Source organism: Chondrus crispus, genomic scaffold (genome assembly GCF_000350225.1).
Source record: "Chondrus crispus Stackhouse genomic scaffold, scaffold_3, whole genome shotgun sequence".
Lineage (NCBI taxonomy): Eukaryota > Rhodophyta > Florideophyceae > Gigartinales > Gigartinaceae > Chondrus > Chondrus crispus.
The window spans coordinates 1-68,937 of NW_005179158.1; the positions used below are offsets into that span (position 1 = coordinate 1).

The following is a 68,937-nucleotide window of genomic DNA, read 5'->3' on the forward strand; positions in this document are numbered from 1 at the left end:
GCACGCAAACAACTGAGGGATGCGGGGCGCGTGTTCGAGGCGGCGGGGACGCGGCGCGGTTCTGCCGCGGGCTATCAATGCGTAGGCTGATAAAGCGTAGAAACCGGGGGGGCAGAGGCCGGGCGCCAAGGGGTAAACAGGTTGGCAAGCTGCGCGTAGAAACGGGTGAGACGGCCAAGGATGTGGCCTGAAGGTGCGCGCGGGGCAGCGTTAACTAATTAAAAAATTACGCTCTTCCAGAAGGACCACCTGCGCTGAAGGGAGAAGCGAGCCGTCACGCGCGGTGTCCAATCGCGGCTGGCGGTGTGGCAAACTGGCGTTAATATGCCCACGGTTTGGTAACCCGCGCAGAGGGACGTCATCGTCACATCTTCGCGCTCACCAGCTGCCCCCGGCTGGGGCGACACCGATCGTATAAAAGTCGCTGTCTCCGTCGGTGAACGAACCTCTCTCCATCCACCACCAGCTCTCTCCGCTCCGCCCACACGGGACCCCCAAAACACAATGGCAAGCTCCACTTCGCACCCGACGCTCTTCTCGCCGCTGAAGCTGGGCGAGACTCTCACGCTGCCCAACCGCGTCGTGATGGCGCCGATGTCGCGCGGCCGGGCCACGTCCGCGCTGAAGGCGAACGAGCTGATGGCGGAGTACTACGCGTCGCGCGCGTCGGCCGGCCTGCTCATCACGGAGGGGACCCACACGTCCGTCATGGGGCGCGGCTGGTTCCACACGCCGGAGCTCGTCACGTCCGACGACGCTAAGGCCTGGCGCATCGTCACGGACAAGGTGCACGAGGCCGGCGGCCGCATCTTCTGCCAGATGTGGCACGCGGGCCGCGCCAGCCACTCGGCCTTCAGGGATGGCGAGGACGGGTACGAGGGAGAGAAGAAGCTGTCCGTCGCGCCGTCCGCGATCAAGAGGGCGTCGGAAGCTGGCAAGCAGAGACACACGCCCAGGGGCGGGGAGGTCGATGTCGAGACGCCCAGGGCGATGACCGTCGAGGAGATCGAGGCGCTGCCGGAGGAGTTTCGGAACGCCGCGCAGGTCGCCAGGGATGGCGGCTTTGACGGCGTGGAGATCCATGGCGCGAACGGCTTTCTGCTGGATACTTTCATGCAGAGCTGCTCGAACCATCGCACGGATCAGTACGGAGGATCGCTGGAGAACCGCTTCCGCATTGTGGACGCGTGCATCCGCGCTGTTCTGACGGTGTTCGAGCCGGAGTGCGTGGGGATCCGCATCGCTCCGAACGGTGTGTACAATGGCATGGGGAGCGACGACTTCCGCGAGTCGTTCCTGTACTACGCGAGGAGGTTCAGTGAGTACAAGCTGGGCTACATGCACGTCATGATCGGGCTGGGCTTCGGCTTCCACAACAAGGGCAAGCCGATGACGATTGCGGAGCTGAAGAAGGAGTTCCCGGGACCGATTATTGCGAATGTTGGATTCGACGCCGACTCGGCAGAGAAGGAGCTGTCCGAGGGCGGCGCAGACTTGGTCGCGTTTGGAAGGCCGTTCCTCTCAAATCCGGATTTGGTCGAGAAGATGCAGGAGGGGAGGGAATTACGCCCGATGCTTCCGATGGAATATTGGTACACGAGTAAGGAAAATGTATGGACCAGTGAGGGCTACACAGACCTTAGCGTTATGGATGAACCGGTAGAGGCAAAGGAATAGATGTGGTAGTTTCCTTCTAGAAGTCCGTGTCGATTTTAATTTTGATTGCAGAATCCTAAATGCCGATGTTTTCATACACATCAAGCCTTTTTGTGTGTGTATCTTTTCGTGACGGCATGCTTTTAACTTGTCCCGGTACAGTATCTGGTGGCTGTAACCGCAGCTGTATGGCGCATGCATATGCGTCTCCCCACAACAGCGGTGCCTCGCAGGTGCATTGTCGGTTGATCGTTGAACTGCTTCTTTGACGAATTTTAGCTTCAGCGAATAGGATTGCCGCTACTTTGATGACGCACCTGATTCCCCAAACCTAATGATGCATTATCTACAGGCTATCCCGCCTACTATTTTAAGTATTAGCTTAGCAACATTAAAATAATGTCCATCTGTGTAGCATATGGACCGAAAACGACCAACACGTGATCCACAACTTCAAAGGAAGCGGCTCAATCGACAAATTTTTTTTTCTGGGAATTCTGTCTTGGAATTGAGTTCCACGATCATGAACAGGAATGGATGTGTACAGCAAGGGACGGCAACTGCCCGTATTCCGCACTATCGTAAACCACACGGAGATTCCATGTACCGTGGAGGGAAACTACATACACGCATGATCATGTCAAAGAAAAACCGTGTTTCTGATGTAGGAATATCATTAACCGTCCCTTATGGCGGCATCGAAAGAACAACTCCTTCAGTCATGTCAGCTGAAGAAATCGTATCCAGCAGGGCGAGGAGGAGAATTTTTTTCAGCCACAGAGGATCATGCAGACATCTGCCCGCTCATCGCAATTTCATTCGACAGAGAAGAAGCAGAATGTGGCTCATGGGGCATATCGATTTAAAGGAATGTGGTCAAATTCATCTAAACCATCATCTTCAAATTTTATACTGCAAACCCCGTGGTGTATACACAATACTGTCTTGTACGCACACCATGCAGTTTGTCTCTGCAAAACTTGCTAGGACTGGTGGCTCGTATTTGCCCAAGTTTCATTCTACTCTTCTCTGTGTACGAACAACCTCCTGTTGCCGCATCCACAGCGTTGGACCTGCTACAGCATTCGTCTCCCCTCCTCCCTATCCCGGTCTTTTAATGTTGATTTCTGCTTCCTGTATTTCTTTTCTGCCATTCCTCTCTAGCTAGCCTTGCAAGTACCTACTACTATTACCATCCATCATGTCATACTGAAAAAGTACGTCCCCGAAAACAGAGGGGGAACTTTTCATGATGGGAAGCAGGCAATTCAGAGAATGTTTGAAGAAAAGCTGGGAATGCGTTCTCACACTTCTTGTTAGACGTCATACTCACCCTCGAGTCTGCGCGAAATGTTTAGAGTTGGAAGAATGGTTTTAGTTTTCAATTTGAAGTTGTATTTCATTTAGTTGTACTGTACTACCTAAGTTTTTCTCGTTGGTTAAGATAGCCGTGGCCAGAAAAGGAATTCTCATAACATCATTATCTATCTGCAGTAAGCCTTCTGCATATGCTCAAAGAGCGAGTTGAAGGTGCTTCTTGGCAAGATTGAAGGCTTCATTGTATAAGTACCGGTCCTCGTCTTCGGTAGTATCGACGAACCGCTCCAGATAGGCATCACGCGCAGGAGGTTGATATACTGGGATTTCCTTCAAATTCGCCTCGTATAGAGCAGCCCCCTCGTTAAGCTTGGACTCCTTACTCTCCTTCATTTTGCGGATTTGATCCATACGACTGGTTTGATTCAATCCAGCGTCATACAAAGTCTGAAAGAGATCGACGTCATCCCCAGCGACCATCTCGATGGCCTTAGTGTAGGCCCAAATCTCGTAAACCTCCTTGAAGTGCGTCTCGAATTTGCGCACTTCATCGTTGAACTCATCCTCCCTCGATTTGCCGCTGTCGTAGATGTTGTCCAAAACGCGTTCTGCGTTTTCGATACCCGCAGCCCTGAGATGAGATAGAGCCATCCGACGCATTGTGAAAGAGGATCCAACACTGACACCAGACGCTCTGCTGTTGATATCGACCGCGAAGCAGCCAGCGCGAGAGGTCTCGCCAGTTTCTGTCTTGACATCGAATCCTTTTCCACCAAGGCCGTTGTCCTCGATCGGAAGGAATTCACCGTTCTGGTCCTGAAATCTTCTGAACCTGCCAACCCTTCCGAAGTTGGGGTGGTCAGCATGATACGGTTTCACAAGCCCGGCAAGAGATTGCACTGCACCATCTTCTTGACGCTCAAACATTGGAGATACAAGGAGAGCGTCATATTCATCTTCTTTCATCGACAAATGCTCACCATTTTGCGTAGGATAAACGTCAGTATACGAACCCTGTTCGTACTTAGCAATTCCCGCTTCGAGAAGCAGGTGGAACATGCTGTGAATCTCAACCGGTGAAGAAGTCACATGCATCATGATCCATTCCCAGTTCTTGAACAAATTCATGTTGGAGGACTTGGTAGAAAACTCGGGGTCAGTGAAACAGGACACTTGGGCACGGTGATACAACCATCCTTGGCGACCCTTCCAGGTATGGGGTGCATATGCCTCCATTTCCTCAGTGGCTTTTTCGAGATTCTCTTCAATACCGAAGCCGAAAATGAGGCACGAGGCAGCTTGACGCCAGGCCCCATAGGTGGTTTTGGTAGCTTCTCGGAGGAAGTGCTCCTTCGCCTCCATGTTTCCACGTTTTTCTTCCTCTCCAACTTTTTGCATGGATTCGAGGAACCGCTGGGATTCCTGAAACTGGAACTTGAGCGTTTCTTCAGTGGAAGAAAACATGGCCTTTGCCTCAGCAGGGGTGAAGTTAGTAGCACGGGCCACGGTGGCCACCATGATGTCGTTCCAAATACTGAAGACCTGTTCCCCGTTTCCATGCAGGAACAAGGAGTGGAGGTGCTTGCTGGCGGCCATCACAGGTGTGCCCTGTAGCCACTCTGCAGTCATTGTGTGTCTCGGATAACAGGAATTTCCAGGAGTACGGCTCATCAGGGTAATGGCTCCCTTATACTTTTCAGTAGCCTGCTGGGTGACCTTGTAGCCCAGAAGCTCCGAGTCGTCAATCTCAAACAAATTCATGACGCCATCCAGGACAGAGATCTGGTCCAGACCAGACAAGCTCATACCACCACTGAGCATTTTCGAGCCAGGGATCAGACGACCGCTTTGGTCCAGGAGACCGCGTTGGGAGCAGTAGTTCTTGAAATGATCGACGTTCATGGCCTGGCAGAAAGTGAGGTTGCGTATCGCCTTGTCTGAAACGGGGTTAGTGACCGTTGTGCCAGTGTTAAGCCGCATTTGATCGGCGGCAATCAATTCTGCTGAGTTGCTCTTGTTGCCCCTGATGATAGCGATGGGCTTTCCATGCTCTTCGATGGCAATTTTTTCGACGGTCTTGGACGGAAGAACACGGAGTTTGTAGAAGGGGAGGAGGTTTTCGGCAAGCTTTGTGATCACATCAAAAGTGTTATATTCTTCTTCACCGACGGTACCTCTCATAAGGTAAGCACTCTCATGCTCTAGTTGACCATTGGCTGTGGTCGACATTGGCCCGAGCGAGCGCTTAAACATGGCAGCGCCAGGGAGATTCTTCGAGAGAACCTCTTTGTAGTAGGCGTCAGCTCTCTGACCGATGAAAACGTCATAACGATGCCTGTAGCTCAGGAGAAGTTTCAAGAATTCGAGGTTCTCAGATTCGGCGGGAATCTCGAGCGGGAAGGTGATATCATCTTCAATTCCGCTGTTCATCATTCCGGTCTGCTGGTTTGAGTATGCACCACCAACACCAAAGAAAGAGCGCTTTTCGACGACAGATGTGTTGATATTGTATAAAGCTCCCATGTTAGTGAGGTCTTCAAAATGCTTTCTGTAGAGAATCATGAAAATGACCTCCGAGTTAATCTGAATAACACTACGCGGCCCACCACCAACAAGAAGGAGATGATCGCTTTGAGCAGAAGCCACATCGAGGTACTTGAGATCGACCGATTCTGGAGAGCTCGGGACCTTGGCGGGCGAGGTAGACATTTCAGTTAATTGAACCATTGTGAGAAAGGAGTGAGTTTTGTTAGGCAGCTGAGTAAGACTCGTGAGTTTTGTGTGAGAGGTGGAGGTGAGTGGGTGATGGAGTTGAAACGTTGACAGTGGGAGGGTATTTTATATGCGTTCGCAGAGACTGTAGATGGCACTGCATACAGTCTGATGAAGAAACTGCGGCGACTGCGGTGAGACAGAGAGGAAAGAGGACTATGTCAACACCTTCCCGGCAATAGAACTAGAGAAATCCGAAGGGTGTGTATTATGGTGGGTGTAGAATATTGGACAGCGTATGCTTTCGACAAAGTATAGAACAACCGGAAAAATTTGACGAATGCTTACGCAAAGCCTAATCGGACCGGCAGATGCCCCGGGAATGGTATTGTCATGATAGACCCCTTGACTGGCAAAGAAAAAGGAAGCTACAAAGGCTGTTGTAAGTGGCGAGCATAAAAAACTGATCGCAAATCTAATTGCAGTTTTGAAGATGGAGGCAATTCTCGCGGAGAAAGTGGCCCAACGGTACGCCGTTGGGACAAGAGGGGCGGCTGTGCATCGAGAATCTGAGGTGCTGGTTTTTGAAATATTCCGTTTAGGCGGAATTTGCAAACCTGAAGGAGCCAAAAATTCATGAAGGTGCTACCATTCCCGACCGCCATAGTCTTCCTCTCATTGCTGTACGAGAGACAAAGGCTGCAGATGCCCTGTTTGTAATAGAAATGTCTTCAATACTTGGTTCCGGCTTGACCATGGTGCGTTCAAGAAGAAAAACAAGGCCACACAGTAGCTAGACTTTCCGAACTGGCAGGAAAGTGGGAAGGAAATTTTGCTTTGGCATCTTGACACCGAAAACAATGCCATGTCAACAAGAACCATTCCTCTCTTTTAGATTACTTTCTTCTACAGGAAGAAACTAGATTAGACTTTCGTTGCTTCTCGGAAACGTGTCGAGATTGTTGCGAGGGCAGCGCAGCAAACTCCTTGAGTGAGAAGGCTCAGCAGCTGCGGCACTGTCTTCGAGGTCACGATTGCAGTCCTTTGGGAAGTTGTGACACGCGGGCAAAGGGGCTCTGGAGCTCATCGGGTGTGTTGAGATGACATCATCTCTTTGATACATCTGTCCGGTCACAGTGCCAGTATGTTTTGCTCGTTTGATAGTATCGAGACAAAATGTGACGACATGTAGTGTCATAACGTCTCAATGATGTGACATTGAGACGTTGTGACACTACATGTCGTCACATTTTGTCTCGATACTATCAAAACGAGCAAAACATACTGGCGAGTCAATGGGAGGCAATGATATGATTTCTCTCTCATACGACGCTACCGTGCCTTTAAAAATTTCAGCGCAGGTTAATATTCTCTTATTGCGTTGTCACGTGCATCATCACGATTAGAGCATCCGGCTCCGCCATTTTTTTCATTGTTGCAGGTATTCTAAGGGTGTTAAACCGGTCCTCTTCTCTTTTGCACTACTAACGCTGTAACACCATGCCTGCTACGAAGGGAGGATCATCGCATCGATATGAGTGGCTGTTCTACACCCCGTGGTACATTGCCAGATGCATCTCTTCTCATCACCTTGATGTTGATCCGTTGTAACAGCTTCTCATCTTGACCTCACTTTGCCTTTGCTTCTGTCGCCGTAGAATAGGAAAAACCCCTTAAAATATTCGACACCCACTGCACCCACTGCATATAAAAAGGGACCGACTTGATCCACAGAGCAAGTCCGAACCCACCTCACCAACTGCCTCACTTACTCACCAACTCACTCAGCTTCACACCCAACCAACAACTATAAAAGTCCCCCCAACTCAAGATGCGTACCACAGCCATTTTCATGCTCCTTCTTGGGGTTGCCCTTGCCCAAAATGTGACGGAGAATACGAGGGATCGGGAGAGCTCCGTCTTTGGATACGTCGCTTTCCCCCGAGTTTTCGATGGCGTGCTCGTCGACAATCTCGAAACCCCAGTCCAGTTCCGCGGGATCCTGTACCTGAGCTTCGCGGCCTGGAATGCCTGGTGCAACTACCACCCGACAGCCGTTGACATGTTCGGTCGCGACAAGTTCAAGCGCCCCGCCGAAGAGCACACGCGTGACAACAAGAACGTCGCTGTGTTGTACTCGCTCTACCGCGTGTACCAGGCGTCTCCACACAGCTTTGGTGGCGCGCAGGGACTACCGCTGTATCGACAGATGATGAGGGAGATGGGGTACGACCCCAACGACCAGAGCATGGACCTAACGACCGCCGTCGGCATTGGAAACAGGGCCGGGCGCGACACCGCCCGCCTCATGCGCATGGACGGCTGGAACGGCGAGGGTGATATCAGCGGCACGCCGAAGGGATACAGGCAGCCGTTCCTCGACTACACCAATTACATCCCCAAGAATACGCCGTGGAGGCTGCGCTACCCCTTCCGCTGGCAGCCACTCCTCGAGAACAACGGGCGCGGGTTCTTCTTCCGGCAGGAATCTGTGACGCCATACGCCGGGTCCGCCATCGCGTTCAGCCTTACGCCCGAGGAGGTGAAGAGGCGCAAGGTGCCGTCCCCGTACAAAAAGGGATCTGTTCAAGCCAAGAACGCTCTACCCGAGGACATCAAGACGCTGAAGAGGAACGCCAAGGAGGTGCTGGAGGTATCTCGTAAGCTGACCGAGATGCAGATGATCTACGCGGAGCTGTTCGATAACAAGGCGAAGGCGTTCCGGACGAAGGAGAACCCGTTCGGACTCGGCGGGATCGCGACGGCGATCCGGTTCAGCGTGCTGGCGCCGGCGCTGGACTGGAACCTGGACGAGGAGATGATCTACGGACTGGGGGCGAACATCGCGACGTTCGACTCGATGGTGACAGCGTGGAAGGAGAAGCGGCGCGTGGACGGGGTGCGGCCGACGGGGCAGACGATGGAGTACCTGTTCGGGGAGAAGCAGTTCTCCGTGTGGGGCGGGCCGGGGCGGCGGCCGGTGAAGATCAGGGCTGGTGACTGGAGCCCGTTCATCCGAACGATGCCGCACGCGGAGTTCCCGTCGGGCAGCTCGTGCGCGTGCACGGCGGTGGTGGAGCACGCGCTGATCAACACGAAGAACAGGGACGACTTTCCGTTCCGGTTCACGGTGCCGAAGGGGTCGAGCAAGTTCTACCCGGGGCAGCTGCCGAGCAGGGACACGGACGTGGAGATCAAGACGCTGAGCGAGTGGGCGCAGCTGTGCGGGGAGTCGAGGCTGTACGCGGGGGTGCACTTCAAGCCCTCGATTCAGGCGGGTAGCGACCTGTGCAAGGGCATCGCGCAGTCCGCGCAGGAGCTCACCGATAAGCTCGTCGCAGGGTCACTCGACGCCAAGTGGATGAAGTGGCTGCCGGAGGGGGCCGACAGGTTTTGGGAGACGGAGTAAGGCAGATGGGAATAAGGGAGATTGGGTAAGCTGGTGGAAGCTGTGGTGCGGTATTTTTTAAAATAACAAATTACGGGAAAGTACTTTAAACGACATGCCTTTTTTTATAAATAGAGTTTATGCAACTATCAAATGCTCTTTTTTTGCAACTGACCTTTTTTCAGTGAATGGTACACTGGGCGCACCGTGGAGCGCAACAGTATACAGTTTAGAACTAACCAAACTAAAATCTCCCATGGTAGCTTGATGCAGTAGCGATAAATGCGGTCCACTACCTCTCGAGAGGTGGCTAGATGAGTGTCTATCGGACCGTTAGTGCACATATGAGAACAAAAGTTGTTTTATTTTTTCTTGACAACGCAACAAGCGATTTCAGTTCATGTTTTGTAACCAGAAGGCCATCACTGCAGGTAAAGCACATGGTTTTCGATTCTTACCGAAAACTGTCTCATTGGTACCCACATAGAGGCGTTCAAAGAAAAAGTCGGCTTACAACTAGCATTTTTCTTAAAGCAAATTTTATACAAGTAGCATAGAAACTTCAGAAAAAATTTAAAATACTCAATCTACCAAAGAAAAATGGAAACCGTGGACATCAAAGTTGAAAAGAAATAAAATTCACAGATTTTTATGTTGTGATAATGCTTGGTCGGATAGACACTAGTGTCCTGACGACAAGAGGCTACCCTTCGAAGGATACCTTTCAACCAATTTTTTCTGCACCTGTGCTTGCTCAACAACAAGGAAACAAGTACCCTCCCCACATTTGACTTGTGCGTTGCTGAAAGATGGATTTTGGTGAGATCAGCACATCTTCTCCGGCTATTTTTAGATGCCCCAAAAAGAACCCTTTTGGACCGACCTCAAAACGCTATTTGTTACTGTCATCGAAACTAAAACGCCTGTTTAAAATGTCAACCAGGTATTGAAACTTGATTATAATCTTAGCCTTTCTGTGCACTGACGTTGTCAACAACTGCTATCCCAATGCTTCGCAAGATCCTATTGCCAAGGGCATGTACGTTTAAGAAATGGCGTCCAACTGACTTTATTATAAATTAGCGCACTGGTTGCCTTGCTCTAAGAGCACTGGTTGCCTTGCTCTAAGAGCAAGGCAACCAGTGCGCTAATTTATAGCGCACATTTTTAGCCATACAGCGCTCTAAAGAGTGCGCAACACAACAAGTGCGTCGCCATATGTGACGGCCCGCAAGGGGCCGAGTATTAGTTTTTCCCAAGTTTTTCGCCAAGACAAGGGGTCTGACGCACGGCGCATATAGCACTCGAAAGATGATTGGTTATAGTGATTATGAAATATCGATGAATTCTGAGTGATCGCGTGCTATATCCATTTCTATCCTGCGCCAGGAAAGAAACGAATATAGAGATAGGTGCTTCCAGATAGCAACCGAAAAAAGCGATTAGCGCACCAGTTGACATGCCAACAAGGGAAAATCTCTAAAATTTCGAAATTTAGCGCACTGGTTGCCTTGCTCTTAAGTTTCGATTTAATAACGCAAATTAAATTATAAAACTGGAAATCCAACCACGACTTTTTCACAAGCCGTACGTAGCAGGCCTTGTCGATGTCATCATCAACCTGAAAGGTGGTTCAACCCATCCTCGCGTGACTTTTTGTACAGCCGCAACCAGTATGGCCGGTAACGGAGTTTCTTTGTGTGCGTTAGGGGCAGACGAGGAGTCCATATTTGCGTCTGAGAGGGGTTGGCGGGGGGGGGGGGAGGGGGGGTGGCGATGCGTGAAGGGCGTGGATGGTTAAAAGAATGATGGTGGTGTGTTGTGCGGTTGGAGGCCGAAGTGCTACAAATGGAAAAAAACAACGCGTTATTTTTTTCCATTTGCCCACAAACTCGTTGGACGTAAAGTAAACCCGAGTTTGAAAAATCCCACCACGAGTTTTGCGGACTGACCTCCAGCAAGGTACCTGCCCGCAACAAACGCAAGTCTGGTACATCGTTGTGCCATCCGACGGATCACGTGCACCTGGGCGAATACTCGCTGAAGCGAATATTGTAGCTCGCCACATGGATAGAATAGTTCTCAGTCGAAAGGGCGATGTGTTTCGTCTTCTTGACGGGCTGAGGGGGGCCGTTTAGAGAGGACCGCTCTTTAGAAGCTTCTACTTGTCTGTCTTCTGCGATTGCTTTAGCGGCATATGCGGCAGATCTTGTGGTGCTTCGATCTGTTGATGGACTCTGGGTAGATAAAGTGATAGGGGCATCCATGACGCAAACCGGTACGAACCGTGCAGTATGAGACTCGTTTGTGCTGATGAGAGAGGGGAAACCCCACTTCGTTTTCCTTCAAGACGGGTCGATCCGGCACTGCCGTACAGTAATCAGGCGGATGTGAAAACTCGTGTTAAAAACACGTGTTTTCCATGACTTTGCGGACAACGTTAATGTACATATACATATATGTCGACACTGGTTTTTACAGCGAGAAATGACGAGAAACTCAAATCCAGTGCTGCACTGGATTCCTCTTTTTTCGCTCCTATCTCATAACATGCTAACCTGCAGAGGGTAACCGGCTACACCCGCTGCAAGTTAGCATGTCGCGGGATAGTCGACAGGCAATGCTGTGCAGGGCAATCAATCTGTATTTCGAATGTTGCAGCAGGAAGGCGCAGTAAGGTAATAACTTTACAGTTGCTGCATATGGGAACGATCACACAGCACAGCATCTCAGGGCCATTCCATTCATCGTAATTGGCAATCACGCAATCACGCAATCACGTCAATAAATGGTGGCTGCTCCCTTGTGGTTGGTTGTTTATATTACGTTTCTTAAAAAATGGTCATGCTCATTAAAGAAATAAACAATCGACTTAAAATTAATCTTGTGCTCCAACTTGCAGAACAACGTTAAATTAATGTCGTGATCGCGTGATTGCGTGATTGCATGATTGCCAATCACGATGAATGGAATGGCCCTCATTCTACAGCACAGCACGATAACGTACTGTACCGTTATTGCAAGTGCTAAAGTGGGTGGAAGCGTGGTTCTCCTCTAACGCCCACGCAGGACGACTGGCAAAGCCAATGGCAAGGCAGGCGGCGTTGCAGGGACAGGGACGGTGTTGTTTATGATCTTTCCGAAGCAAGCGCAGTGGAGAAATGCAGTTGTGATCGCGCGCCTCGGCGCGTGAATGCAAAACTGTAAACCTCCTCGCTGGGGAATCCATAGTTTCTCAAAAAAACGGATGTGGCGCCTCTGTTCAGGATGCTAAGGGTAGTAGCTTCAGTTTCTCGCTCACAAGAGTGTGGATGGGTATCGCGAGGGCTGAGGGAGGGTCTTAACTTGCCCGGGTTTGCTTTGCTTGCCCGAGTTTGCCGGTCATTTATTAATTTATTAATGTAAGTACACGCCTTCCCCTTACGTTAGTAGTGGACAGGTGTCCCAGAGCGACGGTGCTGACTTACAGAGGCATACAGCACCATAAATTGCCAGAACGCAACGGGGAGGACACTGTGGGTTCTACAAATTCGCTCCGAGGACGCATCGACAGGGACGTGACATGCTGCAGCGTCAAACAACTTCGCCCCAGGGACGCGTCGACATGGACGCGAGACGCTGCAGCGTCGCTCGCTTCCGACCCAGAACGTGGCCATTGCGGGTGATCCCAGATCACCGGGATAAATAATTGATCTCACCCCCTACTTCTCTCCTTACTACTCCGCGGGATAGCGTATCTATCGCCGGCGCTGTTTGGTCAAAAAACGGATCTACAACCACTGCCCAGTATCGCCGTTCGCCTCCCCTCCTTTCTTCTCAATCTAATCACTCCTACGCAATGCACGGCAATAGAATCATCACTGCTACGACCGCACTAACCGCAACCGCAGCTCTATTCTCCCTCCTTTCATTGCACCAAGCTATTTCAAACTATCCTCGACCCCGAAAATTCACAAAGCCTTTAGATCTCGGACGGGGATGGAATTTTGTCAGAGCCAACAGGATTTTTAACGACAAAGAATTCAGTCGTACATACCGTATGGAGGGGGGGATAATATTTGGTCAGAAACGTCCGCTGCAGACGAGGAAGCAATAGTGAGAGACTTTGCGTTGGTGGCCCCCGTCTTCCGAATGGTGGGAGTCAGAGAGATGCGCCAGAGGCGCGGAGAACGGCGCACGTGGCATTGAGGTGTGGAAGCCATTTTCAGGAAAGTAGTCGGCAGAGAGGTGCTTCGTAGAGTTGGGTTGCCTTTGCGAGATGGCAGGTGCATAGATTTTTGCAAAGGGGGAGTTGAGGATGTTTTCGGCAAGGGGCAAGCACTGCGTCCACCGGAGCACAGCGTCCAAATTCGAAAGTTACAAACTTACAAAAGTAGCCAATATATGATTGACATTTGTCATTACACACTGACATAACTTGAGCTTGCAGTGTAGGGTCGTACTTAGTTTCAAATCATATATTAACGCCCAGTAGCCAATAGTAGTGCAAATCATGGCTCGGGGCAAGCAAGCCCGGGCAAACTCGGGCAAGTTAAGACCCTCCCTCAGGGAGGGTCTTAACTTGCCCGTGAGAACGCGGTCCGAATCCGCATCCTCCGTCGCGGCGTGGCGAAAAGGCGGGGCCCTGTGACGGCCAATGAGGGCGCCCGGCGCGCGCGGGCCAATGGGGCGCGCGGGCAGCTGGGATGCCTTTTTGGCGGCGCGGCGCGCGTGAGACGGATGCTGCGTGGGCACTTTTCGCGCGCGGGGACCGCGCGGGGGCGCGGTCCCCGCGGCCGGAGCGTTTCTACCCGCGTGACGGCGCGCCTAAAAACCGCTTTGGAAAACGCGCCACACCAGCCTGAGGATTCCGGGTCCTGCGAACAGTGTGCCATAACCGGCTCACCGCGCGTGTCGCCACTGCCAGCCGGCGCGCGCGTGGCAGCGGCCCGGCAACGGTTCCAGATGGCGGCCGAGTTGACCTGACCTGAGGGTGTGTCATAACAGGCTGGTTTTTTGCTTGATGCTGGTTTTCGCAGATGCCGCGGCTGATTGCTTCTGCCCGCAACTTCTTACAGCGCCCACGCGGAGCGCGTGCCCCCGCCACAAGTGCTGTACTGTACGTTCCATGGGCAGGCGTAAAGTTACGTACAGCGCGCGAGACGTCACCGTCTGACGTCACCGCACGCGCCGCACGGCGCGTGACAGCGCGGAGCCCAGAGCCCAGAGCCCAGAGCCCAGAGCCCAGAGCCCAGAGCCGGTCTCCCCGCGCCCGTCCCCGCCGGAGGAGGGTTCCGTCCCCTCCTCTCCCCCCGCGGACGCCGGCGCGGGCGCGGCGCGGCGTGAATTTGCGCCAGACGAGCGTGGCAAAAAGCGCCGCGGGGAGAAATGCACACTCGCGTACAGGTCAGCGCCGCGCGGGGGAAGGGAGGGGAGGCGGCGGTGGCGGCAGCACGCGGCGCGGTTCCGGATCGCCCGCGGAGAACCGCCCACCCCTCTCCTGCGGGAGCGAGAGCCCACGCATGCGGCAGCAAGAAGCCGTCCTGCCGCGCTTGGGGGAGACCCTCCCCCGCGGGGTGCGTCGCCTTGAGCTGCTTGGTGCGCTAGCTTGCTCGTTCCTTCAAGCTCGGACGCCCGCCGCGCGACGCCTATTTAAACAGCGCATGCCCGCCCTGTAACGACGCTTCCCTCCCCAACCACCTCCTCACCCTCACCCGTTCTACCAACCCGACACGCCTCCGCCACTGCAACTCGTACCGGACCAACTGCCAGCATGAGGGCCGCCCTCTTCACCGCGCTAACACTGCTCATACTGGGCGCCGCGCTCGCTGTGGATGCCCCGCCCGGCCGCAAGACCCCGAACGCCATCGACCGCGAGAGCGGCGTGCTCGCCAGTCTGGTCTTCCCAGAGGTCTTCGACCGCATCGTCGTCGACGGGCTCGAGACCCCGATCCAGTTCCGCGCCACCACCTACCTTAACATCGCCGCGTGGAACGCGTGGTGCAACTACCATCCCACAGCGGCCGACATCTTCAACCGCACCCGCTTCCGTCGCCCGGCCTCGGAGCACACGCGTGACAACAAGAACGTCGCCGTCTTGTACGCCCTCTTCCGCTTGTACGAGGCCTCACCCGTCAGCTTCGGCGGCAACTCCGGCATCCCCGTCTTCAGCGCTCTGCTCGAGCGCGAGGGGCTCAACCCGAACGACCGCTCCACAGACATGAGCACGCCGGTGGGCATCGGCAACCGCGCCGGCCGCGACACGGCGCGCCTGATGGCCATCGACGGTTGGAACGCCGAGGGCGACATCGCCGGCACACCCGCGCAGTACCGCCAGCCGTTCGCCGACTACACCGGCTACACGCCAAAGAACAGCCCGTGGAAGATCTCGCACCCGTTCCGCTGGCAGCCGCTGCTGGAGTCGAACGGGCGCGGCTTCTTCTTCCGGCAGGAGAACGTGGTGCCGTTCGCGGGTCGGACGATAGCGTTCGGGCTGACGCGCAGCGAGGTGCGCGCGCGCCGTGCGCCCGCCCCGTTCAAGCGCGGCGGCGCCACGGTGAAGACGGCGCTCAAGTCGGACGTGGCCGCGCTTCGGCGGCACGCGCGCAAGGTGCTCGCCACGTCCGCGGCGCTGACGACGGAGCAGCGCGTGCTGGCCGAGTACTTTGACAACAAGGGCAAGGCGTTCCGCACGGAGGACAACCCCGCCGGCTTGCCCGGCATCGCGACGGCGCTGCGGTTCGGGATTCTGGGCCCGGCCAACGACTGGAATCTGGACGACGATATGGTGTACGGGCTTGGCGGGGCGGTGGCGACGCTGGACTCGATGGTGACGGCATGGAAGGAGAAGCGACGCGTGGACGCGGTGCGGCCGACGGGACAGACGATGGAGTTCCTGTTCGGAGAGCGCAAGGTGAAGGTGTGGGGAGGGCCCGGGAAGAAGGCGGTGCGGATCCGTGCCGGGGACTGGCAGCCGTACATCCGGACGATGCCGCATCAAGAGTTTCCGTCGGGCAGCTCGTGCACGTGCAGCGCGCTGGTCGAGCACGCGAAGCTGAACGCTCCGCGCGAGGACCTGCCGTTCGGGATCACGGTGCCCAAGGGGTCGAGCAAGTTCTACCCCGGACAGGTTCCGGAGAAGGATACGCGGATTGAGTTCAAGAACTTGAGCGAGTGGAGCGAGCTGTGTGGCGTGAGCAGGCTGTATGCGGGCGTGCACTTTGAGCCGTCCATCCAGGCTGGTGTGGACGTCTGCAAGGGGATTGGGGAGAGCTCGCAGAAGTTTGCAGAGGAGCTTCGGGACGGGAGGCTCATGGGCAAGTGGATGACCTGGTTGCCCGAGGACACGGAGAAGTTTTGGGAGGAGGAGTAGGGACGTGAAGTTGTTGCGATGTACCATCCGATCCCACTGATAACGTTGATGCTCTCTAATAATGATGCTTGCTCTAATGTAGCTTTCTCTAATGAAGCTCCCTCTAATGAAGCTCCCTCTAATAAATAAAGCTCTCTCTATTGAAGCTCGCTCTAAGAGCATCTCTACCGGTAGTCTAAAATGAAATCTATCGGGATTTTTACATTCGAAAACCTCGAACGTCACTCTACCGCAAAAATCTAATCTATTCAATACAAATTTTCATAGAATAGATTCCGATCGGAGTCTATTCGACCCTCCAATAGACTCCGATCGTGATCTATTCTATCCAATAGAATGCCACAAACCAAGCAATGATTGGTCACCTCGTGCAGAATCACGCGCCAAATTGGCGGATGATATTTTGGTCGCTTGCCAGGCTGGGCCCCTGGATCGCCTTGTGTTTCGAGCCTGGAGCTCACAGCATGGAAGTATGCCTGCTATCGCGAGGTAGCACAAGTTGTCCTCGTCACTGGAGTCGTGCTTTGAGGAACAGAACATGATGGAAACGTGCGACGCGAGGGAAAGGGAATAGATTTTGGGCGTGCGGTAGGGTTGAGGCTGTTCTGAAAACATTCTTATTCTATCTGTTAAATCGTGCATTAGATTTACCTATCACAACTCCACACTTGGCCCAAGACCCCTCAATAGATTCTAAAATAGACCTTTTGCGGTAGAGATGCTCTAATCTCTAGCTCTACGGTAGCTATGTACACGTGTACAGTATTAGAGCAAGGGTAAAATGATAAAAGTGTCTTGTCTTTTTCGAAAACCTTCAAAATATTTAGCGAAACGTTTCGAAAAGCTGTACATTGCTGGCACCGCCCCGATCAATTTCCTATGAACCGCCTCCCACAGGACCCGCCTCCCTCTCACGTGCTCCTTCTTCCCACCAATCCCGCCCTCCTCATTGCCATCAAACCGCCAACGCCTGCATCGCGGCGCCCTCCCCCTCCGCCCTCCCCCTCCGCCCTCCCCCTCCGCTCTCCCCCCCCGCCCTCCCCCTCCGCGTCTCGCCGCGCGCACCTCCCACCGTCCCGCAAGATGTCGCAACCCTTCCGCTACCACAGCTGCACGACCCCGCCGCCGCCGCTCCGCTCGCTCTTCCAGCACCTGGCCGCCTGCACGGGGCCGACGACGCCGCTGTCCTACCTGCCGCACCTGCTCGTCATCACGGCCGCCTACCTCCTCGTGACCGCGCTTCTGAACCGCCACGTGCGCCGCTACCGCCCGGCCTTCGCCGCGTCGCGCGCCTTCGTGCTGCTCGCCGCGGCGCACAACGTCTTCCTCTCGCTCTCGTCGCTGTACATGCACGGCGGCGCCTCGCTGGCCATCGCGCGCGTGGCGCGCGCCGACGGCTGGGCGAGCACGGTGTGCGTGCCGGGCGACGTCGCGGGCGACGTGCAGTGATGGCAGTACGTCTTCTTCTTGTCCAAGTTGTATGAGCTGGCCGACACCGCGCTGCTGGTCGTTCGCGGCCGCCGGCCTACGCTGCTGCACGTGTGGCACCACGCGTCCGTGATGTACGAGGTGTGGATGTGGCTGGAGGACGGCGTCGTCATCGGCGTGTATGGCATGTGGTTCAACACCCTGGTCCACGTCGTGATGTACGCCTACTATGCTGCCGCCCTGCTCAAGATCCCCTTTCCGGGGAAGAAGATGATCACCACTTGCCAGATCGTCCAGTTTGTCGCGGGCTTTGCGAGCTTGGTCCCGTACATCTGGCTCAGGAGTCGGGGGCCGTGCAGAGGGGGGAGGGGGCTCGCTGTGTCCGCACTTATTAACGCCACCTACTTGCTTCTGTTTCTGCGCTTCTTCCGGAAAACCTATCACACAAAGAAGGAGTAGAGCCTTGCCCGCCCCGTTTACAACACCCCCGTCTTTATCCGCCATCTTCATCTATCGCTCTTCCCGTGCTATACAATACATCCGCCAGGGATGGCGGCTTTGACGGCGTGGAGATCCATGGCGCGAACGGCTTTCTGCTGGATACTTTCATGCAGAGCTGCTCGAACCATCGCACGGATCAGTACGGAGGATCGCTGGAGAACCGTTTCCGCATTGTGGACGCGTGTATCCGCGCTGTTCTGACGATGTTCGAGCCGGAGTGCGTGGGGATCCGCATCGCTCCGAACGGTGTGTACAATGGCATGGGGAGCGACGACTTCCGCGAGTCGTTCCTGTACTACGCGAGGAGGTTCAGTGCGTACAAGCTGGGCTACATTCACGTCATGATCGGGCTGGGCTTCGGCTTCCACAACAAGGGCAAGCCGATGACGATTGCGGAGCTGAAGAAGGAGTTCCCGGGACCGATTATTGCGAATGTTGGATTCGACGCCGACTCGGCAGAGAAGGAGCTGTCCGCGGGCGGCGCAGACTTGGTCGCGTTTGGAAGGCCGTTCCTCTCAAATCCGGATTTGGTCGAGAAGATGCAGGAGGGGAGGGAATTACGCCCGATGCTTCCGATGGAATATTGGTACACGAGTAAGGAAAATGTATGGACCAGTGAGGGCTACCCTTCTCCAAAAGGTTAATTCCGGACACGGGGTAATTTCGGACAGAAGAAAACTTGACCACCGAAATGTCTGGGATGCCGATAAAAGCAAATAGATATGAAACAAGTGCCCTCCTCTGGTTGACTTTACCCGACAGGTATTTGAACCAACGAATAATTCCCACATTTCCCGCCCATTTCGAAACGCTCTGTCTTCGATGTGCATTCTTCTCCCCGATACAGTAGTATCTCGCAGGGCATAACACAATCCTACGTCTTTCAACCTCAGCTCCTGCGATCCTCACAGGAGCAAAGCGCACATTATGACCTTGTCCATGCGCAAGCAAACCAAGCTCCTCAAGTACCGAGAAAGCCGCGACAAAGCGCGAAAAGAAGGGAAAGCCGCTGCTGTAAAATTGCTCACCTCAACTCAACTTTCTTTGCGAAAAATTGCCGCTGCCACAGAATTGAGCAAGACAGTGGTTGGGGAAATAAAAGAACTACTTCGAACAGAAGATGCACAGGCTGTAGAAAAACAAGTAATGGCCAATGGCGTGCAGGGTAGGCCAACAATTCTGACTCAAGAGGAAGAAGCCATGATTGCTGAAAGACTAGTATTTGCTGCTAGTCGAGGATATGCCGTCGACATTGATGGCATAAAAAGAATAATGGGGCATGTCGCAGCAGATGGAAGAGAGGGTTGGAAGAACGGTGTGCCTTCTGATGACGCCGTGCGTTCGTTTAGAGCCCGGCATAGGGAAATAACGTACCGAAACTGTGACGACAAGGATTGTGCAAAATTGAAAGGAGAGAACTACGGCCATGTTAAAGGGTTTTTTGAGATTCTTCAAACTGTAGAGAAGCAAAATCCAGGTATGCTATCTGATGGTGACCGCATATGGAACGTCAATGAAACGTCCGTTGATGCCACGTTTGGTAAGAGGAGAAAAGTTTTTGGCTCATCTAACACTCATCATGGTGGATTTGTTGCGTCGTCAAAAACGCAAGGCATTTCAAAGCATGTTACTGCAGTCGTAGCTGTTTCTGGATCCGGAAGGAAAGCGCCTCCCTTATTTATCGTGGCAGGGAAGCATGTGATGTCAAATTGGTTTGAACCGCTGCCAAAGATATACAAGAAAAGTAGCGCTGTCTGCGACAAGTATCAGGGAAATGGATGGTTTCCTGATGGGGGGTTGTCAAATGTAGCGAAAAGGGATCTATGGAAATGGATATCTTGCCATCTTTCGTCAAGCATCTCAACAAATATGTATGCAACTTCGTGCCGCAGGGTGTGAACTACTTACTAACTATTGACGGTCATAGTTCAAGAAATGGACTGGAATGGCTACAGGAGTGCTCTAGTAATGGGTGTGAGGTTGTCCTTTCTCCAGCCAACACGTCGCATGTTTTGCAGCCCTGTGACCAAAGGGTTAACAAAATATTTAACACTTCTATCTGCGACATTAGAGATGAGTTTAACAAGTCAGTCGTAGTCCAAACAAGGGATGTTCGATTTAATTCAATATGTGGCGTGCATGCATTCGAAGCTGTGACGGTTGAAAATATCCGCCAATCCTTCCAGAAGACAGGATTGTTTCCATTTGACGAAAATTTCCCAAACCGCTTTATCACTTCGAAGACGCAAGATGCAATAGCGGTAGGTATTCAGTAGGACAGCGGTCCAATGTCATACGGAGGCGAGGGAGGGATCGGGTGACGTTTTCCAAAGTATTGGAAATTGCCTAAAGCGAATTGGGTGCGTCTAAAAAATTGCAAGAACTCACTATCCTTCTTCGAAACGCTGAAACAGTGAACTCAATACTGATGAACTGTGCTCCATGGCACACGGCCAGCACTGCCGAAAGCAGTAATTTATCCAAACGAAACGTTCATCTCGACTGTGGGGCACCTGCGAAGCACTTGACCGTAGAGGCTATGTTAGCGAGGAGGCGTAAGAAAGAAGAGGAAGCCCGTGCGGCTGATGAGCGAAAAATCAAACGCCGGGCAGCTGTGCAGGCGGAGTGTAGTATAACGACGGACGCGCGCGCGGGGAGATTATTAACAGTGCGGCCGTGCACGGTGGACACGTGGGCGGGTGTGCCCACGTGTAGGGAGCGTGCGCGTGCCGAGCGGTCGTAATCTGGCGTACGTGTACAGTAGTGCACGTGTCGGCCAAGCGGTAGTCCACCAGTATGACGCGTGTACGCTAGCACACGTGGCATCCGTGCGGTAGTCTGTAAGCAGCGCGTGTGTACAGTAGTACACACGTGTAGCTGCAGCGTCCGCGCGGTAATTAGGAATTGAGGCGCCTACGTACGTCCGTTTTTGGTTGTCTGTCGCGCGCGCTGGCTTCTAACCCGTTACCGGTCGCTCCCGTTCACGCACCACGGGGCGACTGCGCGTAACCGGCCAGTGAGCCACTCTCTTCTCGCGAGCTCGTCCGATCGGTTCAATTGGCGCGTCGCGTCCGCGCCGCGTGCTCCCTCACTGAAGCCTCCGCCTCTCACCCAACCCAGGGCGGAGAGGAGTTATCCCACACGGAGCGCAAGAGATTGGCTGATGAAAAAAGAGGAAGATTGCTGACGCGCAAGCGGCGCGGATGAAGGTGGCTAATGAAAAGAAGAGAAAGATGGCAGAACGGGATGCAGCGAGGATAAAAAGAATAGAGAAGAAGCAGAGGACGGAGACGGGGAGGGCAACGAAACGTCCTGGATTTGTGGAAGAGAAATCGGGCTTCCAGGGGCAGAAGGCTATGATGAAGAGAAAGCGCCAGCGGAACAAACAGCTGGTCTTAAACCCACGTCAGAAGGAACAGTGGTGCAAATGGATGCGACCGACTGCGTCAATAAGTTGGTTGGAGGCGGGTTGGAGGGGAAATAAAGGTCTGTCCGGAATTAAACTGTGAATGTCTCACATGTCAATTTGGGCGCTGGCCACTACTGTCGGAGTTTGTCCTCAAACACAGGCGTTCTGCAGTCCGGCGACTGAAGTTTGCTAGAAAACAGCCTCCCAGATCGATTGATACTGGTTAGAACAGCGAAAATCCGCAGCAAAGTATTTTTTTCGAAGATTGTTTGAAAAGTGTCCGGGACTAGCCTTTTGGGGAAGAGTACACAGACCTTAGCGTTATGGATGAACCGGTACAGGCAAAGGAATAGATGTGGTAGTTTCCTTCTAGAAGTCCGTTTCGGTTTTAATTTTGATTGCAGAATCCTAAATGCCGATGTTTTCATACACATCAAGCCTTTTTGTGTGTGTATCTTTTCGTGACGGCATGCTTTTAACTTGTCCCGGTGCAGTATCTGGTGGCTATAACCGCAGCTGTATGGCGCATGCATATGCGTCTCCCCACAACAGCGGTGCCTCGCAGGTGCATTGTCGGTTGATCGTTGAACTGCTTCTTTGACGAATTTTAGCTTCAGCGAATAGGATTGCCGCTACTTTGATGACGCACCTGATTCCCCAAACCTAATGATGCATTATCTACAGGCTATCCCGCCTACTATTTTAAGTATTAGCTTAGCAACATTAAAATAATGTCCATCTGTGTAGCATATGGACCGAAAACGACCAACACGTGATCCACAACTTCAAAGGAAGCGGCTCAATCGACAAATTTTTTTTTTCTGGGAATTCTGTCTTGGAATTGAGTTCCACGATCATGAACAGGAATGAATGTGTACAGCAAGGGACGGCAACTGCCCGTATTTCGCACTATCGTAAACCATACGGAGATTCCATGTACCGTGGAGGGAAACTACATACACGCATGATCTGTCAAAGAAAAACCGTGTTTCTGATGTAGTAATATCATTAACCGTCCTCTTATGGCGACATCGAAAGTGTCCTGATTCCCATGTACACCTGTCACACGCACACACGCACGCCAGGTGTCCACCCCAGAGACGGCGCCTCCGCCGCCGTCCCTTTTGGTGCACCGACCTCTAGCCTCAGTAAACATTGGACCATCGTTCCTTGCACCACAGGTTATGGTCCCGAATCGCAAACCCACCCTGAAACACGATCACAGACCGCCCCTTCGCAGATCACAACGCCACTCACCCGGCCTCACACCCCCTGCACCACATGTGGTGCCGTGCACGGCAACACCCCCGCCAGCCTGCAGTATACCCCTCCCTCGACTGACTCTGCCTCCCCATCGCTCCCCCTCGTCGAGCGTCACACCGCAGATCGTCCCAACCCAGTCCTGACAGTCCCGCCTCCGTCACAACACGTCGAGCGCCGCCTCGCAGCACTAATCACCCCCCACACTTTCCCATCCCCGCACCGCACCACCCCCCCGAGCCCCACCACGCAACCCTCTCTTACACCACCGCCGTCCCCCCCCACCCATCTCATGGATCCACACGAGGAAACCGTCACTCCCAATCGGCGCCCCTCCCCCTTCTACAGACACCTACCCGCCCTCCCCCCAGAAGGAACCAACTTCCCCCTTCCCCATATGGAGACAAGCACTTCGAGAAATCGCCGTTATCAATGACGCGCAACATGCGCTTGATCCGTCACACACACCTCCCCCACAGGACCCCGGGCAACAGGCCAAGCGCACAAAGGACTGCGCCTCAATGCCTATGTTGATTACGAACAGTCTCTCACAGGACCTAGCGGAAACAACCGACCTAACCTTCGACGCTTCACCAGCCGCGCTACTGGCAAAAATCGAAACCCACTTTACGGACAGCTCCCCTACAACTCATCTACTCCTAAGCCAGGAAGCCGACCGCCTTCGCCTTACCCCCGACACCACAGTCGACGAGTACATCAAAAAACACAGAACGCTACGTATGCGTATGCGTCTTGCACAATACCCAAACATATCTGCCGACGCAACAGTAACCGTCGATGCCATTATCAAAGGCCTAGGACACCATCACGCCTTCAAACATTTACCCGACACATGGACTGAGACCGCGTCCGTCCCGACCTCAATCCGGGCGATCCAACAACGCCTCAACGCCGTACAAGCCCGAACAACGGCCCGGCAAGACAACAAACCACCAACCCCCCAAGGCCTCAGTACCCCCGATCCCCAAACCCGTCCACGAGGGCGGAACAGGGGACGCCCTTACCTCTGGGGACAGTCGTACAACACGCAATACAAACCCCAAATGCCACCCCCAGCTCCGTACCGAATACAGACACCCCAACACTGGCAAACACCCCCGCCCTGGCAAATGCAGCCCGCCCCTGTCGTAGCACCAACGAGACGTCCCCCAACACGCCCCACAACCAAAGCCCAACATGCGGCGGCGGACAGCACCAATGCCCTCTCAAACGAGCTACAAGCTTTTCACTTCGAAATACAGACAGATTCCGACAGTATGAAATATATCCTTGATTCCGGAGCCAGCCCGACACACGTGACAAATGCCGCCCCCGGAATGCGCCCCCTCACCAGACGCATCATAACAACCACCACATCATCCACCTCGTCCGCAACTCACTCGGGTCCCCTACAGATCCCAACGAACAAGAATAAGACCCTCACCTTACCTGCCATTGCAAATCCCGCCATACGCCAAAACCTGTTATCCGTCCATGACATTGCAATACAGTACGGAGCTGTCATCTTCAGACCCTATGACGCCGCCATCCTAGCGACCAACACGAAGCCCCCACAGATTATTGCCACAGCCTCAGTTAAAAAAGGACTGTACGTCCTCCACCCACCAAACCACCCCCTTAACCATGCACATGCTACACGTACAGCCCGGTGGACAAACACCCCACACAAAAACGCCACGGCCTCCCGTCGTCGAGCCCCTCCCCCTCAACCACAATTCCCACCCCTCCCCGCCCTGCACCAGCAGCACCCCCACTGCCGGCCCCCACAGGCGCCCCCACAGGCGACCCACCCCCATGCACACCATGCACAACCCCGCCCCGCTGCCGCCCACCCCCCGTGGCGCTGCGCTGGATCATGCCTTCCACCACTGGCACATGATCCTAAACCACGTCCGCCCTGCCACAATACAAACCATGGCAATGAAGGGCCTCCTGCCAAACAAACCACCTTCCCTGGCGAGATATGCACCCAAGATCACGTGCCCCAGCTGCGCACACGCAAAACAAAGGCTCCGCCCACACAAACCCACGGTCCATACATACTGTGGTATAACCCCCCCTGGGGCTTTAAATTAAATTAGATCAAGAACTAGATCAGCTACTGTAGAGCGTCGAGCTCTACAGAACAACCGCGCGTGTCTACGTGTACACCACGGGGACATGGGACACGCGCATACACGTGCTCACGTGTACCGCGCGCGGACGAAGCGCGCACGCACCACGGGTACTACGTGGACTGTCAGCCTCGACATAGCTGACAGTATTACAGTGCAGGCCGACCTGCACTACAGTAGCCCACTACAGTACCTCGGTACTGTAGTGTTATGATAGATTGTTTTGTATATTAAATACGGAGCGGACCGGCGGCGGCGTAGGGGGACAAGCACGGGCTTGTCCTCAACCGACCGCCAAGGTCAGTCCACCCAGCTTATTCTAAACGTCGCCTTCGCTCTTCGCGCGCGTTTAGTCGGAGCTGAGCCGGAGTAGACGGGCAGCACGCGAGCGAGCACGGAACAGCCTCCGCCCGTCAGCACTGGTACGTCACCCAGTGCTGCTCCGGGGCGTCGAGGCGTCGATCCGCTCGTGCGTGCGCGCGTCCCTGCTCGCTCCCGCTCTACTACCGCTACCCGGGCCCGAGCCCGGTTCCGTAGCTGGTTGGCCCGCTTCACCCCTTCTCCGATCCGGGGTCTACAGGTCGAACTGCGCATACACCTCCAGTCGTTTGGGGGTGTTTATGCTACAGTGGTCTTCCGACCTAGAAGACGCCAAGATCTTCCCGAGAAGACTTTCTTTCTCCTCCGCGTCCGTACGCGTTGAGATGAGTCAAGAATACGCCACCTCGATCCGGTCCGAACCGGCGGATCCGAGGGCGGCCGCGATGCACGCACCATCACCGCCGTTCGGCGACGGCGACGCTGGTCTCCGAGACCGCGAACCGTCGCCCGAGTCCCCCGAAGGACAAGCGGCTGCGATGTTCGATCGCATAGCTGACTACATCGAGGAAGTCCGTACTTCACTCCGTATAGACGTGACGGACGCCGTCTACTCGCGATGTATGGACGAGCTCCGCTCCCTACGTGAAGGGAGGTTCCATCGAGTCAGCCAGTCCTTGGAGAATCTCCGAGCACTAGTCGACGAGTTACACTCGCGACTGGTGCTCGTCGAAGACTCACGCCTCGCACAGCCCGTACTGCACTGGCAAGGTTGCCCCACGAGGCCGACCTCGACGAGACGTCCCGACGATCGACCGTCCCCGTCAGCAGAACAGTTGGGTGCGTTCGCGCACCTCTCCGCTGAGCTCAACGCTACGCGACAGCGTGCTCGTGACATGGAACGGACCATGGCCGCAAGGCTGCCCGGTGCCCCCACGAGAGGGCCCGGTGGTGCCGTACCTCCGAGCGCCGTCGCTCCGGAAGGTTGGCGTCCGACTGGCGCCGACACTAGTCGGACTACGGAAGGAAACCGTCCTCCGACGGGCGCGAATCTCGCGTCCGAGATCCAAGCATTGCCGCCTATCCCCGGAAGTAAGCGGCAGATGGACTTCGTATCGTACGCGGACGAACAGGACCGTGGAGGAGCCGCCCGCGGATCCGAAGAACCGATGTTCTCCGTCGATCCCCGCTGGGGCGGCTACCCCGCCGGCGAGTTATGCCGAGCATCCAGGTCCGGTAGACGTCCGTACGCTACCGGTTACCTCCTTCGGCACGCTAGGTCCCGCCGAAGCCGGGCTCGAGCCGGTGCATACGATGATCCAAGAGTTCAGCGCCGTCGCTGACTATCGTATGTACCGCTTGGATAACAACTCGAGGCTCGTTACCTCGGGTGACGCGGGACGGATCGCGAAGTACGTCCAACGCTGCCGTGGGATCCGTACCACGATGAGGAGCTTTGAAGGTACGGACCCGATCCAGCTCCTACCGTTCTTGAAGGATATTCGGATAACCTTCAACTCGCAACACCTGACCGAATTGTAGCATAAACACCCCTAAACGGATAGGGGTGTATGCTTAGTCCTGGAAGACCCGTACGTACGAGAAGACGGGGGAAGTCGGACCAGCTAACGAAACCGGAGCACGGGCCCGGATAGCGTGGTAGAGCGGGATCGGGGGGAGGACGCGCACACGCGCGGGCCGATCTACGCCTCGACGCCCCGGAGCAGCGCTGGGTTACGTTCCAGCGCTGACGGGCGGAGGTGGATCTAGGCTCGCTCGCGTGCTCGCGCGTCCTCTACCCGCGCTCGGTCTCGCCTTAAGGTAGCTAACGGAAGCTTCCTTAGGATAAGCTGGAAGTCAGACCTAGGCGGTCGGTCGTGGACAAGTCCGTGCTTGTCCCCTTCGCCGCCGCCGGTCCGCTCCGTCATTTAATGTACAATTAGTCTATCGTAACTTAGTACAGTACGTACTGTACTATGGGGCACTACTGTAGTCGGCACTGTCAGCCGACGGGGCTGACTGTATACGTGTGGTACACGTGTAGTACACGTGGGGGCGCGTGCCCCCGTACACGTGTGGTACCGGCTGTCTGTAAGGTTCGTGCCTTACAAAGCCGGATCCAATTTCTAATCTAATTCTTTCGTAGTTATACTACACCACCCCCCCCTCAAGCGTGGACGTCCGCGTCCACATGTGCTTGAGGGGAGCGGAAATGTCCGAGCTTGTAGTCGTCTCGAGCCCTCCGCGTACCTCTCGCGATCGCGTTCCATCGTCACGCCCCTCTTTTCCCGGACGGTGGCCTATGCGCGTGCTGGCCGGTCCCCTTCTCTTCTCCACCTCCCGTGCTGACTCCTATTTCTGCTTGATCCCCTCTTCGCGTTTGTTTTCTCTGATTATCGTACGCGCAACCGGGCCCGTCGGCTCCCCCCTTCTCGTTGTCATGGCAGGTTCCCCGCCGACTGGGGCCCTAGCGGGGACAGACCCCTTGCACGGTGAGCCGTCTCGCTTCGCAATCGTTACATCAGCTGTCGAAGGGCCGGTCCGTTCCCAAGGTTCCACGGCAAGGCAAGAGGCATCTCCGCTCCAAGACGCGTCGATTACGCCCGTGGTCTCCTCCCTTCCGCCGTTCCAGCAAGGGCGGCGGCCCCGTGAGACTACGTTGTCCACGGAGTTGGGTGCCGCCCCTGCAGTGGCTTCCGTCGCCGCTGCGCAGTCCAACGTGGGGGTGGAGCGGAATGGTGAGGCCCCGTCGTCGGGGCGGGGGAGCGCGGCGTACGAGCCCGCGGAGGGGTCGTATGGCGCTTATGGGAGCTGTCGGCGCCCCGGGACACCGCCCGAGGCGTCTCGGGATATCCGTTGTATAGCCCAGGAGGACGCAGCAACCACGACGCAGTGGTTGGGCGTACCCCTCGAGCGATCGACGCCACTTCCTCTTGGTCGTCTAAGGTACGCATGGCGTCGTTACGCTCGATCAGGGATCACCGTCGGCGAGATCCTCTCGCAGGGTCGGGTACGTCCCGACCTGTTACGTATCCGTCTCATATACGCAGAGGGCCTGACCGAAGAGGCCTCGCTTGCCTTGGGACGTTTGCTGGCCGAGGGGACCGGTGCCCCATATCAGCTACCAGATGAAATCCCCAGTGACAGAACATTCGTATACAGTATAGAAGAGGCGGAGTATGTTGATCGCATGGCGACGTATATGTTCCACCCCGGCCCCCGGGGTCCTCAACGGTTTGTACTTGCAGAGGTGGCGGGACTGTACGTGAGCCCCCGGCCATATGCGTACTCGAGAACGCGTGCGGCACTGCAGAAGTCTGCCTGTTCCTTAATGAGACTCCATTCGATTGCCCTAGCCCCGCACGATTGGTCTGCTTATCGCCAAGCGAGCGAGGCGGACGGCCGCGTTTTGCGGTCTGCATCATTCGAACGTGGGTTGTCGACGGACGACTTCCCTGAATTACCCACGTCGATACGGGAGGCTTTTCCTTCCTTGGGAGTACACGTCTTACTCCCCTACGCCCTCAAGCATTTCGGCTATGCTTGCTCGGACCGACACCACCCCGCTCACGAGGTCCTTCTCTATAACGTGGAGCGAGAGTGGGCTTGGTCGGTCGGAAACGCTTTTATGAACGAGGTTTCCATCAACGGGAGGGTCTTCGTACAGCCCGGTTCGGTACTGTCTTTTCTTGGTAGGGTCGCTCCGGAGCTCCCTGACGTCGCGTTGCATCCACCTGAACACGGTACGCAGCACGTGTCGTGGTCCTACTCTTTCGTCCTTGACCTGATGCACCGCTCCTTGGACGTGCCGGAACGGAACCACCGTCCCTGGACGGACTATACGACCAACCTGCGCAGCACGTTTCTGGCATATGACCGTCGTGCGGACGCCTTCGTGGCACGCCCTAGTCCACCCGCCAGCGGGACGTACCGCGGCGGCGCCGGAGTTGGATCGGCGGTGCGGGAAGCCCGCAGGAAACGTTACAGGGACTTAGACGGAGAGCCGACTACCCCCCTACATGTGGGGGCGAATCCCTTCCGCGCCCCTCCCGCGTTTGATGCGAGTCAAGGCGTCGCGGTGGGGTCTCCAACTCCGTCACTCCCTCCTCTAAACATCCCCGGCTGCGCCTCCATTCAGCACTTCACGTTAACGAGAGACGAAATCAGGGCCTTCCCTGATCTTGTGCTGGCCTTGGGGAACTCGGTCGACCGAACTTGGCGCGTGAGTAGCCTCCTCAGTACGGTGGCTGGTTGGTACCTGGCTCGTAGCGCAGAGGCGTGTCGCCTTGGGGATGAACGCGCTGCCCTTTCTTCTCAGCTAAGTCAGCTACAGAGTGAACTGGGGGACTTACGGGAGTCCTCCCTTCGTCAGGAAGGCGCTTTGGAACGTGCGGTTACTGAGCGAGATCGCTACCGCCGTGAGCGTGACACTCTCCGATCTCTCTCCGTCACGCACCCTTTGTCCGGTTCCGTGCCGCGTCCGAGGATTCCGGACCCTTATGAGGGGAGGGGGTACGTTCCCCCTCCAGTCGGCGAGATGGTTGCGCCCGTAGTTCCTCCGCACCCTTGGCCTCGTCACGTCGAGGTGGTGATGCCCCCTCGCGATGAGGTGGCGACGGAGACGCCCCGTCATCCTAGCTACTGTCCTCCGAGCACTTACGTTCTGGGGTCGGCAGCTCCTCCTGGCGGTACGAACCGCTAATACAGCGCTGTCCTCCTTCGTGCGGCGCCTCTTTCCCCCTTGATCACTCCGATCTTCGTAAAGCCACTTAGGGCCCCTTTTTGCTTCCTTGCTCATCCGGTCGCTACGACAGCATACGGGGCGCGTATACGATAAGAGAAAGTATCATCTCCACGGGGGCCCTTCCCCGTGCATGCAGAATCGGCGTAGGCGGGGAGACGCGTGGCATGCATCCTCCGTTCATGAGGAGCGCTGAGCTCGTCACGACCGACCGGTACTGCACTCCTCCTTCCGCGGATGCCCTACAGGACCCACGAGCCGGACGGACCGTTCGCCATGCGAAGTAGCATCCACGTTCGAAGTAGGGAGCAGGTTGCTCCGTGTGGCTCGTCCTTGCTGGCCTTGGAGCTTTCCCCTACGCGATTCGAGTCCGTGATCTCGTCGCCGGTCGTCTGGTGGTGCCCCCCCTCAATTCCTTCCTTCGCGCTCGACTCCTTCTCTGAGCGTCCTCCCTACGGCGCAGGACGCCAGTTCCCCGGGGCACGGGCTAAGTCACGCGACGGAGCTGATGCTCCAAACGGACAGCGGGTCGTACCGCCTTCTGCCGTGCTACCGCGCGCACGGATGCTGCCTCGTCCGTGTAGGGCAGGGACGTCGAGGAGCAGTGCCCTTGTACTCACCCTCCTCCTTGCCGGAACTGTGGTTGCCTGGCTTGGTCGTCGGCGGGGGTTAGGGTCCGCCTTCTCGGGGCGTAGGGAGAGCCGTCCCTCCCTCCGTATTTGGGCTTCCGAAAGGGGGCCGTACCCCTTCCTCCACTCACGCCCGGTCCCCTTGTCGACTTCCTGTCCGTGCCGCCTTACCACTTTGGTGCCAGCTTGACGGCACCGTGCCGTTCGGGTCGCCTGCGCAGTACGCGGTTGCGGGAGGAAAGGCTACTACAAGGGAGCCGAGTGGCGTGCGCGCTTCTCGAGGGGACGTCCTCCTCGATGGTAACAGCTGTTGTCGGGTCCGTCTTCCCTCCGGGAGTGAGGGAGGGGTCCGTGTACGGTGCTTGCTCCCATGCCACCGTCCGAGGAGCCGAGTACAACAGCCATGGCGGGTCGGCCCGCCATGTATTGCGTGGCCCTCATGCGGCGCGTGCGCACCTTTGCGCACGTGAGTGGCGTCTGTCGCGCGCGCTCCCTCTTTTTTCGTTATTTTCTTCGCAGTTGGTGGCGGATTGACACCGGCGCCGGTGCTTGCTGTCAGGCGTATGAGCGGCGTGCACCTGTGCGCGCGCGTGCGCGCACAGCAACAGCTCTGAGCCCTTGATCCAATCATCCCAAAAAACCACCTCAAAATTTGGCCAATTTTCCCGCCAAAATAATTTCAGCAAAAATTAAATCACACTCCGTGATTGGTGCGCTGTCATACGCCCCCCATTATTTTGAGTGTACCGTGGCGGACTGGCGCTGCAGTGCAGCGAGCCCTATAGGGCCCGTGCTCCCGGCCGTTCGTCCGAACCCTCCAACTCTTGCCTACGCGTACTCTCGCGTACCGGCGCGCATCTTCGAGCCCATTGCGCGCGTCCTCTCGGTGAGGGCTTCGTCTGCGTTCTTGCCACTAACAGAGTCTGCTCTTTCGTCCCTTCGGTTATTACGTTAACCATTCCTTCCTAGACCGCCGTCGCCTGCCATTTTTTCGTCAGACAGTACGTACTGTCTAGTCCCAATGCGCGCAGAGACCAGCAAAGCGCCTTGCTCTCCGTGGCGTCCTTCGTACTGCATCCTCCTTCGGCGGTTGTGGATGGGTGTTCGTAACCCTGACCTTGCTTGTCAATACGTATTGACATGCCTCGCGTTTGTCGGCGATCGTCCGTGGGCCTATCCTTCCTGACGTTCCTTGTCTTCCAATTGCGAGAGACTTATATAACCGTAACGAAACGGTTGCGTTTAGCCGTACCGGAACGGTTGAGGGCCCCTTCCTCAAGACCGAACGTCCGCGTTCAGGTCCGAAATGAGGTCCCTACCGGTGCGCACTCGAAGTCGTTTCGCGTAGCGAGACACGAGCTCTTCTGGGACGTGAGTCCGCGCGGTCCAGGTGGGCGTGTCGTAATCCGCCCACTTGATGAGGAACTCCGGAGTTCCATCCTCCATGACCCGGTGCTTGAGCAGCCGTTCTACTGCGAACTGCGTCCCCTCCCTGACCTTGACGGCAAGGTCACTGGGTGTAGTCGTGCTCGCCCGAGGCTCGTTTGCCGGTGGGGGTAAGTACACGCAGCGGTCTGCGGAGACGCGCTCGGTCACACCATCGCGGTCGATCGTGATGGTGCGTTTGTCATTCGCGAGCACTCGGTACGGTCCGACTGCCGGTGATGCGAGTTTGTTCGACGTCTTCCCCCCATCGGAGGGGTTCAGGTACACGTAATTCCCGGGCTTAAGACGTGCGTTAATTCTTCGAACGCGCTTGTCGAAGTCGCGTTTGTAACGTGCTTGGGTCCGACGCAAGCTTCCGTAGGCTTTTTGTATCGTATCGTCCAGCGTTTTTAGGAACTCAGCTCGCTGATTCCCCCTGTCGGCAGGGGGAACGCCATCATCGACTCTTCGAAGGGAGAACCCTGGCGGTGGCCTGCTGAGCACGAGCTCAAACGGCGTGGTGCGTGTGGTGCGATGTACGTGGGAGTTGTACGCATACGTAAGCGGCCCCACGTACACATCCCAGTCGTCTTGGTGCTCGCCTACGTAGTTGCGCAGCATTGAGGCGATCGTCCGGTTGTATCGCTCGACTTGTCCGTTCGTCTTCGGATGGTATGCCGACGTATATAGGTTCGTAATCCCGAGAACCCGGCACGTGCTGTGGAAGAACTTGGCGTTGAACTGCGGTCCGTTATCCGACAGTAACGTGCGCGGGACGCCGTACTTAAATACCCAGGCGTCGCAGAACGCGACTGCGACGGCGTATGCGGTAATCGTACGTAGCGCGACGACCTGCGTAAGCTTAGTGAAGCGGTCGGTAATTACGAGCAGGAACCTTTTTCCTGACTTCGTCTTGGGGAGCGGACCCAGAATGTCGATAGCCAGGCTCTCGAGCGGCCGAGTTGCCGGGAACAACCTCAAACGGTTGAGGTGTTTCCGCAACTTAACCCGGTTCATCGCGCACGTCCGACACCCCCGCACCGTAGCGGCGACATCTGCGGCGAGATGGGGCCAGTAGTAATCGCGACGTAGCGCGTAGTACATACGGTTCTGGCCCGGGTGTCCCGCGATGGCCGGGTTGTGGCACAGGCGAAGGAGCCTGGCGCGGAGCGTCCGAGGTACCACCACCTGTACGATATCAGGGTCGAAGGGGTGTCTCCGCTTGAGCACCCCCTGGTGGTCCTCGAAGAACGCGGAGTCCCGGGACTCTGACTGTCGTGCCAAAACGGTTTGGCAGAAGTCATCCACGCGTTGCTCCTCGGCGATCTCCTCAAACGTAAGAGGGGCCGGTAGGTCGTCCTGCGGAGGAGCGACCGTGGAGGCGGGCGCCCCGACTTCGGGTTCTTCGGCGCGTTCGAGATCAACGGCGTCGAACTCGTCGTTCTCCTCCCAGAACGGACTGGGTCCTTGGAGAACGGGGGCTTCGTCGTCGCCCCTTGGTTCGTCGCGCGTTCGGATGCGCGGCCTTCATCGTGGCCCAGCTTGGCTTCGCGTCGTCGCGAAGACGTGTTCGACCTCGTGGTCGCAATTTCCGGTACAGACGTGGTCCGCGAGCTCGTTCGATACGTCCCGAACGGTCGTACCCGCGTCGAAGGTGGGGATGTCGTCATCCACTTCGATGGCCGGGCGGGGGTCGCCGGCGACTCTTGGCGACACGAGGCGTGACAAGGCGTCCGGTACTTGGTGCACGCGCCCGGGGCGGTACTGGATGGTGAAATCGTATTCAGCCAGACGTAGCCGCCACCGGGTGAGCCTTCCGGAACTCTCCGTGAGGGACATGAGCCACCTCAGCCCGTCGTGATCCGTCCGGACGGTGAACTTCGTGCCTTCAACGTACGGCCGTAGTGTGCGAACGGCCCACACTACGGCGAAGCACTCGCGTTCCGTGGCGCTGTAGTTGCGCTCGCTGTCGTTCAGCGAGTAGGACCAATAGCCTACGGGGCGCCAATCGTTTGGCTGGTCGTGCTCTTGGAGCAACGTGCAGCCCAACTGGTAGGCACTCGCATCCGTGTCGATCATGTACGGACGGCCGTACCGCGGAAGGGCGAGGATCGGCGGAGCGATCATGGACTTCTTGAGGTTCTCGAACGCCTCCCGTTGCGCCTCCGTAGGGTTGTAGAAGTCAGGATCCGAATCCTTACGCGTCATGTCGGTCAGAGGACGGGCTATCTTCGCGAACCCCTTAACGAATCGGCGGTATACGTTGCACGCCCCGAGGAACGAGCGCACTTGCGTCAGCGTCCTTGGGAATGTGAAGGTCTTGAAGGCGTCGGCCGCCGTATCGGCCACACTTAACTTACCTGGGGAAATGACGTGCCCCAGGTAGTGCACCTTCGGTTGAAAGAAGCTACACTTCTTGAGCTTGAGGGAGATTCTGGCACTCCGCAGCAAGCTCAAGACAATGTCGAGATGCTTCGCGTGTTCTCCGTGCGTACGTGAGAACACGATGACATCATCCAGGTACACGAGGCATATTTGCCAACGTACGCCAGATAGGATGATGTCGAGTGCGCGTTGGAAGGTGGCCGGTGCCCCTTTTAGTCCGAACGGCATGCGCAAGTGGCGAAACGTGCCCATGTGCGTAGTAAACGTGGTCTTATCCCGGTCTTCCAGAGCGACCGGGATCTGCCAATAACCAGAATTGCAGTCCAACGTGGTGAAGACGGCTGCGTCTCCCAGCGAGTCAATGCAGTCGTCCATCCGAGGCAGCGGATACGAATCCGCTGCAGTCTTCGCGTTGAGACGCCGGTAGTCCACGCAGAACCGAAGAGATCCGTCTTTCTTCGGTACGAGCACCACCGGGGACGCCCACTCGGTGCTCGCGGGTTCGATAACCCCTGCGTTCAACATCTTGTTGACCTCCTTCGCGACCATTTCGCGCATCGCGGGCCCCTTACGGTAGGGCATCGAACGTATCGGCTTCGTACCCGATTCGAGAGGAATGCGGTGTTCCGTCGCTCGTATAGTTCCGAGCGCACCGCTCCACAGGCTCGAGTGCTTACGGAGCATCTCGAGTACGTGGCCACGGAGCTTGTCATCGTCGATGTATGACAAGTCGATTTCTTTTTCCCAATCCATCGGTGGATTTTCGGGATCCTTTTTCTGCGGGGGTACAGTACCCTCCGCCGTCGGTTGGTCTTGAGGTGGCCGTTCGTCCGTGACCACCCCTTTCTTCACGACGGTCGTCCGTTCGTCGGAGCTCGGTCGTCCAGCTCCGGCCTTCCCGACTTGATCGGTCAAGTCGGTCAGGTGTAGCGCGTGCGCGATCCCCTCGGCAACCCTCCGTTCGGGCGTGAGAATCGCGAGGGGGTTGCGCTTCGCGTATCCCACGACGGTGTGCTTCGGAAGCCGCCTTTCCCGTAGCGAAAAGTTCGCGACGATGACGTCGAAGGTCTGATTCGGCAGAACCTCGGCGACGCCATTCGTCAACCTCACTCCATGTCGGTGTTGGAGTGAGGGCTTTGGTTCCAGGAACACGAGGCCCCTCCCCGCGGTGGTGAAGCGCACTCGGGCTTGCGACATCGCGGGGATGGTAACCCAGCGGGCGAGTCGGATCGCCTGCGGGGCCTCATCCCGTACATCCGGCCGGCTCGTTTGGCGTCCGTGTCGCCTTGTAGGGGGAGTCGGCTTCCCCTTTCCGTCGACGATGGCTACGGAGCCACCGTGTCGAAGTTCGAGCTTCTGTCCGTCGATGTCGATGCTACGTACGTGGGCATCGATGAACGCCGTGCCGAGAAGAACGGGAACGGCAAGCTGTTCCGCCACCACGAACGGTATACGGAACGTCGTGTTCCGCAAACGGACTGCAAGGCGGACGACCGCCGTAAGTCGAAGCGGGTTACTGTTCGCGCCAGCCAGTCGGGGTAATGGCGCGTCCCGTATTACGAAGCGGGTCCAGTCGGGAGGGAGGTCGGCCTTCCTCACTAAGTTGTAGCCCGAACACGTATCGACGGCGATCGTGTGGGGCTTGAACGCGTTACCTTCGGTGGCCACGGAGCCAAGGACGTTATATATCTTGGACGTCATGAGGCATACAATGCCGTCGACCATCTTGGGCGCAACCCGTTCGGCGAGATCGTTCCGCCGAGGTCGTCGCCTTCGGTTCTGGCCCCTCCTGCGTTTCCTTCTACCTGAGTCGTGGGGCTTCCGCGTCTCCGTGATGCCCCCTCTGGTGCTTGAGTCCGTACGTGGCGGACATTTCGTCGGCTCCCTTGGCCTCACAGGAGTCTGGAGGTCGACCTGTTCTTTTCGGTCGTCGGTACTCCCGTCTTTTTCGTTACCCATCACCGGTACTACGGGCGTCCCGGTGCTGTCCTCTCCGAACGTCGGGCTTACGGAGGCCTCGACGTTCGCTCCCCCCTGTATCGGCATTGCAGGGGCTACCGTGCTCGCTTCCGGTGGCGAGGGGTGTATTATCGGACAATACCCCCCGTGACCTAGGCGAGCACGTGGGGACCGGTCGAGTTCGTGGGGACAAGACGGCTCACGCGACCGCGTGGACGTAACCGTCTTTACCCTTTTTTCGAACTACCGGTGCTATCGGAGCTACCTTCCTGGCTATCGGCGGCCAGGTCTTCTCCCGCTCCTCGGTCCCGTGGGTCGGGACGTCTCACCCACTGCGGCACCACGTTATCGGCGAAGTATTCGGGTACTTCTAGACCTTGACCTGCGACGTCCGGACGTCGCAGGATATGGGGGACAGGGAGAACCGGTTCTCCTTCGTGACCCTCCTCGGGTAGGGGATGCGGACCCTCTACCCAATCTTGCAAGTACATGATCGCCTTCTGTACCTGTTGAGGTAACCGAGAACGGTCCCGGTCACCTCCCCTTCCTTGACGGGGATACCTTGTGTCCGCCTGGCGGTAATCGGGTCGATCATGACGATCGAGTTCGTTACGGCGATACCCACCTCCACGTGGGGCGAAGCGTGCGCCCCCACCCGAACGATTCGGGAAACCTTGACGCGGGGGACGGCCCTCGCCGACCGACTGCCGGAGGAGGTTACGCGCACCGGGGCGCGTCTCCATCTGGTATCGGTAGTTCCTGTACGCCGTGAACATACGTTGTTCCGGCGACAGGAACGGGCAGGCGTACATGGCGTGCCCGTACGTACGGCACAGCCAGCACACGTACGCGCTGCCATCCGTTGAGGCGAAGGTCGCCGCGTGGCGCGCCTCCTCATCAGTGAGGAGGGGTACGCGAGGGGCTTCGGCTCCTGCATCTCCATTCGAGATGTCGAGCTCTGCGACCCGGGGGTCCGTACCCCTTGCCACTCTTGGAGTGTGCGCGAAGGCGGTTGCGTAACTGGATGTCGTTCCGGTCGACATCGGCGTGGGAGGTCGTCCTCCCACGGGCCCCGTTCCTTGCGTAATGAGGACAGGGTCAGCCTGCCACTCATCCTCCCCGACATGGAGGGTAGAAGCGGGAGAACTTGTTGCGGCGGATTTCGTAGTCCTGCCAGCCTTCCCTGCCGGTTTCGGGTCCGGCAGAGGTAACCCGCGCCGGGCGCGGTACGTAGTCCCTTCCGCCGTGGCGATGCGGCGGATAGTTGGTAGATCGGTCTTCTGGCTGCTTGGCAGCCGCTGAACGGTCTCGGAAACTGCGGCACGGGTCGCAGGTGCGAGTCCCCGCACGAAGTAGTGCGCGAGGGACTGTTCGGAGAACACTGCCGTGCATCGGAACGCGGCAGTTTCTAACCGGTCCGCAAAGGTGCTCTCCGTTTCGTGGGGTTTCTGTCGCGCCGTAGCGACAGCGTCGTACGCTTCACCTAACACGTCGTCCGTGAGGTGGCGTTTCAAGAGTTGATTTACGAGCCCCGGCCAGCTCACGTCGTCGTGGAGCTGGCCGGCGCAGAGGCCACGCATCGTATAACTCGTATACAGGCGCTCCGCATCGCGCTCTAAGAAGTGCGCGAGAACTCGTACCGCAACACCTTCCGTCAGGTGTTGCGAGTTGAAGGTTATCCGGATATCCTTCAAGAACGGCAGCAGCTGGATCGGGTCCGTACCGTCGAAGCTACGCATCGTGGGACGGATCCCACGACAGCGTTGTACGTATTTCGCGATCCGTCCCGCATCACCCGAGGTAACGATCCTCGAGGTGTTATCCAAGCGGTACATACGATAGTCAGCGACGGCGCTGAACTCTTGGATCATCGTATGTACCGACTCGAGTCCGGGTTCAGCGGGACCCAGCGTGCCGAACGGGGTAACGGGTAGCGTACGGACGTCTACCGGTCCGGGTCGCGCGGTGTGGACCACCGGCGGGTAGCCGCCCCAGCGGGGATCGACGGAGAACATGGGTTCTCCGGATCCGCGAGCGGCTACTCCACGGTCCGGGTCGTTACGATACGGCACCCGTCCCGTCTGCCACATGTTTCCGGGGACATGTGGCAGAGCTTGGGACTCGGACGCGACGTTGGCGTCCATCGGAGGTCGTCTTTCTCCTGCGTCTCGACTGGGATCGGCCACAGTTGGGCGCCATCCTTGCGGGGCGGCAGCGTCCGGAGGTACAGTACCACCGGGCCCTCTCGTGGGGGCACCGGGCAGCCTTGCGGCCATGGTACGTTCCAGGTCACGGGCACGCTGCCGCGTGGACTCCAGCTCAGCGGTGAGGTGCGCGAAGGCACCAAGTTGCTCCGCCGAGGGGGGTTGACGAGCGTCAGGACGTCTCGATGAGGTCGGCCTCGCGGGACGACCTTCCCCATACGTAGCGGGGTTCTCGGGACGCGAGTCTTCGACGAGCACCAGTCGCGATTGCAACTGGTCGACCAGTGCTCGGAGATTCTCCAGCGACTGGGTGACACGGTCGAACCTCCCCTCGCGGATGGATCGGAGCTCGTCCATGCAGCGCGAATAGACGGCGTCCGTAACGTCGATGCGGAGGGAAGTACGGACTTCCTCGATGTAGTCTGCGATGCGGTCGAACATCGCCGCCGCTTGTCCTTCGGGGGACTCGGGCGACGGTTCGCGGTCTCGGAGACCAGCGTCGCCGTCGCCGAACGGCGGTGATGGGGCGTGCATAGCGGCCGCCCTCGGATCCGCCGGTTCGGAGCGGATCGAGGGGGCGTATTCTTGACTCATCTCGACGCGTACGGACGCGGAGGAAAAAGAAAGTCTTCTCGGAAAGATCTCGGGGTCTTCTAGGTCGGGAGACCACTGTAGCATAAACACCCCTAAACGGATAGGGGTGTATGCTTAGTCCTGGAAGACCCGTACGTACGAGAAGACGGGGGAAGTCGGACCAGCTAACGAAACTGGAGCACGGGCCCGGGTAGCGTGGTAGAGCGGGATCGGGGGGAGGACGCGCACACGCGCGGGCCGATCTACGCCTCGACGCCCCGGAGCAGCGCTGGGTTACGTTCCAGCGCTGACGGGCGGAGGTGGATCTAGGCTCGCTCGCGTGCTCGCGCGTCCTCTACCCGCGCTCGGTCTAGCCTTAAGGTAGCTAACGGAAGCTTCCTTAGGATAAGCTGGAAGTCAGACCTAGGCGGTAGGTCGTGGACAAGTCCGTGCTTGTCCCCTTCGCCGCCGCCGGTCCGCTCCGTCATTTAATGTACAATTAGTCTATCGTAACTTAGTACAGTACGTACTGTACTATGGGGCACTACTGTAGTCGGCACTGTCAGCCGACGGGGCTGACTGTATACGTGTCGTACACGTATAGTACACGTGGGGGCGCGTGCCCCCGTACACGTGTGGTACCGGCTGTCTGTAAGGTTCGTGCCTTACAAAGCCGGATCCAATTTCTAATCTAATTCTTTCGTAGTTATACTACACGAAGGTGTTGCGGTGAGAGTCCTCGCGCACTTCTTAGAGCGCGACGCGGAGCGCCTGTATACGAGTTATACGATGCGTGGCCTCCGCGCCGGCCAACTACACGACGACGTGAGTTGGCCGGGACTCGTGAACCAATTCCTGAAACGCTACCTAACCGACGACGTGGTAGGTGAAGCGTATGACGCTGTGGCGACGGCGCGACAGCAATCTCATGAAACGGAGAGCACGTTCGCGGACCGGCTCGAAACTGCCGCGTTCCGGTGCACGGCAGTGTTCTCCGAACAGTCCCTCGCGCACTACTTCGTGCGGGGACTCGCTCCAGCGACCCGTGCCGCAGTTTCCGAGACAGTGCAGCGGCTGCCCAGCCGCCAGAAGACCGATCTTCCGACCATCCGCCGTATCGCAACGGCGGAAGGAACCACTTACCGCGCTCGACGCGGTTTACCTCTGTCGGATTCGAAACCGGCAGGGAGGGCTGGCAGGACTACGAAGTCCGCCGCAACAAGTTCGCCCACCTCTACCCTGCATGTCGGGGAGGATGAGTGGTAGGCCGACCCTGTCCTCATTACGCAAGGAGCAGGGCCAGTAGGGAGTCGACCCCCTTCACCGATGTCGACCGGAACGACGTCGAGCTACGCGACCGCGTTCGCGGCCACTCCAAAAGCACCCAGGGGTACGGACCCCCGGGTCGCTGAGCTCGACATCTCAAACCGAGATACCGGGGGTGAAGCCCCTCGCGTGCCCCTCCTCACCGATGAAGAGGCGCGTCACGGGGCGACCTTCACCTCAACGGACGGCAGCGCGTACGTGTGCTGGCTATGTCGTACGTACGGACACGCCATGTACGCCTGCCCATTCCTGTCGCCGGAACAACGAATGTTCACGGCGTACAGGAACTACCGCTACCAGATGGAGACGCGCCCCGGGGCGCGCAATCTCCTCCGGCAAGCGGTCGGCGAGGGTCGTCCCCCGCGTCAAGGTTTCCCGAATCGTTCGGGTGGGGGCGCTCGCTTCGCCCCCCGTGGGAGCGGGTACCGTCGTAACGAAGTTGATCGTCGGGATCGGCCCGACCACCGCCAGGCCGACACAAGGTACCCCCGCCAAGGAGGGAGAGGGGACCGAGACCGTTCTCGGTTACCCCAACAGGTACAGAATGCGATAATGTACCTGCAAGACTGGGTAGAGGATCCGTACCCCTTACCCACAGAGGGTCACGAAGGAGAGCCCACTCGCTTCGTCCCCCACATCCTGCGACGACCGGACGCCGCAGGTCAAGGCCCGGAAGTACCCGAGTATTTCGCCAAGGCTGCCGAGCCGCAGGGGAGGAATAGTCCCGACCCACGCGGCCGGCCACCCCGAGAAGACCTGGCCCACGATAGCCAAGGGGTAGCTCCGATAGCACCGGTAGTTCGAAAAAAAGGGTAAAGACGGTTACGTACACGCGGTCGCGTGAGCCGTCTTTTCCCTATGAACAAGACTGGTCCCCGCGTGCTGGCCAAGGACACGGGGGGTATTGCCCGATAATACATCCCCCGCTATTGGAGTCGAGCACGGGGACTCCAGCAATGTCGACATTGCCGGAGAAACCCAACACCGAGGCCACGTAGGCTCGATGTTGGAAGAAGGCATCACCGGGACACCCGACGTCCCAGTGACGCGCAACAAGCGAGACGGGGTTACGACGACCGACACGAGTCGGTCGACCTCCTGACCCCCGTGAGTCCAAGGTCGCCGACGAACTGTCCGCCTCGTACGGACTCCAGCACCGGGACGGGCGTCACTGAGACGCGAACGTCCCCGGGCTCGAGCCGAAGGAAACGCAAGAGGGGCCAACGCCGAAGTCGAAGGCCCCGACGGAACGACCTCACCGATAAGGTCGCGCCCAAGGTGGTCGATGGCCTCGTATGCCTCATGACGTCGAAAATATATAACGTCTTGGACTCCGTGGCCACCGAAGGCAACGCGTTTAAGCCCCACACGATCGCCGTCGACACGTGTTCTGGCTACAACTTGGTGAGGAAGGCCAACCTCCCTCCCGACTGGGCCCGCTACGTAATACGGGACGCGCCATTACCACGCCTGGCTGGCGCGAACAGTAACCCGCTTCGACTTACGGCGGTCGTCCGCCTCGCGGTCCGGCTGCGGAATACGACGTTCCGCATACCTTCCGTAGTGGCCGAACAACTCGCTGTTCCCGTTCTACTTGGGACCGCGTTCATTGATGCTCACGTACGCAGCATCGACATTGACGGACAGAAGCTCGAACTTCGTCACGGTGGCTCGGTATCCATCGTCAATGGGAAGGGGGAACCGACTCCCCCTACCAGGCGACATGGTCGCCAAACGAGTCGTCCGGAGGTACGCGAGGAGGCCCCGCAGGCGATCCGAATCGCCCGCTGGGCTACCATCCCCGCGATGTCGCAAGCCCGTGTGCGTGTGACAACCGCAGGGAGGGGTCTCGTCTTCCTGGAGCCCAAGCCCTCACTCCAACACCGGCATGGAGTGACGCTGACGAATGGCGTCGCGGAAGTCCTGCCGAACCAGACATTCGAAGTCATCGTCGCGAAGTTCTGGCGACGGGAGAGGCGGCTTCCGAAGCACACTGTCGTGGGATACGCGAAGCGCAACCCCCTTGCGATCCTCACGCCCGAACGTCGGGTCGCTGAGGGGGTCGCGCACGCGTTGCACCTGACCGACTTGACCGATCAAGTCGAAGAGGTAGGAGCTGGTCGATCCAGCTCCGACGAGAAGGCAACCGCTGGGAGTGAAGGTGTTGACCGGGACGAACAGTCACCTATATCCCCACCGACGGCGGAGGGTACTGTACCCCCCAGCAGAAGGATCCCGAAAATCCACCGATGGATTGGGAAAAAGAAATTGACTTGTCATACATCGACGATGACAAGCTCCGTGGCCACGTGCTCGAGATGCTCCGTAAGCACTCGAGTCTGTGGAGCGGTGCGCTCGGAACGATCCAAGCCACAGAGCACCGCATTCCCCTCGAACCGGGAACGAAACCGATTCGTTCTATGCCCTATCGGAAGGGCCCGGCCATGCGCGAAATGGTCGCGAAGGAGGTCAACAAGATGTTGAACGCAGGGGTTATCGAACCTGCGAGCACCGAGTGGGCGTCCCCGGTGGTGTTCGTACCGAAGAAAGACGGCTCTCTTCGGTTCTGTGTGGACTACCGGCGCCTCAACGCGAAGACTGCAGCGGATTCGTATCCGCTGCCGCGTATGGACGACTGCATCGACTCGTTAGGAGATGCAGCCGTCTTTACGACGTTGGACTGCAATTCCGGTTATTGGCAAATCCCGGTCGCTCCGGAGGACCGGGATAAGACTACCTTCACGACACATATGGGTACGTACCGCCATTTGCGCATGCCGTTTGGATTAAAAGGGGCGCGGGCCACCTTCCAACGGGCTCTTGATATCATACTCTCCGGAGTCCGCTGGCAAATATGCCTCGTCTATCTCGATGACGTTATCGTGTTCTCGCGTACGGACGCGGAACACGCAAGGCATCTCGATACCGTCTTGAGCTTGTTGCGGAGTGCCGGCATCTCCCTCAAGCTCAAGAAGTGCAGCTTCTTCCGTCCGAAGGTGCACTATCTGGGGCACGTTATATCCCCAGGTAAGTTGAGCGTGGCTGATACGGCAATCGACGCCTTCAAGATGTTCACGTTCCCGAGGACGCTGACGCAGGTGCGCTCGTTCCTCAGGGCGTGTAACGTGTATCGTCGCTTCGTCAAGGGCTTCTCGAAGATTGCCCGTCCGTTAACCGATATAACGCGCAAGGACTCGGATCACGATTTCGATAACCCAACGGAGGTTCAGCTTCATGCTTTCGAAAGCCTGAAGGCGGCGATGATCTCCCCGCCGATCCTCGCGCTACCACGGTACGGCCGACCGTACCTGTTGGACACTGACGCCAGTGCATATCAACTCCGGTGCACCCTCCTACAGGAGCACGACGAGCCAAACGATTGGCGCCCCGTTGGGTACTGGTCGTATTCGCTAAGCGATAGCGAACGTAACTACAGCGCTACGGAGCGTGAGTGCTTCGCCGTGGTGTGGGCCGTCCGCACACTGCGGCCGTACATCGAGGGAACCAAATTCACCGTCCGGACGGATCAAGACGCCCTCCAATGGCTCATGTCGCTCACGGAGAGCTCGGGAAGACTCACCCGGTGGCGGCTAAGTCTGGCTGAATAAGATTTCACCATTCAGTACCGCCCCGGGCGCGTGCATCAGGTGCCCGATGCCCTGTCACGCCTCGTGTCGCCTCGTGTCGCCGATGACCCTCGCCTCACCGTCGAGATGGATGACGACATTCCCACCTTCGACGGGGGCACGACCGTTCGAGACGTATCGAATGAGCTCGCGGACCACGCCTGTACCGCGAGCTGTGATCATCAGGCCGTCCATGTCTTCGTAACGACACGGAACCAAGCCGAAGCCCGAACAAGGCCGCGCGTACGGACGCCCGACGAACCGCGAGGCGACGACGAAGCCCCCGCTCTCCAAGGACCCAATTCGTTTTGGGAGGAGAACGACGAGTTCGACGCCGCCGACATCCAGCGCGCCGAAGACCCCGAGGCTGGCGCGCTCGACTCCCTGGTCGCCCCACCGCAGGACAACCTTCCGGCCCCTCTTACGATAGAGGAGATAGTCGAGGAGCAACGCGTGGATGACTTCTGCCAAACCGTTTTGGCACGACAGTCCGAGTGTCGAGACTCCGCGTTCTTCGAGGACCACCAAGGGGTGCTCAAACGGAGACACCCCTTCGATCCTGACACCGTACAGGTAGTGGTGCCTCGGACGCTTCGCGCCAGGCTCCTTCGCCTGTGCCACAACCCGGCCGTCGCGGGGCACCCGGGCCAGAACCGTATGTACTACGCACTTCGACGCGAGTACTACTGGCCCCACCTGGCTGCAGACGTGGCAGCCACGGTGGGAGGGTGTCGAACCTGCGCGATGAACCGGGTGAAGCTGAGGAAACATCTCAATCGATTGAGATTGTTCCCAGCTACGAGGCCTCTCGAGAGCCTCGCCATCGACATCTTGGGACCGCTCCCCAAGACGAAGACAGGAAAACGATTCCTGCTCGTGATTACGGACCGCTTCAGTAAGCTGACGCAAGTCGTTGCGCTCCGCACGATAACAGCGTACACAGTCGCAGTTGCGTTCTGCGACTCGTGGGTGTTCAAGTATGGCGTCCCTCGCACGTTGCTTTCGGACGACGGCCCTCAGTTTAATGCCAAGTTCTTCCACAGCACGTGCCGTGTTCTGGGGATAACGAATTTGTACACTTCGGCGTACCATCACCAGACGAACGGGCAAGTCGAGCGATATAACCGAACAATCGCCTCGATGCTGAGGAACTACGTGGGTGAACACCAGGACGACTGGGATGTGTACGTGGGGCTGCTTACGTATGCGTACAGCTCCCACGTACATCGCACCACACGCACCACGCCGTTTGAGCTCGTGCTCAGCAGGCCACCGCCGAAGTTCTCTCTCCGACGGGCGGACGGCGACGCGCTCCCTTCCGATAGGGGGAACCAACGTGCCGAGTTCCTCAAGACCTTGGACTCGACTATCCAAAAGGCCTACGGAAGCCTTCGGCGAACGCAAGCTCGCTATAAACGCGACTTCGACAAGCGTATTCGGCGCATCAACTCGCGCCTCAAGGCAGGTGACTACGTATATCTGAACCCCACCGATGGGGGGAAGACATCAAACAAGCTGGCCTCCCCGGCTGTCGGACCGTACCGAGTTCTCGCGAACGACCAGCGCACCGTCACGATCGATCGTGATGGAGTTACAGAGCGCATCTCGGCAGACCGCTGCGTCTACGCACCCCCGCCGGCGAACGCGCCAAGGGCTAGCGCGACTACCCCCGAAGACCTTGCCGACAAGATCAATGAAGGCACACAGTATGCCGTCGAAAGGCTACTCAAGCATCGCGTCATGGAGGATGAAACTACGGAGTTCCTCATTAAATGGGCAGACTACGATACTACCACATGGACGGCGCGTACCGACATCCCCGAGGAGTTGGTGTCTCGTTACGCACAAAGACTCCGGGCGCGCACAGGGAGAGACCTCACCTCAGAAGTGAACGCGGACGTTCACTCTTGAGGAGGGGGCCCTCAACCGCATCGTTGCCGATTAAATTCCACCTCGAATTAAATGCACCCCGCGTACATGGGGCAGAAGGGGACGCACGAAGGGACAGCTGTCCCCAGAGAGCAGCAACGGAATAAGTCGCGAGACGTCAAGACGTATTGACAACCGAGTTCATCGAAACGACCAGTTTTCGCCGGCAAGAGGGAGGAGGGAGGATAGTACGTGCTGCCCTACGCAAAGCGGTCGCACCTCGAGGAGTAGAAGGCAGAGTGACGCGGTCTAACGCGAAAATGCCCTAAAAACAAGTGCCCACGAGGGCACCGCCCGTTTCGTATTGACCAGAGGACGTCAAGACGTATCGACGAAGGTCCCGTAAGCAAACCAGAGGAAGCGAGCAGCACGAGCTCCGCCATGATGGAACCTCCTCACGGACTGTAGGCAAGGAGCCCTCCAGCAGGGAAACGATCTCCCAGAGCGATATAGCCGCCCCGCGGTCGCCACAAGTACCGCCGACATGGGGACAGCTGTCCTGCACGCCACGGTCCGGGCCAGCTGCGCTATGCCGAAATGGTCCGCGAGCCCGAGTCCCCCGCGACGACGGGAAGACGCAGCGCTGCATTAGATAGAAACGACAAGTACGCCCCAGTCCGAACAAGGGGAGAGAAAGAGACAGTACGGGCCGCCATCCGCTGATACACTCGAGATCAGAGCTCCAACAAACAGCCACCGCCATACCCTAAATAAGGGAAAAAATATCGGTGAAATGGGAAATTACACTGACGGGCGGTTGCACGGGCAGGACGCCCAGACACGTGCTGTACGCAACAGCGGGCAAGGAACGTCCGGACAGCGGCGCGTGGGAAGAGTACAGCGTACACCCACCGATCGGCATACGCAAGTGGTGCCGCCCCCTTCATAATCGTCAAACCAACAGACGTCCGACGCACGGGTCGTCCGGAACGCGGAGCAGGCACCAAGAACAGCAGCCCGAGACGCTGAGCAAGAAAAGACCCCCCCCGCGGTGGATACGGTCCGCGAGCAACGAACGCGCCGCGCCGTGGGCTCGCAAGGGGGGGCTCGAGCTCTCCCACGACCGCGCTGACGCACCGCTCGGTCGATGAGGAAGGATACGACTCCTTCCTCGTCCCCTGCATGCCAACAATTGGCCCCTTTCCCCCGCTCGCTCGCCCGAAAGCGGAGCGGGGGAGACTACAGTACGGAGCGCAACGTCGCGCTGGGTAGCAGACATGGCAGGACGGAAGGAACGCGCTACGGGGGTGACGGGCGGACAGGAAGGGAGAGCGGAGAAGTTTTGCTGGCAGCCACGAAGGTCCAGGCGTTCGGACTTCCCTCTCCCCGTGGGAGCACACACCGCCGCTCGTGCGATCACGAGCGAAGGCGGACGCGGGTTATGAGGAGCAGCGACCTGCTCAGACCCTCCTGTCCGCGCGGATCAATCGAATGATCCCTCAACCTGGCCTCCCCGCTTTCTCATCCGCGGGGCGGCACATTGACGAGGACTGTCCTCGCCCGGGGCCCGACGACACCCCCGGGAAGGAAGAACGCGACGCCATACACGCGCGAACGAGGTCACTCGCCCCGAGGCGCGGTTTTGTCCGACCTCGCGCGGCGCAAGGTGTCGACACCCCGCAGCAGGCCCCGGCAATGAGGGATAAATCGGGGGAGATGGCGGAAGAGGGCACGACGGACCCAGTACCAAGGCCAAGAAACGAAATTGGGTTTTACGCAGAAGGAGGGCAGGTCGACCTGGCCCCCGGGGACAGACCGGGATTCCGCTCAGTGGTCAGCGCCGTCGGACGGCACCGCAGGAAGCGGATCGTAGAGACCCGGGGGACAGTAGGCGGGGTGACGAGGCACCCTCGCGCTCAACTCCGCCAAAGGGGGCAACGCCACCTCACTGTGGCGAGTCCAGCGGTACACACGGCTCGGAGGAGCCGGGACGTTGCCCACCGTTGCGGCCTCGTACCCGACTGCTCGTAAGGATCCCGCGTGATCGGGCGTGGCGTCGACGAGGACGACGCGCGAAGGCTTCGGAGGTCATCCCGCTCGCGGCGGTACCGGTCACGTTCGGCGGTTGTCCGCTCCAACACGCTCGCTTGGCGGTCAGAGGACTCGCGCAACGCTTCTAATTCGCTACGCACACGTCGCTGCTCGGCTACGGAGGACTCACGACTCACCTCGAGGCGACGTGCTTCATCGCTCCGAGCCAAGTACCAGCTCGAGAGTGTGCTGAGTAGACCGTCCACCTGCCACACGCGGTTGGCGGACTGACCCAAGGCGTGGGAGAGTACAGGGACGGCCCTGATGTCGTCCCGGCCCAGCGTCCCGTGACGCACGGACGGCGGCTGCTGCGCCTCCCGGGGCGACGTCGCGTGGAGGGGCGGGACAGGGGGAAATGGAAGACTTGTTGTTGAACAGAGGCCGCTCGCGGCGACGGTTGGATCACTGGACGGGCCCGCACGTGCGACCGGATACGCCGCGGGCTCGCTGTCTAAGTTCCGATATCGTTTCCTCCGCACTTCGCGCGAAGCGGAGCCGACTCCGCCACCGCTCCTGGTGTATCCCGGAGAGGACGCTGGCGTCACTTGGCGCGCCACGAAGGCGTCAGAGCGGTGATCATACGTGAGGAAGACGGAACGCGCGCTGGTCGTGAAATCGGTCCAGCGGCGATGGACATGTACCCCCACCTCGCTCGCACGATGCATGAGCTCGAGGGCGAACGAGTAAGTCCAAGGCACATGTTGAGTACTCCGCTCGAGCGGGTGCAAGGGGACGCTGGGGAGCTCCCATGCCACTCTCCCCAAATAAGCCAGCACCTCGAGGGGCTGGATAAAAACACGACCGTGGATCGACACCTCGTTCATGAAGGCATTCCCAAGGGCCCATGCCCACTCCCGCTCGACGTTGAAAATGAGATCGGCGTAAGCCGGGTGCGACGGATCCGAGCAAGCAACCCCGTGGTGCTTTAAAACGTATGGAAGCAACGGATGAACCCCTAACGAAGGGAATGTCTCCCTCACTACAGCAGGGAGGCGGGGAAAGTCGGCCGCGGTTAGGCCTCCTTCGAAGGAATCCGAGCGAAAGACACGACCATCCTCCTCCTCGGAGTGACGGTATGCCGCCCAATCGTGGGGTGCGATCCCCACGCCGTGCAGCCGCATGAGCGAACAGGCTGATTTTTGGAGGGCGACCCGAGCCTTCGAATAGGCAAAGGGGCGCGGGCTCACGTACAGCCCCGAGACGTGGGACAGGACGAATTCCCGAGGACTGGCTGGGTCGCGATGGGAAATATACGTAGCCATCCGATCCACATACTCCACCTCTCCCAGACTGTACGCAAACATGCGGTCTGACGCAACGACAGCGGAGATCTGATACGCCGCCCCGCCACCTTCCGCCAAGAGCCGACCCAGTACGAGGGAAGCCTCCTCCGCCCGCCCCGATTCGTACACCTTGCGAACGCGCAGTAGGTCGGGGCGGAGGCGCTCGCGGGACAACAGCTCCCCGAAGGTGATGCCGGACCGCGCGTACCGGCCCCAAGGGAACCGGAGGGGGTCAAGGAGCAGAGGGGTCAACCGCTCGAGCGGGACCCCAAACCACTCTGGCGGAGTGTCACCCGTCTCCTCGCCGGACGGACCCAGCTCCTGATTCGCCACCGCCCGATCGTCGGGACCGCGGCCGCCGCCCTGGGCGGCATACGGATCCGCGGGTCCTCGAGGGGCTCGGACGGGCGCGACGAGGGCCTGCCCTACCAGAGTGCCAGCGGGGGTGATCTCGACGACCACAGGCGGAGCGCTTGACGTAGGAATTAACTCGACGGATGACGTGGACTGGCGCGAACCGCGAGTCCTTTGGAAGGGCTCAGACGTATCCCAGGGGCGCATGACGGTCACGGGACGACTCGGAGCGGGGCCGGCGGACAGCGCGAGGGCCGCCGACGGAGGCGGGGACGACCCTGCAGCCCCCGCAGGATGCGACGGAAGGGGCGGAAGCGGAGGACCCGAGACGAGCGACGCCGAAGAAGGACCCGCTGAGGGGGCAACACGACCCTCGGACGGAGACACCATGACCCGGACACCGAGACGTTCCTCGGCGAACGACAGCACGACCGGAGCACGGAGCACGAAGGGGAGGGGAGACAGTAGGAAGTGAGACGCGCCGACACGAAGGAAGAGGTGAGGCGGCTCAGAGAGGTTGCGGACGAAGGAAAAAGAACCCGCACACACGCCCGGGAAGCCAAAACGGATTGAGTATGGCAAGAACAGGGGGTCGGGACGGGACACGCTCACCTCTGGACCAGGGGGGGAGCCCTCAGACACGACCATCTTTACAAGCCAGGGGAGTGAACGCGGACGTTCACTCTTGAGGGGGGGGCCGTGTGGTATAACCCCCCCTGGGGCTTTAAATTAGATTAGATCAAGAACTAGATCAGCTACTGTAGAGCGTCGAGCTCTACAGTACAACCGCGCGTGTCCACGTGTACACCACGGGGACAAGGGACACGCGCATACACGTGCTCACGTGTACCGCGCGCGGACGAAGCGCGCACGCACCACGGGTACTACGTGGACTGTCAGCCTCGACATAGCTGACAGTATTACAGTGCAGGCCGATCTGCACTACAGTAGCGCACTACAGTACCTCGGTACTGTAGTGTTATGATAGATTGTTTTGTATATTAAATACGGAGCGGACCGGCGGCGGCGTAGGGGGACAAGCACGGGCTTGTCCTCAACCGACCGCCAAGGTCAGTCCACCTAGCTTATTTAAACGTCGCCTTCGCTCTTCGCGCGCGTTTAGTCGGAGCCGAGCCGGAGTGGACGCGCAGCACGCGAGCGAGCACGGAACCGCCTCCGCCCGTCAGCACTGGTACGTCACCCAGTGCTGCTCCGGGGCGTCGAGGCGTCGATCCGCTCGTGCGTGCGCGCGTCCCTGCTCGCTCCCGCTCTACTACCGCTACCCGGGCCCGAGCCCGGTTCCGTAGCTGGTTGGCCTGCTTCACCCCTTCTTCGATCCGGGGTCTACAGGTCGAACTGCGCATACACCTCCAGTCGTTTGGGGGTGTTTATGCTACACATACCTCGCTGGCTTCTCCCTCAGCAGCGATATATGCGGGCCCATTGCCTCCACGTCCCGCCAAGGAAACAAGTATGTTCTAACAGTACTCGACACAACCACACGGTATCTTTCACCGACTTTATGCCCTCACGAGCACAAACCCCGCAACGCCTCGACTATATCCTAATCACTACCAAGGAGAACACAGGGCATTCACCACGAGTCCTCCGCACCGATAACGCACTATAATATATGTCAGCAACTGCCATACAGACATACCACAACCAGCGCACACGGCATTCCACCACCATCCCCTATACCCCTCAAGAGAACAGCCTTGCCGAAAGGATAAACAGCACGCTTCTCAACGCGGCCTGGGCTGCCCTCCACCACAGTGGCCTCTGCCACCATCACTGGGAAGACGCGATCAGAGATGCAACAGTTAAATATCATCACACAATGCACCACGGCACCAAAGAGCTCCCCACCACTGAATCTGAAAAATCTGCCGCAAAAATTCGTTAACCACTAGGCCACAGGCGCTGGCTTCTTGGTGTCCCCTTGGGCGCGCTCACTATTTCAACACAAAGAGCTCCCCACCACTGAATGGCACAACGCAGCCCCCGCCATCCCCCAATTCAACATATTCGGCCAGCTGGGCACCACACCCGACCCGCGACAACGTGCAAAAATCCCGAAGCTACAATCAATATCACGTACAGTACGGTACCTGCACCCCCATGACGACACACACCTCACCGTCATAGACGCCGCCACCTCAAAATTCCACCGTATACGAACAGTGTGTGGCATAACGGCGGTTCACGATTAGATTTAGATTAGATCAATATGAGCCGCACGCGCGCACACGTGTACTGCGCATGTACCCCACGTGTACAGGGGCGCGCGCACGCACGTGCACACGTGTACCACACGTGTGGGAAGCGCGCATACCCACGTGTACTATACGTGTACAACACGTGTACAGACAGCACGGGACGGCCCGTGCTGACTACAGTAGCACTACAGTACAGCCCGTACTGTACTGTAATAAGTTAGGAGTACTTGGTATATTAAATACGCAAGCGGACCGGCGGCGATGAGAGGGACAAGCACGGACTTGTCCACGACCTACCGCCTAGGTCCGTCTTCCAGCTTAACTATCTCGCGCAATCTGCCTTCGCGCGCGTTAACCGGGACGAAGGGGGTAGGGGACAGCCGCGTACGCGAGCGAGCCTAGATCCGCCTTCGCCCGTCAGCGCTGGTACGTTACCCAGCGCTGCTCCGGGGCGTCGAGGCGTAGATCAGCCCGCGCGTTCGCTCGTCCGCGACCGTCCCGCTCTACCACGCTACCAGGGCCCGCTTCCCTGTCTCGTTAGCTGTGTGTTCTCCTCGTCTTCTCGCCCCTCGTACGGGGTCTACGTCGAGCTAAGTATACACCCCTCTCCGTTGGGGGGTGTTATACTACACAGTGGACTTCCACTCTTACCATGCCTCGCGAGATCCAACCGTAACCAGCGTAGCTGCGTTCAAGGCCTTTACCCTGCATAAGACGCCAATGGACATCTCTATATCGACACCTGCCCCCCTCAACCGAGGACGGGCCAAGAAATATCCTGACGCACAACTCCGGGCAGAGGCCCGTGACAAAGAACTTGACGCACTCGACAAAAAGCAGGTAATCAAATGGTCAGCCAACAAGCACCTCCCGCCCAAAACACGCCTTATCCCCCTCACCATGGGATATCGCTATAAGCGCGACAAAAACGGTGACATTGTCAAACGCAAAGCACGATGTGCTGCACGCGGGGACACCATGCTCCCCCACGTCCATTACGGCCCAAAGCGCACAACGACCCATATGGCCGATAAGTCCTCAGTGCACCTCTTATTTGCCATGGCCGCAGCACACAAGCTACACATGGAGCATATAGACATCGAAGCTGCCTACCTCCACGAAAAATTCGACCACAGCGGAAAAAAGCCAGTGCATGTACACCAACACCCCCGTTTTGACGGGACATACAAACATCCCTGCAAAGGAGGCCAGCTCCTCCAAAACCTTTACGGCACGCCACAAGAAGGATACACATACCTCACTGCCGTCTTCGACCTCCTCAACCGCCACAGATTTCGCCATTCAGAAGGCGACACATGTCTGTTCCACAAAATATCCCGCAACGCGGCAACCTTCGTGGCCATAAGCATGGATGACTTCACGGTTGCAGCCACCTCCACCACACTCCTCGACGACTTCGCAAAAATACCCACAACGGCGTATACCATAAAACGCCTAGGAGTGCGTGGGGATCCGCATCGCTCCGAACGGTGTGTACAATGGCATGGGGAGCGACGACTTCCGCGAGTCGTTCCTGTACAAGCTGGGAGGTTCAGTGAGTACAAGCTGGGCTACATGCACCTCATGATCGGGCTGAGCTTCGGCTTCCACAACAAGGGCAAGACGATGACGATTGCGGAGCTGAAGAAGGAGTTCCCGGGACCGATTATTGCGAATGTTGGATTCGACGCCAACTCGGCAGAGAAGGAGCTGTCCGAGGGCGGAGCAGAATTGGTCGCGTTTGGAAGGCCGGTCCTCTCAAATCCGGATTTGGTCGAGAAGATGCAGGAGGGGAGGGAATTACGCCCGATGCTTCCGATGGAATATTGGTACACGAGTAAGGAAAATGTATGGACCAGTGAGGGCTACACAGACCTTAGCGTTATGGATGAACCGGTAGAGGCAAAGGAATAGATGTGGTAGTTTCCTTCTAGAAGTCCGTGTCGATTTTAATTTTGATTGCAGAATCCTAAATGCCGATGTTTTCATACACATCAAGCCTTTTTGTGTGTGTATCTTTTCGTGGCGGCATGCTTTTAACTTGTCCCGGTGCAGTACAGTGAACCCTCGCTATCTGAATCCTTGTTATGTGAATATCCGCGATATGTGCATGCCATTGCTCGGAACGAGCTCCGGAGCGTTGATTGCAGGTCACATATGAGGTATTCATGAATACGGCCTAACTGAATACCACAAGCACATCTTAATCATAACAGGCCTCATACAAGAGCATTCTATGAGACAAAACTGAGCTATGATAACTTTATTCATTATAAATGTGGTTCAATTTCCAGTTTTCCTGGGCAATCGAAAATGGACACACCTCGAACGTGCAAACCAAGCCAAGCAGACCCGCATTACTCAATATTTTGGTTAAAACTTATGGGATTGTTACATATTTGGGCTGTATATGAAACATCCTTGGAAACTGAATATGCACTTTAATTGAATGCGGAAGGAAGCAACCATCCATATTCAGATATCGAGTGTTCACTGTATCTGGTGGCTGTAACCGCAGCTGTATGGCGCATGCATATGCATCTCCCCATAACAGCGGTGCCTCGCAGGTGCATTGTCGGTTGATCGTTGAACTGCTTCTTTGACGAATTTTAGCTTCAGCGAATAGGATTGCCGCTACTTTGATGACGCACCTGATTCGTCGAACCTAATGATGCATTATCTACAGGCTATCCCGCCTACTATTTTAAGTATTAGCTTAGCAACATTAAAATAATGTCCATCTGTGTAGCATATGGACCGAAAACGACCAACACGTGATCCACAACTTCAAAGGAAGCGGCTCAACCGACAAATTTTTTTTTCTGGGAATTCTGTCTTGGAATTGAGTTCCACGATCATGAACAGGAATGGATGTGTACAGCAAGGGACGGCAACTGCCCGTATTCCGCACTATCGTAAACCACACGGAGATTCCATGTACCGTGGAGGGAAACTACATACACGCATGATCATGTCAAAGAAAAACCGTGTTTCTGATGTAGGAATATCATTAACCGTCCCTTATGGCGGCATCGAAAGAACAACTCCTTCAGTCATGTCAGCTGAAGAAATCGTATCCAGCAGGGCGAGGAGGAGAATTTTTTTCAGCCACAGAGGATCATGCAGACATCTGCCCGCTCATCGCAATTTCATTCGACAGAGAAGAAGCAGAATGTGGCTCATGGGGCATATCGATTTAAAGGAATGTGGTCAAATTCATCTAAACCATCATCTTCAAATTTTATACTGCAAACCCCGTGGTGTATACACAATACTGTCTTGTACGCACACCGTGCAGTTTGTCTCTGCAAAACTTGCTAGGGCTGATGGCTCGTATTTGCCCAAGTTTCATTCTACTCTTCTCTGTGTACGAACAACCTCCTGTTGCCGCATCCACAGCGTTGGACCTGCTACAGCATTCGTCTCCCCTCCTCCCTATCCCGGTCTTTTAATGTTGATTTCTGCTTCCTGTATTTCTTTTCTGCCATTCCTCTCTAGCTAGCCTTGCAAGTACCTACTACTATTACCATCCATCATGTCATACTGAAAAAGTACGTCCCCGAAAACAGAGGGGGAACTTTTCATGATGGGAAGCAGGCAATTCAGAGAATGTTTGAAGAAAAGCTGGGAATGCGTTCTCACACTTCTTGTTAGACGTCATACTCACCCTCGAGTCTGCGCGAAATGTTTAGAGTTGGAAGAATGGTTTTAGTTTTCAATTTGAAGTTGTATTTCATTTAGTTGTACTGTACTACCTAAGTTTTTCTCGTTGGTTAAGATAGCCGTGGCCAGAAAAGGAATTCTCATAACATCATTATCTATCTGCAGTAAGCCTTCTGCATATGCTCAAAGAGCGAGTTGAAGGTGCTTCTTGGCAAGATTGAAGGCTTCATTGTATAAGTACCGGTCCTCGTCTTCGGTAGTATCGACGAACCGCTCCAGATAGGCATCACGCGCAGGAGGTCGATATACCGGGATTTCCTTCAAATTCGCCTCGTATAGAGCAGCCCCCTCGTTAAGCTGGGACTCCTTACTCTCCTTCATTTTGCGGATTTGATCCATACGACTGGTTTGATTCAATCCAGCGTCATACAAAGTCTGAAAGAGATCGACGTCATCCCCAGCGACCATCTCGATGGCCTTAGTGTAGGCCCAAATCTCGTAAACCTCCTTGAAGTGCGTCTCGAATTTGCGCACTTCATCGTTGAACTCATCCTCCCTCGATTTGCCGCTGTCGTAGATGTTGTCCAAAACGCGTTCTGCGTTTTCGATACCCGCAGCCCTGAGATGAGATAGAGCCATCCGACGCATTGTGAAAGAGGATCCAACACTGACACCAGACGCTCTGTTGTTGATATCGACCGCGAAGCAGCCAGCGCGAGAGGTCTCGCCAGTTTCTGTCTTGACATCGAATCCTTTTCCACCAAGGCCGTTGTCCTCGATCGGAAGGAATTCACCGTTCTGGTCCTGAAATCTTCTGAACCTGCCAACCCTTCCGAAGTTGGGGTGGTCAGCATGATACGGTTTCACAAGCCCGGCAAGAGATTGCACTGCACCATCTTCTTGACGCTCAAACATTGGAGATACAAGGAGAGCGTCATATTCATCTTCTTTCATCGACAAATGCTCACCATTTTGCGTAGGATAAACGTCAGTATACGAACCCTGTTCGTACTTAGCAATTCCCGCTTCGAGAAGCAGGTGGAACATGCTGTGAATCTCAACCGGTGAAGAAGTCACATGCATCATGATCCATTCCCAGTTCTTGAACAAATTCATGTTGGAGGACTTGGTAGAAAACTCGGGGTCAGTGAAACAGGACACTTGGGCACGGTGATACAACCATCCTTGGCGACCCTTCCAGGTATGGGGTGCATATGCCTCCATTTCCTCAGTGGCTTTTTCGAGATTCTCTTCAATACCGAAGCCGAAAATGAGGCACAAGGCAGCTTGACGCCAGGCCCCATAGGTGGTTTTGGTAGCTTCTCGGAGGAAGTGCTCCTTCGCCTCCATGTTTCCACGTTTTTCTTCCTCTCCAACTTTTTGCATGGATTCGAGGAACCGCTGGGATTCCTGAAACTGGAACTTGAGCGTTTCTTCAGTAGAAGAAAACATGGCCTTTGCCTCAGCAGGGGTGAAGTTAGTAGCACGGGCCACGGTGGCCACCATGATGTCGTTCCAAATACTGAAGACCTGTTCCCCGTTTCCATGCAGGAACAAGGAGTGGAGGTGCTTGCTGGCGGCCATCACAGGTGTGCCCTGTAGCCACTCTGCAGTCATTGTGTGTCTCGGATAACAGGACTTTCCAGGAGTACGGCTCATCAGGGTAATGGCTCCCTTATACTTTTCAGTAGCCTGCTGGGTGACCTTGTAGCCCAGAAGCTCCGAGTCGTCAATCTCAAACAAATTCATGACGCCATCCAGGACAGAGATCTGGTCCAGACCAGACAAGCTCATACCACCACTGAGCATTTTCGAGCCAGGGATCAGACGACCGCTTTGGTCCAGGAGACCGCGTTGGGAGCAGTAGTTCTTGAAATGATCGACGTTCATGGCCTGGCAGAAAGTGAGGTTGCGTATCGCCTTGTCTGAAACGGGGTTAGTGACCGTTGTGCCAGTGTTAAGCCGCATTTGATCGGCGGCAATCAATTCTGCTGAGTTGCTCTTGTTGCCCCTGATGATAGCGATGGGCTTTCCATGCTCTTCGATGGCAATTTTTTCGACGGTCTTGGACGGAAGAACACGGAGTTTGTAGAAGGGGAGGAGGTTTTCGGCAAGCTTTGTGATCACATCAAAAGTGTTATATTCTTCTTCACCGACGGTACCTCTCATAAGGTAAGCACTCTCATGCTCTAGTTGACCATTGGCTGTGGTCGACATTGGCCCGAGCGAGCGCTTAAACATGGCAGCGCCAGGGAGATTCTTCGAGAGAACCTCTTTGTAGTAGGCGTCAGCTCTCTGACCGATGAAAACGTCATAACGATGCCTGTAGCTCAGGAGAAGTTTCAAGAATTCGAGGTTCTCAGATTCGGCGGGAATCTCGAGCGGGAAGGTGATATCATCTTCAATTCCGCTGTTCATCATTCCGGTCTGCTGGTTTGAGTATGCACCACCAACACCAAAGAAAGAGCGCTTTTCGACGACAGATGTGTTGATATTGTATAAAGCTCCCATGTTAGTGAGGTCTTCAAAATGCTTTCTGTAGAGAATCATGAAAATGACCTCCGAGTTAATCTGAATAACACTACGCGGCCCACCACCAACAAGAAGGAGATGATCGCTTTGAGCAGAAGCCACATCGAGGTACTTGAGATCGACCGATTCTGGAGAGCTCGGGACCTTGGCGGGCGAGGTAGACATTTCAGTTAATTGAACCATTGTGAGAAAGGAGTGAGTTTTGTTAGGCAGCTGAGTAAGACTCGTGAGTTTTGTGTGAGAGGTGGAGGTGAGTGGGTGATGGAGTTGAAACGTTGACAGTGGGAGGGTATTTTATATGCGTTCGCAGAGACTATAGATGGCACTGCATACAGTCTGATGAAGAAACTGCGGCGACTGCGGTGAGACAGAGAGGAAAGAGGACTATGTCAACACCTTCCCGGCAATAGAACTAGAGAAATCCGAAGGGTGTGTATTATGGTGGGTGTAGAATATTGGACAGCGTATGCTTTCGACAAAGTATAGAACAACCGGAAAAATTTGACGAATGCTTACGCAAAGCCTAATCGGACCGGCAGATGCCCGGGAATGGTACTGTCATGATAGACTCCTTGACTAAGAAAAAGGAAGCTACAAAAGGCTGTTGTAAGTAGCGAGCATAAAAAACTGATCGCAAATCTAATTGCAGTTTTGAAGATGGACGCAATTCTCGCGGAGAAAGTGGCCCAACGGTACGCCGTTGGGACAAGAGGGGCGGCTGTGCATCGAGAATCTGAGGTGCTGGTTTTTGAAATATTCCGTTTAGGCGGAATTTGCAAACCTGAAGGAGCCAAAAATTCATGAAGGTGCTACCATTCCCGACCGCCATAGTGTTCCTCTCATTGCTGTACGAGAGACAAAGGCTGCAGATGCCCTGTTTGTAATAGAAATGTCTTCAATACTTGGTTCCGGCTTGACCATGGTGCGTTCAAGAAGAAAAACAAGTTCACACAGTAGCTAGACAATGCCATGTCAACAAGGACCATTCCTCTCTTTTAGATTACTTTCTTTTACAGGAAGAAACTAGATTGGACTTTCGTTGCTTCTCGGAAACGTGTCGAGAAACTCCTTGGGTGAGAAGGCTCAGCAGCTGAGGCACTGTCTTCGAGGTCACGATTGCAGTCCTTTGGGAAGTTGTGACACGCGGGCAAACGTGGGGCTCTGGAGCTCATCGGGTGTGTTGAGATGACATCATCTCTTTGATACATCTGTCCGGTTACAGTGCCAGTATGTTTTGCTCGTTTTGATAGTATCGAGACATCATTGAGACGTTATGACACTACATGTCGTCACATTTTGTCTCGATACTATCAAAACGAGCAAAACATACTGGCGAGTCAATGGGAGGCAATGATATGATTTCTCTCTCATACGACGCCACCGTGCCTTTAAAAATTTCAGCGCAGGTTAATATTCTCTTATTGCGTTGTCACGTGCATCATCACGATTAGAGCATCCGGCTCCGCCATTTTTTTCATTGTTGCAGGTATTCTAAGGGTGTTAAACCGGTCCTCTTCTCTTTTGCACTACTAACGCTGTAACACCATGCCTGCTACGAAGGGAGGATCATCGCATCGATATGAGTGGCTGTTCTACACCCCGTGGTACATTGCCAGATGCATCTCTTCTCATCACCTTGATGTTGATCCGTTGTAACAGCTTCTCATCTTGACCTCACTTTGCCTTTGCTTCTGTCGCCGTAGAATAACAGCCAGCTAGGAAAACCCCCTTAAAATATTCGACACCCACTGCACCCACTGCATATAAAAAGGGACCGACTTGATCCACAGAGCAAGTCCGAACCCACCTCACCAACTGCCTCACTTACTCACCAACTCACTCAGCTTCACACCCAACCAACAACTATAAAAGTCCCCCCAACTCAAGATGCGTACCACAGCCATTTTCATGCTCCTTCTTGGGGTTGCCCTTGCCCAAAATGTGACGGAGAATACGAGGGATCGGGAGAGCTCCGTCTTTGGAGTTTTCGATGGCGTGCTCGTCGACAATCTCGAAACCCCAGTCCAGTTCCGCGGGATCCTGTACCTGAGCTTCGCGGCCTGGAATGCCTGGTGCAACTACCACCCGACAGCTGTTGACATGTTCGGTCGCGACAAGTTCAAGCGCCCCGCCGAAGAGCACACGCGTGACAACAAGAACGTCGCTGTGTTGTACTCGCTCTACCGCGTGTACCAGGCGTCTCCACACAGCTTTGGTGGCGCGCAGGGACTACCGCTGTACCGACAGATGATGAGGGAGATGGGGTACGACCCCAACGACCAGAGCATGGACCTAACGACCGCCGTCGGCATTGGAAACAGGGCCGGGCGCGACACCGCCCGCCTCATGCGCATGGACGGCTGGAACGGCGAGGGTGATATCAGCGGCACGCCGAAGGGATACAGGCAGCCGTTCCTCGACTACACCAATTACATCCCCAAGAATACGCCGTGGAGGCTGCGCTACCCCTTCCGCTGGCAGCCACTCCTCGAGAACAACGGGCGCGGGTTCTTCTTCCGGCAGGAATCTGTGACGCCATACGCCGGGTCCGCCATCGCGTTCAGCCTTACGCCCGAGGAGGTGAAGAGGCGCAAGGTGCCGTCCCCGTACAAAAAGGGATCTGTTCAAGCCAAGAACGCTCTACCCGAGGACATCAAGACGCTGAAGAGGAACGCCAAGGAGGTGCTGGAGGTATCTCGCAAGCTGACCGAGATGCAGATGATCTACGCGGAGCTGTTCGATAACAAGGCGAAGGCGTTCCGGACGAAGGAGAACCCGTTCGGACTCGGCGGGATCGCGACGGCGATCCGGTTCAGCGTGCTGGCGCCGGCGCTGGACTGGAACCTGGACGAGGAGATGATCTACGGACTGGGGGCGAACATCGCGACGTTCGACTCGATGGTGACAGCGTGGAAGGAGAAGCGGCGCGTGGACGGGGTGCGGCCGACGGGGCAGACGATGGAGTACCTGTTCGGGGAGAAGCAGTTCTCCGTGTGGGGCGGGCCGGGGCGGCGGCCGGTGAAGATCAGGGCTGGTGACTGGAGCCCGTTCATCCGAACGATGCCGCACGCGGAGTTCCCGTCGGGCAGCTCGTGCGCGTGCACGGCGGTGGTGGAGCACGCGCTGATCAACACGAAGAACAGGGACGACTTTCCGTTCCGGTTCACGGTGCCGAAGGGGTCGAGCAAGTTCTACCCGGGGCAGCTGCCGAGCAGGGACACGGACGTGGAGATCAAGACGCTGAGCGAGTGGGCGCAGCTGTGCGGGGAGTCGAGGCTGTACGCGGGGGTGCACTTCAAGCCCTCGATTCAGGCGGGTAGCGACCTGTGCAAGGGCATCGCGCAGTCCGCGCAGGAGCTCACCGATAAGCTCGTCGCAGGGTCACTCGACGCCAAGTGGATGAAGTGGCTGCCGGAGGGGGCCGACAGGTTTTGGGAGACGGAGTAAGGCAGATGGGAATAAGGGAGATTGGGTAAGCTGGTGGAAGCTGTGCTGCGGTATTTTTTAAAATAACAAATTACGGGAAAGTACTTTAAACGACATGCCTTTTTTTATAAATAGAGTTTATGCAACTATCAAATGCTCTTTTTTTGCAACTGACCTTTTTTCAGTGAATGGTACACTGGGCGCACCGTGGAGCGCAACAGTATACAGTTTAGAACTAACCAAACTAAAATCTCCCATGGTAGCTTGATGCAGTAGCGATAAATGCGGTCCACTACCTCTCGAGAGGTGGCTAGATGAGTGTCTATCGGACCGTTAGTGCACATATGAGAACAAAAGTTGTTTTATTTTTTCTTGACAACGCAACAAGCGATTTCAGTTCATGTTTTGTAACCAGAAGGCCATCACTGCAGGTAAAGCACATGGTTTTCGATTCTTACCGAAAACTGTCTCATTGGTACCCACATAGAGGCGTTCAAAGAAAAAGTCGGCTTACAACTAGCATTTTTCTTAAAGCAAATTTTATACAAGTAGCATAGAAACTTCAGAAAAAATTTAAAATACTCAATCTACCAAAGAAAAATGGAAACCGTGGACATCAAAGTTGAAAAGAAATAAAATTCACAGATTTTTATGTTGTGCTAATGCTTGGTCGGATAGACACTAGTGTCCTGACGACAAGAGGCTACCCTTCGAAGGATAGGGTACTGTTGCACCTGCAGGGCCACGGATGGGAAGGGTCGGTAGAGCGCCGTGTGAATTATGGCGCACTATTCAAATAATGATGATATGCATTTATTAGCGCGCCCTCTTGCTTGCATTTGATAGCAAATGCAAGAAGGTACTGTAGTGTTCGTATACTGTAACTGGTAGATGGTGTCTATTTAAGGCACCGGGCCCACGGTCCAATGGGGCCCGGCATCCAACTATCGAGAAGTAAATCAATTGTGTACTGTCAACGGTGTTGTTTCTGTTGTGGCTGTTTGTCACTGTAGACAGCTGCCTGCTGTCGCCAACCTGGGTCGCCTGTCTGGCTCCCGGGTCTACCGTCAAGGCGCTCACGTCTGTAAGACGTGACATAAAAACGTTTTTACCGCGCGTGGCTGTTTCGCCACCGGACGAGCTAGCAAGGTACGTACAGGGTACGTGAAGACATATGCGTCGTGGTACGAGGAGCAACCCGGACAACGGCGGAAACGCCGCGGGTCCCTCAGACGCAAGCGAGACGGGTGTGTCATCGTCAGGGGAGGAGTACGACATCCCCCAGACGGACACTGTTCAGCCCGTTCTCGAGCCGTCGCCGGCAGAGCCAGGTTTAGGGCAGGCCGAGACGACGGAGAAGACTGTCAAGTCAAGCCAGGTGCTCTCAGGACCGGACCCAGCACCGACTGCGGCAGCAAACCACCTCGAGCGCGTCTTAGTCGATATGACCAACGCTCTGAGAGAGGTGACGGCGCGTTCCATAGCGCAGGAGGAAAGCATGGGGCAGTTACAGGAGCGGTTGAGCAAGGTGGAATGGGAAGCAAGTCAGCCGCAGGGCCCCTCTGCTCAGAAGGCCCAGGTGCCCTATCAACCGACGGAGGATGGTAACCGGAGTGATGGGGAGTACTGGCACTCGGAGCTGTCGGAGGGGGAACGCGCGCCGCGTAGCAAGTCCGCTCCACAGCCAGTAGCAAGGTCAGCAGCTGCTCGTAGTCGCGCCCATCGTCCTGTAGAGCGCTCCCTGAAAGTAGCAGAGTATGAAGTCTACCCTACCTCGGTCGCCTACAAGATCTACAAGAGCGCATTGGAGCACGCGCGTTGTAAGAAGATTGGCGACGGTTCATTCTTCGACTCCAAGCGTACATGGGAAAGGCTGCTCAAGGATTTCCCCATCATGGAATCGTCCGAACGTCGGCTGCTCCCGTATGCTTTCGAAAAGGACGCGCGTCGGGTCTACGAGGAGGTCGCGAGCATGCACACGGAGGCATCGGCTGCGGAGTTGTGGGGCCTGTTGGAGACCCGTCTGTGCAACAAGACGCACCGCAGCGCGCTACAGGATAAGTTCTTCGAGATGCGCTGGAGTGAGAAGAAGGAGTCCGTGGCACAGTATGCCGAGCGTCTCCGCTCCGCGTCCATGGCACTGCCCACGCCCATCGAGGGCGACGTGCTGCTCAACAGGTTCAAGGCCGGCTTACCGCAGAAGCTGCAAGACCAGGCCGTCCTTGTCATGGGAGATTTCGATACTGTAGTCTCATCGGTTTCCCGGCTGTCCACGGCGCAGCAAAATTTGCACCGTGAGTCTATTCGCGAGGTCAAGGAGCACACGGGCCACGGCGCCCCGCAGCAACCCGAGGGCAGCAATGCCAGCAATGAAAGCCGTTTCGCGCACGTAAAGTGCCATTTCTGTCTACAGCTAGGGCACATTGCCCGGTTCTGCGACAAGAAGAAGGCCCTCAAGGGCAAGGAGTACACCGCCCGACCGGCGTCTCGTCCAGAGCAGGGAAACGGGCTGGGGGGTGCAACTCCCCCGGTACGGAAGTAGACTCGGCCGCGGAGACGGTTGGGAGGGGCAAGCGCGAGTCGGTGTGCGCTTGCCGGGAGCCGCAGCGGCGGGAGAAGTTGTCGGAAGACGACGTAGCCGTCAAGGTGGGGGTGTTTGGCGAGGAGGTAATGGTGCCCATTGACACAGCAGCATTGTCAATTTGGGTGGACCATGAGTGGTACCGGGCCCACGGCGGGCGAGTACGGGCCACGGGGGGATCCGCCTGTGCAGCAGACGGACGGGAGATTGGGGTGATTGGAACTGGGAGATTGGAGTTCAGTTTCTGGGGACTACAGTGCAGTGAAGAGGTACGCGTCATGTCGTCGCTACCAGATAAGATGTTGATCGGGAGGCGTTTCTGGCGGAAGATGGGACTGCACCTGGACTTGGAGCAGGACTGTGCTTCTGTGAAGTGGGGTGACAAACGGATACAGGGACCGGTGGGCAGTCGCGTCAACCGGGGAAGGGATGAGTCTGGGGAATCTGTGCGCGCCGTGATCGAGGATGCAGATGTCGATCAAGCGCTCAAGGATATGGATTTCAGGGCATTCTCTTCTAGTCCCGCGAAGCGCAATCACCTACGGAAGCTACTGTGGAAGCGCCGAGACATATTCAAAGGGCTGGGCAGGATTGCGGGAACGCAGCATGTCATTGCTCTGAAACCCGACGCCAAGCCTGTCTGCGAGCCCATTCGTCGCCGGTCGCCAAAGGAAGAGGAGGTGGAGCGTGCTGCAATGCACAAGCTCATCAAGATGGGTGTACTGGAACCAGCAGTGTCCCCCTGGGCGGCGAACAATGTATTCGTCCGCAAGAAAGATGGGGGGATACGCGTGACATCGGACTTCCGACGTCTCAATGATCTTACTGTAACGGACTCATACCCCATGGAGAACGTAAGAGATACACTGGACTGGCTCGCTACTAAGAAGGTGTTCTCTGTATTCGATCTAAAGGACGGGTTCTATCAGGTGGAACTTCATCCAGACTCACGAGCATGCACAGCGATACGTACTGTACTCGGTCTACTACAGTTCACGCGGCTCCCGCAAGGATTGAAGAACTCCCCCGGAACGTTTCAGAGAATCATCAACCTGATTCTGGGAGCACGTAAGGGACAAGATGTGCTGGCGTTCATGGATGACACCAGCATCGGGACCGCTAATGAAGATGAGCATCTGGAATCCTTAGCTTCAATACTGGATATACTGTACGAGGCTGGCGTACGTCTCAAGCTCTCCAAGTGCGAATTCGGTGTGCGTAGTGCGGAGATACTGGGACACGTTGTTGATGAACGTGGACTACGACCATCCGATAAGCACGTCGAGGCTATCCGACGCTTGGAGATGCCTCAGTCAGGAGACGAGCTGATGCGCTTCCTTGGGCTGGTGAACTACTTTGCTGATTTCGTAGACCACTTCGCGGAAACCGCTGCGCCACTGTATGAAGTACTGAAGGGCACAGGGTTCTCTAAGAAGCGTCGGCATGGACAACGGCTGGTGATACCGGATTGGAAGGAGCGATGGGGAGCAGTACAGACGAAGGCCTGGGAGGAATTGAAGGAATCGTTGTGCGACCCGGAGATTCTGGCTGCGCCAGTGCGCGGAGCTCCCAAGCAAGTCATGACTGACGCTAGTGCTTACGGGCTGGGTGGGGTGCTACTGCAGCAAGAGAAGGACGGCAAGTGGCGCCCAGTATCGTTTACCAGCCGGACTCTGAAGAAGTCAGAACGCAACTACGCCCCGACCGAACGAGAATGCTTGGCAGTAATCCATGCATTGCTCAAATGGCGGCACTACCTACACGGCGAACAGTTTACTGTAGTCACGGACCACATGTCGTTGAAATGGTTGCTGAGTCTAAAGGACCCCCGTGAGAAGTTAGCACGGTGGGTGATAGACGTGCAGGACTTCGACTTTATAGTTGAGCACCGTGCCGGCCCAGAATTGGTAGTACCGGACGCACTCAGTAGGGATGCTGTACCCAAGCCGCTCTGTCAGCGCTGCTACTGTCCTATTGACAAGCTAAGGATGGAGGAGCTAGGTCAAGCGGAAGCAGACGAGCAAGTGGCAGCGGTAAACGAGGCTGTCGCACCAACCATCACGGGACTGGGGGCGCCGGGAACGGGACCTACGGACGGACAGCTGCGAGCTGCGCAGGTCGCGGAGTACGGCGATTTGGAGGAGCACGCACGGACTAGCAAGAGATTTCTGGTGGACGATGTCGGGTTGCTACGCAACGCCAAGCGAGATGAATTGCCAATAGTGGTGCCGAGGGCGATGGTCAAGAATGTGCTGACGTTCGTTCATGGGTCAAGACTGACAGGACACTACGGACTACAGAGGACGATGGCTAAGCTGCTGGGTCGCTTCTGGTGGAAGGGCATGGCTCGAGACGTTGCACGCTTCGTCAAAGACTGTCTACAGTGTACTGTAGCCGAGGACCGGCAACCGGGAATCCAGGCGTTACTGGAGCTGAGGCATCCAGAAAGACGGTTCCAACTAGTCGCATTCGACGTGCAGACAATTACACCCCGGACGAAGAAAGGTAACATCAAGGTATTAGCTATAATTGATGTGTTCACTCGGTTCGTACGGGCGAAAGCAATCCCGGACGAGAAAGCTGAAACCATAGCCAGGGTGCTTATTGAGGAGTGGATATCAGTGTTTGGTCTGATGGAAGGGATGTTGTCAGATGGAGGAACGAACATCGTTAGCGATGTAATCAAAGAGCTCTACAGTATGCTGGGAATCGGACGAATTCAGACATACCCGCTGCACCCTCAAGCAAACGGTACAGTTGAACGCTGGAACAGGACGCTGACTCGGGACCTAGCCAGCTTCATGGCGACTGGGGATGCGGACTGGGATGCGCATATGGCTCTGGCATGCCTTCGATACAATACTGGCATATGCGCGGGTACCGGCATGACGCCCTACAAAGCTATGTTCGGCGTGGAAGCCTTCGAGGCATGGGGCGAAGTCGACCGGGCCTGCTTCGAGGATGAGCCGGACAGTCTCGCTAAACGACTGGCACTGCTACACCAGCAGCTGCTGGGGAAAGGCAACAAGTCCAGGGCCCGGGCGAAGAAGCAGTTCGACAAGAAAGTGAACCCGGAGGAGTACCAGGTTGGGGACAGGGTGCTGTTGTGGTCGGTCAAGGTCAGCAAGGCGGAGGGCAAGAAGATTGTCAAGCCGTGGATTGGTCCGTACACTGTACTGTCTAGGCTGGGACGCATCGGGTACGAATTGAAGGCTGAGGTGGGGAACAGTGTAGTACGAGTCCACGCGAACCGTTTGCGGAAGATTCCGGATGGTGTGGTGGAGACTGGCAACCCAGAGGACGGGGTGTTTCCTGACAGCCTACGGACACTGGACCGCATCGTCACAACGCAAGTACGAAGGAACAAGGAGAACGGGGAAATGGAGCGTCATTTCAAAGTTCGTATCAGTGGGAGTCGCTCTAGCTGCTGGACTCCAGAGTCAGACCTGCCCACTACCATCATCAAGCTGTACGACAGCCGGGAGGGGGCCGCGACAGGGAGCGGGACGTCGCCAACGCAACTGGAGGCTGAGGACTCAGGGGAAGAGAGCGATGAGGCTACGGAGGCGGTCGCGCGTTTGGTCGAGGCGGTGGGCTACCGGAGGTTGGCTACGTGGGCGAAGTGTGAAGGTGGAGGACTGATGCGGAGGGCAGACGCGGAGGACCTGGGTGGTGCGTAAAGGAGGACCCGCGAGTTGGGCGAAGCCGCGCGGCGGACTGAGGCTACAAGGCACGAATGTTGCACCTGCAGGGCCACGGATGGGAAGGGTCGGTAGAGCGCCGTGTGAATTATGGCGCACTATTCAAATAATGATGATATGCATTTATTAGCCCGCCCTCTTGCTTGCATTTGATAGCAAATGCAAGAAGGTACTGTAGTGTTCGTATACTGTAACTGGTAGATGGTGTCTATTTAAGGCACCGGGCCCACGGTCCAATGGGGCCCGGCATCCAACTATCGAGAAGTAAATCAATTGTGTACTGTCAACGGTGTTGTTTCTGTTGTGGCTGTTTGTCACTGTAGACAGCTGCCTGCTGTCGCCAACCTGGGTCGCCTGTCTGGCTCCCGGGTCTACCGTCAAGGCGCTCACGTCTGTAAGACGTGACAGTACCTTTCAACCAATTTTTTCTGCACCTGTGCTTGCTCAACAACAAGGAAACAAGTACCCTCCCCACATTTGACTTGTGCGTTGCTGAAAGATGGATTTTGGTGAGATCAGCACATCTTCTCCGGCTATTTTTAGATGCCCCAAAAAGAACCCTTTTGGACCGACCTCAAAACGCTATTTGTTACTGTCATCGAAACTAAAACGCCTGTTTAAAATGTCAACCAGGTATTGAAACTTGATTATAATTTTAACCTTTCTGTGCACTGACGTTGTCAACAACTGCTATCCCAATGATTCGCAAGATCCTATTGCCAAGGGCATGTACGTTTAAGAAATGGCGTCCAAACTGACTTTATTATAAATTAGCGCACTGGTTGCCTTGCTCTAAGAGCATTATAATTATAAATTAGCGCACTGCTTGCCCCGCTCAAAAATCCGCAACACAACCAATTCGTCGCCTTATCCGA

The 68,937-nt window shown here is 56.4% G+C and overlaps 10 protein-coding genes; 8 read left to right on the plus strand and 2 right to left on the minus strand.

Annotated features, from left to right (window-relative positions):
- The first annotated feature begins 504 nt into the window (after positions 1 to 504).
- CHC_T00009377001 (NADH:flavin oxidoreductase/NADH oxidase) lies at positions 505 to 2,071 on the plus strand. XM_005716606.1 is given in 2 exon segments: positions 505 to 1,677; positions 1,678 to 2,071. 1 exon segment carries the CDS (start codon positions 505 to 507, stop codon positions 1,675 to 1,677), a length of 1,173 nt encoding a protein of 390 aa, XP_005716663.1. The 3' UTR covers positions 1,678 to 2,071.
- Positions 2,072 to 7,537: 5,466 nt separating this feature from the next.
- On the plus strand, positions 7,538 to 9,094 carry CHC_T00008360001 (PAP2/haloperoxidase-like protein). Its single transcript, XM_005716607.1, has one exon. It carries the CDS (start codon positions 7,538 to 7,540, stop codon positions 9,092 to 9,094), a length of 1,557 nt encoding a protein of 518 aa, XP_005716664.1.
- A 4,001-nt stretch (positions 9,095 to 13,095) lies between these two features.
- On the minus strand, positions 13,096 to 13,275 carry CHC_T00005510001 (hypothetical protein). The gene has a single exon (XM_005716608.1). It carries the CDS (start codon positions 13,273 to 13,275, stop codon positions 13,096 to 13,098), a length of 180 nt encoding a protein of 59 aa, XP_005716665.1.
- Positions 13,276 to 13,277: 2 nt separating this feature from the next.
- CHC_T00005511001 (hypothetical protein) lies at positions 13,278 to 13,487 on the minus strand. The gene has a single exon (XM_005716609.1). The coding sequence runs from the start codon at positions 13,485 to 13,487 to the stop codon at positions 13,278 to 13,280; it is 210 nt and encodes a 69-aa protein (XP_005716666.1).
- A 1,338-nt stretch (positions 13,488 to 14,825) lies between these two features.
- Positions 14,826 to 16,424, plus strand: CHC_T00008466001 (PAP2/haloperoxidase-like protein). Its single transcript, XM_005716610.1, has one exon. The coding sequence runs from the start codon at positions 14,826 to 14,828 to the stop codon at positions 16,422 to 16,424; it is 1,599 nt and encodes a 532-aa protein (XP_005716667.1).
- An 18-nt stretch (positions 16,425 to 16,442) lies between these two features.
- Positions 16,443 to 16,569, plus strand: CHC_T00005512001 (hypothetical protein). XM_005716611.1 is given in 2 exon segments: positions 16,443 to 16,553; positions 16,554 to 16,569. The coding sequence occupies 1 exon segment, from the start codon at positions 16,443 to 16,445 to the stop codon at positions 16,551 to 16,553; it is 111 nt and encodes a 36-aa protein (XP_005716668.1). The 3' UTR covers positions 16,554 to 16,569.
- A 1,832-nt stretch (positions 16,570 to 18,401) lies between these two features.
- CHC_T00005513001 (hypothetical protein) lies at positions 18,402 to 18,554 on the plus strand. Its single transcript, XM_005716612.1, has one exon. It carries the CDS (start codon positions 18,402 to 18,404, stop codon positions 18,552 to 18,554), a length of 153 nt encoding a protein of 50 aa, XP_005716669.1.
- Positions 18,555 to 18,556: 2 nt separating this feature from the next.
- CHC_T00005514001 (hypothetical protein) lies at positions 18,557 to 18,997 on the plus strand. The gene has a single exon (XM_005716613.1). It carries the CDS (start codon positions 18,557 to 18,559, stop codon positions 18,995 to 18,997), a length of 441 nt encoding a protein of 146 aa, XP_005716670.1.
- A 34,530-nt stretch (positions 18,998 to 53,527) lies between these two features.
- Positions 53,528 to 54,184, plus strand: CHC_T00005515001 (hypothetical protein). XM_005716614.1 is given in 2 exon segments: positions 53,528 to 54,073; positions 54,074 to 54,184. 1 exon segment carries the CDS (start codon positions 53,528 to 53,530, stop codon positions 54,071 to 54,073), a length of 546 nt encoding a protein of 181 aa, XP_005716671.1. The 3' UTR covers positions 54,074 to 54,184.
- A 6,417-nt stretch (positions 54,185 to 60,601) lies between these two features.
- Positions 60,602 to 61,801, plus strand: CHC_T00008343001 (PAP2/haloperoxidase-like protein). Its single transcript, XM_005716615.1, has one exon. The coding sequence runs from the start codon at positions 60,602 to 60,604 to the stop codon at positions 61,799 to 61,801; it is 1,200 nt and encodes a 399-aa protein (XP_005716672.1).
- Positions 61,802 to 68,937: the final 7,136 nt, after the last annotated feature.

Coding starts and splice junctions, on each gene's coding strand:
- CHC_T00009377001 (XM_005716606.1), top strand. CDS start 505: ATGGCAAGCTCCACTTCGCACCCGACGCTCTTCTCGCCGCTGAAGCTG.
- CHC_T00008360001 (XM_005716607.1), top strand. CDS start 7,538: ATGCTCCTTCTTGGGGTTGCCCTTGCCCAAAATGTGACGGAGAATACG.
- CHC_T00005510001 (XM_005716608.1), bottom strand. CDS start 13,275: ATGGCTTCCACACCTCAATGCCACGTGCGCCGTTCTCCGCGCCTCTGG.
- CHC_T00005511001 (XM_005716609.1), bottom strand. CDS start 13,487: ATGTCAGTGTGTAATGACAAATGTCAATCATATATTGGCTACTTTTGT.
- CHC_T00008466001 (XM_005716610.1), top strand. CDS start 14,826: ATGAGGGCCGCCCTCTTCACCGCGCTAACACTGCTCATACTGGGCGCC.
- CHC_T00005512001 (XM_005716611.1), top strand. CDS start 16,443: ATGTACCATCCGATCCCACTGATAACGTTGATGCTCTCTAATAATGAT.
- CHC_T00005513001 (XM_005716612.1), top strand. CDS start 18,402: ATGGCGGCTTTGACGGCGTGGAGATCCATGGCGCGAACGGCTTTCTGC.
- CHC_T00005514001 (XM_005716613.1), top strand. CDS start 18,557: ATGTTCGAGCCGGAGTGCGTGGGGATCCGCATCGCTCCGAACGGTGTG.
- CHC_T00005515001 (XM_005716614.1), top strand. CDS start 53,528: ATGGATGACTTCACGGTTGCAGCCACCTCCACCACACTCCTCGACGAC.
- CHC_T00008343001 (XM_005716615.1), top strand. CDS start 60,602: ATGATGAGGGAGATGGGGTACGACCCCAACGACCAGAGCATGGACCTA.